A 72,089-nucleotide genomic window follows, 5' to 3' on the forward strand; every position below is an offset into this window, starting at 1 on the left:
CATGTTACAAGTTGAAAGCATTCGCTGAAACTTAATCATCCTTTGTGTTGCTTCAATGCATTCTACTTAGAATTTATTGCTTATGAGTTAGCTCTTATGCAACTCTTATTGATACTTGTTTGAAAGTACTATTCATGAAAAGTTTTGCTATATGATTCATTTGTTTAGTCATTATCTTTGTTAGCAATCTTTTGTTCAGATCACTCCATTCATCTCATATGCTTTACAATAATGTTGATCAAGATTATGTTGGTAGCATGTCACTTCAGAAATTATTTGTGTTATCGTTTACCTCCTCGAGGACGAGTAGGAACTAAGCTTGGGGATGCTTGATACGTCTCAAACGTATCTATAATTTCTTATGTTCCATGCTACTTTTATGACAATACTTGAATGTTTTATACATACTTTACAACATTATTATTCATTTTCCGGCACTAACCTATTAACAAGATGCCGAAGTGCCAGTTGCTGTTTTCTGCTGTTTTTGGTTTCAGAAATCCTAGTAAGGAAATATTCTCGGAATTGGACGAAATCAACGCCCAGGGTCCTATTTTTGCACGAAGCTTCCAGAAGACCGAGGGGGAAAGGAAGTGGGGCCACGAGGCGACGCCACACTACGGCGGCGCGGCCTGGGCCTGGGCCGCGCCGGCCTGTTGTGTGGGGCCCTCATGTGGCCCCCTGACCTACCCTTCCGCCTACAAATAGCCTTCGTCGCGAAACCCCCTGTACCGAGAGCCACGATACGGAAAACCTTCCAGAGACGCCGCCGTCGCGAATCCCATCTCGGGGGATTCAGGAGATCGCCTCCGGCACCCTGCCGGAGAGGGGAATCATCATCGGAGGGGCTCTACATCATCATGCCCGCCTCCGGATTGATGCGTGAGTAGTTCATCCTTGGACTATGGGTCCATAGCAGTAGCTAGATGGTTGTCTTCTCCGCTTGTGCTATCATTGTTTAGATCTTGTGAGCTGCCTAACATGATCAAGATCATCTATTTGTAATGCTACATGTTGTGTTTGGCGGGATCCGATGAATATAGAATATTATGTTAAGTTGATTATCAATCTATCATATATGTGTTGTTTATGTTCTTGCATGCTCTCCGTTGCTAGTAGAGGCTCTGGCCAAGTTGATACTTGTAACTCCAAGAGGGAGTATTTATGCTCGATAGTGGGTTCATGCCTCCATTGAATCTGGGACAGTGACAGAAAGTTCTAAGGTTATGGATGTGCTGTTGCTACTAGGGATAAAACATTGATGCTTTGTCTAAGGATATTTATGTTGATTACATTACGCACCATACTTAATGTAATTATCTGTTGTTTACAACTTAATATACCAGATGGGGTTCGGATGATAACCTGAAGGTGGATTATTTAGGCATAGATGCATGCTGGATAGCGGTCTATGTACTTTGTCGTAATGGCCTGATTAAATCACATAGTAATCATCATTGATATGTATTGAATCTTTATTTGTCAATTGCCCGCCTGTAATTTGTTCACCCAGCATGTTAGTTATCTTATTGGACAGACACCTCTAGTGAACTGTGGACCCCGGTCCATTCTTTTACATCTGAATACATTCTACTGCAATCTCTGTTTTTACTGTTCTTTGCAAACAAACACCATCTTCCATTCGATACGTTTAATCCTTTGTTTTCAGCAAGCCGGTGAGATTGACAACCTCACTGTTACGTTGGGGCAAAGTACTTTGATTGTGTTGTGCAGGTTCCACGTTGGCGCCGGTTTCACTGGTGTTGCGCCGCACTACACTCCTCCACCAACAACCTTCACGTGCTTCTTGGCTCCTACTGGTTCGATAACCTTGGTTTCTTTCTGAGGGAAAACTTGCCGCTGTGCGCATCATACCTTCCTCTTGGGGTTCCCAACGGACGTGTACATCTACGCGCATCACACACCTCATCTCACAATCCCTTCTGCATTTCGCAGTAGAAGGTGCCCCACGAAGATGAACCGAAGCTCGTCGCTGCGCCCGTGACTCCGGCAGGGAAGAACCACCACATGAGGATGTAGGAGTCGACGCCGACCACGCTTTCACCTTCACCTCGACGAGTTGCACCTTGTCCATGCCTTCCCCGAGCCGTAGGACCACTGGAATGCAGTCATGAAGCACGTCCGAGCCATCGCCGTCGTTCCTCTGTCGCCACCGCCTCGTCATCGCCACCTTAGCGCCACTCCATCATAGGTGGGGTCAACTTATGACCAGCCCTTAGATCTCCATCGTAAATTTGATGCAGATCCAATGTCTTAGGACGCTGATCCGCGTGACAGAGGTACTGACCAATAGGAATGCACCACACTTCTTGGAGGAACCCTAGTTTTCATTTACATTATTTTTCAATAGTCCGCACATTATAAAAATCATAGCTAGAGTTCTACATGTCCAACAAATTACAAACTTTATATTGTTGTATTCGTTGAATCATAAGGAAAACCCTGGAAGAATAAAATTTGAACTTACAGAAGTCGAGATATTATTTAATATTAAATTCCTAGTTTGAATACTTTGGCTATAAAATAAAATCTACATTCTCAAAATAAGTGATTCTTTTCTTGCATTAGTTTTATTAAATAATTTAGCATGTAGCGATGCCTCTGTTATAATATTGCATTGTCTATAAAATATTAATTGCACCTATTGATCAAATGCCTTTCTTTAACCATGTGGAATACTATGCAAACCTTAATTAAATTCTTATTGGCACCAGACATTTACAAAATTGAATCTTGGGCAGAGAAATGTTTTGAGGATATGATAATAACAGAATACAAAACATATTGCATCTATGGCATCATGCATGTAGTAGACAACTAGAGAACAACTAAGTGGTGTGATCATGTTTAAGATACATATTGCATTCATGTCTTATGTTTGTGCATGTCAATGTATGTCACCATGTTTATGGTGCATTGTAATTTGTTTGTAGATTGTGATTGTGCCGACTGCAACGTGCGTGGTTGTGAAGATTTTGCCAACTCTCCACCTCATCAAGGCAAGTGACACACAAATCACAAATGACCCAGCTTTATCTATGCAATTTAGTCTTTTTGCAGTATACATGTATAGGGTATATGCTTGCTAATCACTCCTAGTAGTTTAGCTACCTCCACTTGACTGCTTTGTCGCCATTAAATTTCGTTGTTCCTTAGCCATTATATAAAATTGATTTTGTTAGTAAGTTATAGAAAAACAACTAAGTTTAATGAATTATCCGGGTTGAAATGGGACTTGATTGATTTATGTTGAGTGGTTACACCGGGGTCATGTCTATGAACCGAAGTGTGTATCACACTTGTGGACGGCCACCCAGGAACAAAGAGATTGTAGACAACCCTGTTCAATAGCTTACCGTATAACCACATGCTAATATGGGCTCTGGCTTAACAGAGTATGTTGTGAGAACCTGGGGCCTACGTGACATGATGATGTAGGTGAATGTAGGTCGGAACGGGTCCATAGAGAAAGTTCTGGGTGATCACTTCGGAAAAGTCTCATCCTAGTCGACATATTTCCTTTGAGCAAAATGTGCATAATGAAAGAAGAAAGACTAGGTCATGTGGGTAAATTTTTACAACCTCTGCAGAATGTTCAAACTAAGTACTTAGCTATGTCCCCGGTTACAGACAATTTGAGTAAACTGAGAAGGGTCATGTTCAAAAGTCTCCTCATCCCGATTTCTTAATTATAAAATTTGATACAACTTGTTAGGTGAGCATGAAGGATTTACCGGTAGTTTCCAGGATATCATCGAGGTTTTACTGATGGTTTCCAGATTCATATGTAAGAGAATTCACCGGGGTTTTACGGGTAGTTTCCAGGATTCACCGGGTTTTACCGCTAGTTTCCATGATTTCATCGGGGTTTTACCGATGGTTTTCAAGTTTAGTATTAAAGAAAATAATTTAACAAATGATAGGAGAAAACTGGCTTTATGCAAATTATGCCCGAGCTCTGCCAGTGAAATGATCACGTTTGTGTTAGGTTGCCACTTGTGTCCACCAAACTGTAATCTTGCCAATACAATTCCAAAATATATTGACCTTTGGCCTTCAACACTTATGTTGCAGGATACTATTCTAGCGGAAGAATGATGGATGAGGATCACGAGTCTTTGCCCAACCTTTCTGCATGTGGCTTCATGAAGGAAGGGGGCTCCATGCTTGAAGATTTACTTTGCTGCTATGAACTCTGAATTAATGCTAGCCTGAGAGCTATGCAAATTGGATTAAACTATTTTATTTCCGCTAGATCATAATTAAGTTGTAATGATGACCCTTGCTACTTGGTATTTCATTTTAAACTGTGTGTGCTAGCAGTTTGATCCGAGAGTAGCACTATTGCACATGGACTCTCACTTTTTAAGGTGAGGACACTACATTGACGAGCTTGTAATCCCACCATGGGCTTTTGAGCGCGTACCAAGGTTCCTGCCGCTCCTCTAGCGACATCATCGACCAGTGTCGGTACTCCTCGATGTTGTGGTCGCAGTCGGTGGCGAGGATCGGCGACACGGGCACGCCGCCAAGTCTTAGCACCCAGTTTGGCATGGAGTTTGGCGCCACAATGATCCCGAGGTCGGCGAGCAAGCATGCCTCCCTAGTGCGGAGATGCTAGCGAGCGCCGACTCCTACGCCGTGGCTAGATCCAGCCTTGTGGTTGTTCCTCCAGCGCGGCATGAAGGCATTGGCATGAAGAGCAGAAAAACGGGGAGAGAAGCGATCTAGCGAGGAAAGAAGCGTCGGTGCGGTATAAAATAAATGGAGGGTGCGAGGTACCTACGACGTAGGCATCTTTCTCGTTGGACAATACTAAATGTCACGACTAATCGTCAGAACCAAAACAACGAAAATAATGCAAGCTCGTCAGCATTCTATGTCTAACATGTGACAATCAAGCAAAACAAATATGGTTCTAGGTTCCGAGAAGAACAACCGACGGACTTTTCCTATCACATTGTCAGTAATTTGCCGGCACATTGACACAAATAGACCTGTGACGCCCGAAAATAATGTGACGCCCGAAAATAATGCAGTGCCAACACTTTTTCAGGCCCCCGGAGTGGGTGCAAAGGGAATAACCAACAAAGGATTTTTGTTTTGCGTGTCACCAGTACGCGTAGCGGAGACCAGTTCACGAGCTACCTCTAGCGATATTTTTTCTAACCGTTAGTGGTTCGGCTTACCACCGGCAGACTTCCATTTTCGCGCATGCGAATAGTCCGGCTATAAGCCTTTTCCCAGTAGTGCATGATGCTATGTTCTTAACTTTATATGAATATATTGAGAACCCCCGGAACCAAAAGTGGCGTATAAAATTCCTATTGGTATTACCAAAAGATCTATCAAACTAACTTTTACAAGGGAAAGAAGTCAAACTACTATGGGACATTTACATGCTATTGATTATCTAGTATTCATCATGATGATGTGAAGAGAAAATTACTAATGTGTATCTCTTTCTGGTGATGATCGCATATGGTTTAGATCTCTGAATGATAAATGCTATCTTGATTGGAAATGTCTGCGGGAAGCCTTTTATTTTTAATACTATACTCCTAAAGAAGCTTATGATGATTATTGTCATATATCTAATTTTTGGCCTAATGTTGGAGAAATTATTGCTCAAGCTTGGGGGAGGCTTAATTAACTCATCCCTAAGACTCCTTGTCATAATATTCATGATAGTATTATATTGATCAATTTCTATGTGAGGCTACTCCAGCATCATAGGGACTTTTTAGATAATTCATCTGAGGGGAGTTTTACTAATAGAACTCAACAAGAAGCAAGGGATTTATTGGATACTATTGGTAATAATACTTTTGCATGGGATCCTGATAAAGGTAACAATCTCGTTTTGAATATGAAGATGCATGTGTAGACTCTACTACTATATTTTTTGAAGAACTAAAGAATAGGTTTGGCCTTGATCCTCGTGTATTGGTAGATGTTACTAAATCTTTTGCTAACCATTTGAATGTTCCTAAGAAGGGATTTAAAGTTTATGTTGAACCTCATAATTTTTTTCCATATGTTGCTAAAGTTGAGAAGCAGGTTAAACAAGCATCCTCTGTCATAATAGAAGAACATGTGGAAACTCCTCCATATCCTAGCAGAGTGAAGGAAAATTTACTTACCACTATTGCAAATAAGTGTGCTAGGAGATGTCATGAACCATATGAACAAATTGATATGAAGCATCAAATTTCGGCCATTTGAGGGCATCTTCAGGTCTGTTTTGGGCGATCTTTAAAAAGTATCCTGCAGGGACGGATTTCAGAAAACTCCAGATTTCATCATAATGACTGGTTTCCTTCCATATTTGCCTATTTCCTACAAAACAAAATTTAAAACTACAAAGTAGGTTCGTCCCAATAAATATAATAAAGTTGCAATATAATAAGGATTTTAGTACAATAAACTACAAAGTTCATGCATGCATTTTACATGCATCATTCTCCTGTATCATAAGGTACCTCAGACCTCCCCTGCTCTCACAAAAACTAGTGCTAGTTCCTCCATCATGTTGTGACTATGTATATATGGTGTGTTTTTTGACTGCGAGTGCAAATTAATTATTTTCATGCTCGACTGATTGATCTATTTTTATCTTTACTTACCAGGCTAGTAATACGAATTGCAACAATATGATTTCAAATATATGTCCACTAATTGACATACTGAACAATCTGCAGCAAGAAAAGAGAATTTTAGCATCTCAGCCAACCGATGGAGATCCAGTTCTTGAGCCCTTACTTGACAAGAAGCCCAGAACTCCTCTTCTCTATTCACAAGTAAGTTGCTATTCCCTCTGTCCCGTCCTACCATCTTATACAAAACAAGGATTCTCATAGGAGTTACCAGAGATTCTAAACAACGTAAAACAGCCTGGTGTCAGAATCCTCCTTATGTTGTACTACATTTGCAAGTTGTATTGCCAGGTGCTTACATGCATCTGGGTTAGTCTTGTTTCACGACAACAACACACTTTTACTGTCTCCGTTGTTTGTAGATAATGGTAGTACTAGGAGTATGGGACTTCCTTGTAAGGGGATTCTAGTCTCGCAGATCTCAACAAAAATGTTGTGTTGCATGTTTATTACTGCGGCGAGCAGTAGGCTGTAGTTATCTAACTTGAAAAATAATATGAAGGGTTCTTCAGAATGAAGCGATTGTGCATCAGCGCCATGAACTGGATACGGTATACAGCATGGAACAAGCAGCAAAGCAGTACCAAAATAACCTGGATCAAGATTGTACTTGTTGAGTAGGACGATTGCCCTTGAAAGGTAGAAATTCGAAATCCAGATCACATGATGAGCTGCTAGTCTGATGCTGCGATGTTGAACTGTTAATTTTGCTCACCTGTCATGCTAAACTTTTATTTTGGTGGCGCCATTGTGCACGGCAACCTCTGATCGTACCTCATTTGTGATACCGTGTTAAGAGTACCTGATGTATTGTATGCCTGTAATTAAAACTTTACTATTTATGTGTATAGATTCGATCATCTGGAATTCTCGCGTGGACCAAACGCCGAATAAGTAGCAGGCTGGAACCCATAATTTTAACAGCTGCACAATATTAGCCCAATGGGTTTGGGATAGGTAGTCCGCCACATAAATCCCGGCTCGTCCATTGCTAGGTTCCAACCTATTGTATAAGGTCCAGTATGTATATAGCCCAATATGGTCCATGCTATCTAGCTTGCCCAATGGGCCGGTATGAATGGGCTAAACAGGCCTTTAAAAATGGGTTGTTCAAGCCGGCCAGTAAAAAAGGCGTCATGGACATAGTCCGTACTTGCCACCTGTCGAAAGTGCATCTAGGGCCACATGTTTCTCCTCTGGTCATCTTGTATTGGCGACATGTGCCATCCATGCAAGACTCGACTATAATGGAAGAAGAATGCCACATGTCAGAAGATAATTGGTTAACAATACTCCTACAGGTCGCGACGTGTCTTTCTAGGATGGGTCATTGTGGAAGCAGCACGACACGCCACGACGTGGAGGTCATCATGCTAGACGGAAAAAGGCTTCCGACTCTACAGTAGCGACAGTGCAATCATTAGCCTGACAAAGGTAACAAGCCAGTCGGCCACACGGGGGACGGCTCACATGACGACTTTAGCCCGTCACGATCGACCGGGTCGGGTGGACTTTGGGATTAGCCACGAAAATCATGGATCTGTGAAACCGTCAGCCTGGCCATCTGTGACGCGAGGTTCCCCATGGAATTCTAAACCGTCAGCATCACGTCTCCGTGATGGTTTTTGGACATTCGCTGACGAATTAAAATCGTCAGTGAAAGCCACTGGTTGTAGTGTCGATGGCGAAAAGAGGCATGGTGGCACCCCCACCCCCCGGTGGGCGCGCCAATTGTGCTCTTTTGGGCCTCCAGCTCTTCCAGGTGAGGTACAGGTGCTCCAGCTGCTTCTCGTGATGAAATAGTTACGTCCCCGAAATCCTAGCTCAATTTGACTACATGTAGGTCCCTGAAAGTGAAAAATATGCAAAATAGGGTTATAACCCAAATAAAGGGGATCATTGGTAAATCTCCATAAATAGATATAAAGCATGGAAATAACATCATATATGTTGCAAATGTGTGGGAATATTTATTAATAAAGTGCAAAGTTCATGTATGCATTTACATGCATAAGACTTTTAGTAGATACCATCATCTCATCGTTCTCGGCCAACGTGCAAGATTTAATGATGCGGGGGAAGTTGTTTACGTGAAGGATCAAGGATGTTGGTGAGTTATATGCCTTGGCAGAGAAAGGCGTTTGCATTGAAGAGGGTGTCTACCCGTCGGAGGATCTCTGACAGACGTAGCCAGGATTGAGGATCCAATCAAGAAAAAGGCCGAAAATAAGACCCCGTGAAGTAGGTCCTAGCCAAGTAACCCGAGTCAAAGGGAGCACGGGTAGCAGCCGGTGACGCAGATCAGAGCACTTGGTGCAATATTCACCAACCAGCTAACCATGACCTGAAAGAATGTCACATGATGAATACATTAACAAAAAAGGGGAGGAAGGAATGGGAAGAAAGATGGAAGAACTACATATGTTTGATTTGTGGTGACCCAAAGCACCTATCCATAAATTGCCCCATCAAGAATACCGGGGGGTTTCTGGCGAGGCCGTGGCGGACGGGAAAATCTGCCCAATGGGCAAGATGGTAACAAGGCCGACCAAGGCAACGAAGATGAGACCGAGGATAGTAAGTAAGCGGATGATGCCAAGCCTTTTCAGTATCAATGGAGGGGCAGCAGTGTTGACGTCAGACGGGGAAGCCCCTTCGTAGATTGGTTTCCCCTCCTCCGGCCAGTCTCACTGGCATCGAGAGAAGTGGGAACCCAATCTACTTGTGGAGTTTGTAATAAAAAAGTATGTTTTAAAATAGATTAAATTAGGTTTTTGGTAGCCGTCTTCCTTTTCACCTCTGCATCAATGGAGATGACATTGTCTGCAATAAATTATCTTTAGCTTTGCGTTCGACGAATAGATCTCCTTCCCGGCAGTAATGGTGGTGCTGGAAGATTAATTTCTCTAGGTATGGATCTTCGGATCTTACTTTGCTAGATCGATTTGGATTTTTTTAATGGTTTCCATTAGGCGGATTGTCTACACAATATCTGTATCGGATGCTACGTCCTCGACAATGGTGTGATTCGCACTCCCTGCCCCCAGCGACGTCGACCATGCTGCTCGGTTGCTTGATACTCTTGATGATGTTGGTTGATTATTTTAATAGTTGCATGTGTGCATGTAGCCTTGGAACGGATTAAATTAAATTATGGGAGAACCTTCATTGATATTTACAGGTTTTGGATACGTTAAGGAAAACTCTACATTGATTTTTTTGAAATAATAATAATCTAAATCTACCTTCCTAGGGACTTGAACCTAGATGGCAGGGGTGTACATCCACTTCCCTAATGCTAGGCTCACTTCTTTCTAGGTTTTTGGTTGGTATCTATGTTATTTTTATCTGGTTACCTTTAGAAAAGCACAATACCGTGTCATGAAAAAAGAAAGAGTTCCCAAGATTTCCTTGTTTCTTTTATGCTTTATTTTGTAATCTCTGGAACAGCTTATGTATCTCTACAATATACAATTTGTTATTAAAAAAATGAGCGGAAGCAGGCCCGGGAATGATGCACCAAGGCCCATGTTTCCCTTCGAACAAAACAGAAAATGCAAGACATTGACCCCTTGCACTCTTTCGCCCCATGTGATCCACTCATCCATAATCACAAACAAACAAAACTAGAAGAAAGGAATGCATGGCCAGTCCACATGCACTTCCAGGCAGGCCAGGGAAGATTAAGCCACACAATTAGCACACATGCATGAATACACATGTAGCTAATTAAGAATCTAACCATAATTAAGCTAGCCATCATCACACCAGTACACCACACCACTACTTTAGTGCATGGCATGTGATGATGTCATCATGCCTTTCCCATAAAGAAATGGGAAAAAAAATATTCCTGTCTTGTAGTACATCCATTCATCCAGTGATCAAAGTGGGGCGCTGTGTAAACACCCTTGACAGCTTACCTTCTCTCTCCCTTCCGCTCTTTGTTTGTACTTTGCAGCACTTGGAGAGAGAGGTGTATTGTACATCAGTACATTGGCCTTCTCTACCTATATGAGAGGCACCGTTCCCCTTTGAACATTCTTCTCCTCCACCTGTTGCGCCTCCTCCTCTCCCATGGTGTCGGCCGCGGTGCGGCGTAACGCCACGAGAGAGAAGAAGGCATGAGAGGATGGTGACGTTCCTCCGGCCGTTCCCTCACGCCCATGGGCCGGCCGCCGTCAACGTTCGCCTCAGGAGAAGCCAACACCACCAGCCTTCGTCGCTGCTCCCTTGCCGCGGCAGCAACCTGAAGTCCATGGCACAGGACCCCTCCCACCCCCACCGGCAAAGCAAGGAGCACGACACACCCCCCACGACGTCGCAGCAAGAACTAACGCAGCAGCTGCCGCCAGCGCCATCTCCGCCGCCGCGCGACGTCCAGGAGCCCAGTACGAGCAGTAGCAGCGGCAGCAGCAGTGACACCAGCTCCTGGCTGAAGCTCGGGATCGGCCAGTCCCCGGGCTCGCCTTCGCCGTCTTCGTCGGCACGCCGGAAACGGCCGAGAAACGATTATGAAGCAGGTCCCTCGACGTCCGTACAACCGACCGCTCCACCGCCCGAGCTGGGGCTATCACTGTTCCCAGCAGGTTCTTCGTCGCCGTCGGCCGCTGCGGCAGTGGCGTCGGGTGTGGTGGTCGCGGCGGCGCCTCCGCCCGTGCACGAGGCCGGCACGTGGTTCGTGCTCCATGCGGCGCAGAACCAGTGAGTACGCGCTGCATGTCTACGTCTACGTGCCGAAATTGTGGGCGTTTGGCAATGTGGGTGGTTAGCTCATGTGGTTGCCGTTGATCCAATGCAGGAGGAGGGAGCCACCATTGCCGCCGATACCAAGGAGCTACTTGAGGGTTAGGTCAGCTCCTAACTAAAGTTTGCCTTAATTAATTTCTTTCTCCAAATGAACATGAACTAAAAATACACGTGTTAGCAATCAATTCTTGATTTGTGTAAATTTACCTACATTTTGTTCTTGATAATTATTTTGATGCCCTTGATCATGCGACATTGACTTTTTTTTGCGGGAATGCGACATTGACTTGCTGTGGTGTGTATTGGCAAGCAGAGACGGGAGGATAACAGTTAGCGTAGTGATGAGCTACCTGGTTAACAAGCTGGGTCTTGAGGACGATTCACAGGTATGACATGCATGTCTCATCTTCCTTGTGCTATTCTTGTATTTCTTCTTTGATTTTTGATTCTTTTTGCGCCCTTTCTTGTGTTCTTAATTTTCTTATATTCATGTAATTTACTTGACTTCAGAACAGTGATTTTACTGTTCTCGTAGGAATTGGGTTTGAACCATTAACTGGTGTTAGCTTTGTTAATTGAGATGACCTCAACGTTTTGTCCCGTGGGCTCCAAACATATGAATAGCTGTAACCGTGCAGCCATCACGTGCTCCGAAAGAAACACAGTATATAGCAAACCTTAAACCAACAAATATGTTTTTACATGTACCACATCGAAGTGGTTGAGTTGGGTCATAGAGTGTATCAGGGTAAGCCCTAAAGATTTAAAAAAGTTCCCTCGCGGTTGAACTTTTTTCTGTTTTTTTGCCATTAATATGCAAAACAGAAAAAAGCAAGGCACTAGAGAACAAGTTTGGAGAGTGAGAAAGCTAACTAGGCAACCATGCGAGAGCATCTATGTCACTAGAGATCTAACCACTTGTATTTGCTTGGTATGCCAGTTCAAAGTGGCAGCCCCAATATTGGTAGGTGAAAGGAGCTTTGGAGCTACGGACAGTAGTTTAGACGTCGGGATTCCCATAGGTCTTTGTTGCTGTTGTAGGTGAGGTGTGTCCGTCCATGCGTTACATCATGGTGCCACCCCATGATTAAGGACTCTCTCTCTCTCTCTCTCTCTCTCTCTCTCTCTCTCTCTCATGTTCATGCTTTTGTAGCTGTATGCTTAAAGCTTGCTAATTTCCTTATGTGCATATACTCTGCTTAATTTAGTCGTCTCTACCTTGGATATGGACCTTAACAATAGGAACTCGTCACTAGCTACCATAATTGAGTTAGGTGTTTTACATGTCGCCCGTGGGAGGGCAAAACGCCAAAATGTTGGGGTGGTTGCCAGATGTCGGGCTGGCAAAGATCCTAGGGTTTATATTGTATAGTCCATGAGTGATGGCAGGTTTGTAACTTCTCGTCAATTTTTTCTCAACCAGATTTAACCAAAAGGCCAATTATTTACAATCTCGAGTTAGGTAGATAAATCGAAAGTACTAGTATATATTCTTTCAATGACCCTACTAATCAAATATAATTGAAATTAATATAATTAAATGAAGTTTTGAATGGAACTATAGACGGACATGCAGACATGCATACTACGCGCGAGAGCATGCGTAAGAGGATCTTTAGATATGTAAACTATGTGTGAAATCGGAACTCGGAAGAACTCAGCCAGACTAGTTTCAAAAATCTAGCGTGACTGCTTTATTTCCTAATTTATATTTCACGTTTTCAGTGTCTATTTTTCCGTGATGATTTTCGCACTGCAAATATTGTGTTGTTGTTTACCGCATACGTGTTTTGTGGTTCGCATGTTTGCAGTATTCGCTAGAGATGTTCTAACCTTATTTTAGAATGGACGCAACACATATGTTGCGGCACCTGCAATTTTGTACAATTTAAATTAGCGAAGTGTGTGAGGGGTATTGAGTTTACTTGAAGATATTACTGTCCCAGAAAAGAGGGCATGTCTCACCTAATTCGATGAAAGTCATGCACCATCCTATCGACCACTACAATGTCTGCTTCTGCTTGTGGTATGCCTTCCTGCCATGCCATGACTGGTAACCTAGCTTGCTAGCTAGCAAGAGGTTGCATAGATGTGCATGGGTCTGTGGGGAAGATCTCACCATCAGTATTAGTGCTCTCTAGCTTGCTGCAGGCCCCCAACCGGACGATCTCGGGTCGACCTCGCATGCATCAAGCCGCCCTCCAGCAGGCAAATAAAAACAGTATCTATCTTCCTTTTATAGGAAGGTGACGGCAATCGGCAGCCCTACGATATTTGTGCGCTACACTAATTTGGCTCCCTAATTCAATTAATTTCTGCAGCATATTGGAATGGTGAACTACGAGAAACTATACTGAGATAGTATTTTTTACCATAGTAACCATTTTTTGGTTCACAAAAAAAAAGTTCGACTTTTGAAAGACTAAATACTTTTATATGGGAAAATTACTTTTGATTTTTTTGGCCTTCATAAAAAAAATTGTGTAAATTCCATTGGCTTTCACCTCCATTATAAAGTTCCTAAATTTATGTACATTGAACATAAGAGACATTAGTTGCTAGTTTCTAGTTGATAGTAAATGTCCTAATTCATTGAAAGAAAGATAATTTATATGTTTGCCATTATTTTCTCGTCCACTTAATACCAATTCATAGGAAGGATTAACTAGAAACCCTAAGCCCAAAGAACTGGTCGCTAGAAATTGCATATCGAGATTGTGGGTGCTGAATGAGTGGATATTAATTAGTTGAAGAAGCATTTGCAAACATAACGTCAACGCAACAACGGACCTGTGGAGTCGTGGAGAAACTAATTAACTGAGAAATATTTAACAACACTACTGAAATGGATGTGAACTTACCCAAGAATCTAGTGAAACACAGTTTATGCATACTGGCCGGACACTCACGTTTCAATCGTGTCATGTGTTATTTGCTTTCAATACAATCATTATTGTAGTGCTTGAAGAAACTTTACAGCAAGTGCTTTCTGCGTGATTCCAGACCAAGAGGGTTAATGATTCCTTAGCCCTACATAGTGTACTGGCGTGTACACTTTCTTGTAATACTACCTTTTCTAATGCAAGTAGGACCATATATTTGTTTTCCGGATTCCATCTCTCTCTATATGTTTTTTCTCCGGAAAGAGCAATATCCATATTTTTTCAGAAAATAAGGAAAGACCGCAGCCTCTGCTTTGAAATGAACTCTACCAACCTAACACAAACACCAAGACCGATGCAGAGGCCAGGTACCCCGGCCTATTTCGAAAAAAAAACACAAACACCAAGAGAAGTGACCCAAACAGAACAGAAAATGTACATATCTTTGGAGAAGTCCTAAAAACAGGTTCGTCGTGTGTGCCGATGATGAAGAGTCTAACATATGCCAATATCAGGGTTTTCATCCCAAAATCAAGCTTTGAGCCGTCACCTGCAGCAACGGAATGAGATAGGTTTGCGTTGACATTGCTTAATCATAAATCTTGTGTGTTTCACCGGAGTACGCACATACATCACCTTGTGAGTTGTGACGTGTCCGTCCTATTTATTTGTTTTTTTTTCAATCAAACAAGGCAGACACATATGATGCGGCAACTGACTTTGTAGACAATATGGTCACACATTCGTTAGGGGTGCATCTAATATAGCAAAGGATCTAGCAATGTGGGAAGCTAGCCACACCTATTTGTAAAATAGACACAAATTCACAAAATTTGACAGAATATGAAATCTTACATAGTTCAATAAACCCTAAGGGATACACATGAGTTGTCATAAGATTATTAATTCTATCACAATGCTGCAACTAGAGGGTAAAATGTGGAATAACATTTTCACATGGTCACAATTAGGGGGTAAAAATATAAATTTACAATACATGGGTTTATTTTCTACAATAAGACAATATAATTTAAATTCGTTTGTGTAGGATCTTATATATGATAGTATCTATCTATATATGGCGTTTACCTAGAATAACGCCTTAAGTTACAGCTGAAGGTGTTATTCTAGATGATGTAGCGTTAAATAGGTATAAATTTGTACTTGAGGACGCCAATTACAAGTGGCTTATAAAGAGTCGTGAATGTATTAAACATAATTTTACAAACGGAAGGTCAAAAAAATTTAAGGCCAGCGATGTCCCTTAGCACATTTCAAGATGTGGCGATTCAAACCCAGGTTGGCTGCTATGCGTGCTGCAAGCATGGTGCTATATTGAAGCGGAAATGCCAAGCGGCCATACAACGTCAGCCTACAGAGGCATAACAATCCATTATGCACGCAAGGGTTGCAAACCCTTGCGTTCCTCCAGGATGCGCTAAAGAACCACCAACGCTGACGGCGCCACCCCGACATCCAGCCGAACAACCGACTCTGACGGTGCTAGGCTGCTAGCCACTCTTTGCTTATAAAAAAAATACATATGTTATGATTAGTTTTCTATTGTGGATATGCTTCCATGCATATAAATAGCATAACATCCTTTTTGTTTGTTCTGATTCTTACTTATGGAACTGTATCGTGAATTTTCATCTCCCACAATTTTGTGCAAAATTACATGATATACTCTCACCACTTCGGATACATCTGAATTTTGACAAATCTCAGACAAGCTTCATGGGGCATAGGGAGTATATTGTATTTGGTTTTGTCCAGTCGATATCGTGCATGGTTGCTCCCACCACCACTTTTAATACGCTCCACACTGATCACTCTAGAGTGGTGGTTGAGCCATGCATATATAGGCATTTGTTTTATCTTGGGGCATCTTTTGTTGTAGGTTCATGGTTTAGGCATCTATTTTCAAAACTCAGTGCGTGCCTGGACATCTCAAGCGGCCCGATGCATTTTGGACTCAAAATATGTGCGTTCACGTCGGGCCGTGGACACAAAATAACACAAATCTGAGCGTGTGCCCGTTTGGGTCGGGGCTGCCCTGCAGGCCGACGCAAATATATTTTTGCAAACTTTCTAACAACAGAAATTTAATTTAAATACAGACTAAAAGGGGAAATAACATAAAATTAAAAATTAAAACCCTAACTAATTAATTGGGGTTCGTTCCATGGCCGCCTAATCATCGTCGTCGAGGTTGATGAAGAACGGTGGCTCCCATGGCTAGGGCCAGGACAACGTCAGAGGAGCTCTAGCTGCTAGCACTGGGGCAGGAGCTGGTGGCGGTGGCGCAGGTGCTGGTGTGGGTGGTGGTGGCAGCGCGTCATGCTCAGGGTGACCGGTGTGCCATGCGCTAATGAGGACTCCTGTAGGAGGACAGCAAGTCCTTGCCAATTAGCGAGCTTGTTGAGCTTGCTCTGGCTATGCACAGCTCGAGGGCCTCCTCTTCGTTTAGATTCAGCGGTTGCACGACCTAGTTGACAACAGGCGGATCGGGGTGGCCACCGTCGTTGCCCCCATCGTCACCGTTGTCTAACAGGTGGACACCTAGCTCATGGTTGAAGAAGAGCACGTCGCTGAGGTACCTCACCCACCGCAGGTCGAATTCCCATGTGTTGAACGAGTCCTAGTTGGAACTATCCAACACGTATCTTGGGTCCTCCCGCGGATCGAGTGGGAGGATGAACCGGCGGTGGTGGATCTCATCGCGTCATGCTCGGCCCTCGTGCGGAACAGGCGCTACCGACACCCAACAGGAATTGAGGAGCCAACCACTAGGAAAGTTGGCATCCGAGCAGGACATCGGGTGCCCCTCCTCCCACAACATGCGGGCTTCGTTAACAAGGATGTATCGGTGGTCCCTCTCCTTCTTCCGGCCACCACGCGAGGAGCCAACCTTGTGGTCATTCTTTGACTTCCGGAATGACCATGACTTGCCCATGGCAGTTCCTGGTTTGCGGGCGAGGGGGAATGGAGATGGCAATGGCGTGGACGCTTGGCTTCAAAAAGCCACAGAACTGGTATGGCCATCAATGTCTTCCACAGAAGCCATGTGTTGTGCACCAGCATTGGCACGTGTAAGCCGAAGCAAGGACCATCAACGTGGCGCAAAAGGTCGTACCAGCAGCGCCGGGCACGCTGACACGCAGAAGGCGAAGTAGAGACGGGACGATGGCAGGCAGGCTCGAAGAAATGGATGCGGACACGCGGGCGGTCACAATCGTGTCTGCAATGACGCAATTTCCACCCAAAATTTGGGCCGCGAATGGATGGTCGCGGACAAGTTGGTATATTTGTGTCGGCCCGCTAAGTTGGAATTTTGCCCAAGATTTATCCGCAGACACAAACGAACCGCAACGGTCCGTTTTCTTCGGGCCGCTGAGATGCCCTTAGGACAAAGGAGTTCCATACCTGCGCAAACTGTATTATTTTAGATTATCCCACAATGGTAACAATTCTCCTTGTCTAAAGCTCGGATGTAGGTTATAAGAAGGTAGAGGCTTCATCATTTGTATTTAACACCATAGCGTATGTTTAATATTTGTATGGTTTATTAATGAAGACTTACAAAGGATTTGTTGAGTCCTTAGTTATGCCTCCCAAATCGCATTCATTATACAGCAAAGAAAAATAAGAACTAGCAAAGTGTCCGCGCGTTGCAACAGGCTAAATTTTTCATCAGCGTGATCTCTTACAAGTTATTTCCTCACAAAAATTACACATGTAAATATTTAATACAAATGTCCCTACTTTGCAAAATCCTAATAAATTTAGACATAAATATACGGATAATAGTTTGATCCTTAACTTCCACAAAATAACTGCCATCCTAGCTCAGAAAACTGAACTCGTTGACCTTGCCCTAGGCCCATGCACTGCTACATATTGATTTTTATTTGGCATACTAATTAGACCATGAAGAATTTAATAAATTCAACATTTGTTAAGAAAGACAAATTATTCTTTTAAGCAAAGCTTTCTTATGGATGAATCTCATAAATAAAATATTGCTATCAGCTAAACTGCTAATGTATACACTATTGCACAAACAAAACCAGCAAAAGAAAAGTAAGAATTACCTACAAATTTCCCGGAAAATAAGTAATTTTATGTTATTTAAGATTTAAAATTGAAGTTCATCCTTGAGATAGTATAATCATGATTTTTCTCTGGATGAGTGAAATGTATTAAAGTAAATGTTTTAGAAAGTGTAGAAAAATAATATATCACTATAAGGAAATACTATATGATCATATGCATCGCCCAAATACACTATATAAATTTGTTTTAAACAAAGACATGCATTTTATCATAACAATACACATACCGTCGAATTAATTTCGCTTAGACTATTGCATTGAGTAAGACCTAATATAAGATCGAGTGCATTCATGTGAAAGAAACTAAGAAAATACCTAGTATGCATTACATTTCATTTAGATATATGCACATTTCAATTTTTTTGACCAGATTAAAAAAAGAATAAAATATTGACAATATCCTATCTACATAGTACAAAAATATGCCGTACAATGAATTTCATAAAACTGAATTGGAGTTCTAAATGTTGAAGTATTTTTCTGCAAACTTCATTAAGTTAAAGTAGTTTGAGTTAGGGCAAAACTAGAACTTAAATTATTTTGCAGTGGAGGGTATAGTAAACATATGTGGATTGTGTTTATTTTTTATTTTTTGTGAAACATTGTGTATATTATTAATCCTCTTCTAAAAAGCATAATGTGGAGAAAACATAAAATAATAAGCGGTGTGCATGACTTGGAGCCTCAAATACGTACGTTCTCGTACAGTTGCTCGCTACCCGCTGCTACAGATCACTAGCTTGTAAACCAGAGTAAGCTACAAATAAGCCCCTGCTACAGCAACGTCCCATGAAGTGGACATCCCAGCTTAATTGCTTGACCTATTAGCGAAATCGATATTGCAATTCATTAAATAATTGTCACTTGTCGCGCCTAGCTAGATCACTCGTTGGTACTGCAGCAGATAATGACCAGGGCCTAATATAGTTTGTCAGCAGCGACGGCCGCGCAGCTCGGTGGCCATGTTGGAGCTTTCACCGACGAATGGACGTCAGACCTAACAGCATTTAATCGGGACGTGATGCGTTGCAAGTTTTTTTTTTTTGTATGCATGCTGTGAGATCGACCAATCGATCGATGTGTGTGCACGCGTGTGACCCCGATTGCACCATGCATGCACGTGCAACGTATGTATATGCATGCACGGGGGCATGGTATGCGTGGAAATGATTCGTATTGTTATCATGTCCCAACAAGCTACTCTCTCTTTCTAAATTAGTTGTCGTAGTTTTTTTTCTCAAAATCAGTATACCTGTACACAATAAAGCGTGTATCTAGACTAAGCCTAACTAAAACGAAGGGAATAGTACTTTTTCCGTTTTTGATCATGATGGCCCCGGTCATTTAAATAATTTAAATATTCTTGTAATTGGTGTGATGATGCATGTTATTCATGGAATCATGCATGGGAGATGGGAGGTGCATACAGCTAGCCTACATATTTAACAAAACTGTTAATTTAGCATTCAGTGATTTTTTAGTAAGACCCACCATTCACAACTTATGTAAGCTAATATCACATAGATCGTGCCCAACTTTTCTAAAAAGAAATCATCTTTTTAACTATTTAATAACTTACCTCTACTTAACTACTCCCTCTGATCTATAATAAGTGTTGTGGCTTTAGTTCAATTTAGTCAAAATTTGAACTAAAGTCTCCACACTTATTATGGATCAAAGAGAGTAGTTTTTCTATGCTACGTTTTGGGCCCACTTGTCAAGACCACATGGTTGACACATTGGGTGCCACATCACAGATAATTGAAAATAATTACAAGAAATTTTCTCAAGTCTACAAAGATCATACATCGTCCATTTCTCGTTGCCAGATGAGTGATTCTTTTCTCAAACCATGATTTTTCATTTTTTATATATTAATTCATTAAAGTCTGTAATACATACATGTGATCCTTAAAATCAAAATATTTTTCTCCAGAGTACATAATCTATATTTGGAGATTATGCGGATGAGAGAGTATATGTTTATATATTTTAGGTTCTAGTTCTACAATTGTCTAGATACAATTTTCCATTATTCAATGGAATACGAGGTCGATTTTTGCAGTATATTGTCTCGTTGCACACATGTTGTGTTCCAGAGATCCAAGTGTTTTGATGGGGAAAAAGTAGTCAAATGGGGTAAACATGAAGGTACTGTGTATTAAATTTTGACACTTTGCCCAAAGTAAACCCTACCAAGAGTATTTTTCTCTTGTTCTTGCAAATGATTCTGGGGAATATCCCATGTACATGTGGTGTGTAGATTAAATTAATTCATGAAATAATCAAAAAATACAAAATTTTGGCTTTAAAACCCATTTGGGTAACACAGAAGCGTGCATCTAGAAACTGGAATATGACGAATAGATCAATAGTTTAAAGGGATTTCTATTTTCGTGCCCTCAGGTCTTTAGTTGTACTCAGTTTTCCTCAGCTTCTTAGTTTTTCCTCAGTTTTCCCCAAGCGCTTGTTTGAAACCCGCAGAAGCAGCTCAGACGGCATGATTTCTGTTTAGTTGACCATTTTGTGCTGACGTGTGGGGCCGCGTCGTGTGGGGCCGCGTCGCGTGGGGCTGGTAGAAAGGGACCGCGTGGGACAGGACGAGACCGCGTTTGGTTGCACGTGAGTAGGAGCTGGGTTCTGTCTCTCTCGGCCCCAAATTGGCATTATTAAGAGCACCTTTTTCCCGTCTTTCTCTCTGTCCTTTTCACCAAATTAGTATCAAATCTAGAGAAGCTTGCATTTCTGTCTTTCTTCAATTATTTGTGCCTTTTGGCCCTCGTTGTTTGCCCAATATGGCAGCAAATCTAGTACTCCCTCTGGTCCATATGTATGTAGTTAAATCTAGAAGCAAATCTCCAAGGTAATGTACGATAAATTCATAGTAAATCGAGAAAACAAAGTAGGACCAACAAAATATAGTAGAATAGGGATAGATAATAGGGATCCCTCCCTAGATAATAAGCTGCATACACAACAGCCAACATAGTAACAGGTTCGAGGTTCTTCACAGCACCATCATACTAACAACATAACAACAAGGGATCCCTAGATAACAACAAAATAGGAGGCAGCAGCAGCACACGTCCAGGACTCCGCCTACCCCATCTGGCTCTGCCTCCACTTGTTGCTCATGCTCCCCTTGGGAGCCTTGGGCTTGAGCGGAGGCACGCGCCCGGCGAAGATCTCCACCCGCTGCATGCTGCGGAGGTGCATGCCGAGCGCCTTGTGCTTGGCGCGGAAGGAGTAGACGTTCACCGTCGTGCCGACCTTGGGAAGGTGTTACTGATGTTCTCGGCATGCGTGACGAGGCAGTTGAAGTCCGTGCCGCCGAGTCTCTTAGTGCATAAGGGGCACCTGTAGACACCCTTGGCAAAGTAGGAGATGTACAGGCCGACCTGCAGCCTCCGCAGCACCTGGCGAGTCTTGACGTCCTGGTCCTCTTCGTCGCTACCGACGTCGCTGCCAGACAGCTGATCCATATCAAACAGAAACTATGAGTGAATGAGTTGCAACGATGACTAACGTGCATGATAACGAAGTTAGGAAAAACAGAGTCAGTCTCAGTTAGAGTGGACATGATTATATATCTACATGGAAGGTGTTAGCGAACCAAAGCTCATGCACAACAGATTTGTATACAGCAATGGTTCGCTGAACCCTCCCTGTAAAAATTTGTGTCCAACGATTCATCATAGGCAAAGAAACAGATTCCAGATCTGAACTTGAACACATTCCAGATTATTTGCAAAATTGAACGGTTTATATCTTTTGGTTACTGCATAAAATAACTGATTGAGATCCCATGATTACTTGCATAAATTAACTGATTGAGATCTCATTATTACTTGCATAAATTAACCGAACGGCCGAACCCCAAATCTTAAACGAAATCAAGAAGTGATCAAAACAAAATGGAATAAAATCGGCGCAAATATTAACCCAATACTCATCCATCTACATATCCATCTACACCAGCAAAATAGGGTTCAAAAAGAAATGAGGAACAAAAAAAGAAGCTAATCGTAGTTACCTCGTTCCATGGGTCCTCCGTGGAGGTGTCGTAGGGGTTCGGGGGCGGGACGTACGGCACCGGCTCATAGGGGTCAAATCCCGGCGGGATCCGCCACCGGCGGCAGCAACCTCCGATGCACCGGCGACGACCGTTGAGGGGATGGCGTCGAAGAGGGAGGCGTCGCGCTTGGAGCCGATGGCGTCGTGGACGATGGGATTGGCATTCTCCTTGTCCATCTCTCCGGCAGAGGGAGAGGGAGAGGGAGAGGGTTTTTTTGCTTTGGAGAAGATGATGGGACGTGAGAGAGTTGGCGTTGGGTGAGCGAGTGAGAGTGACAGAGATAGTGCGAGGAGGCGTCTATAAAGGCGAGGGGTGGTTAATGTGACCCGCGTCCTACGCGTCCACAGTTGCACGTCTGCACGTCTTGGACTTCTGCAATGTGACACGCGTCCACGATTGCACGTCTTCGACTTCTACACCGCGACCCGCGTCTACGCGTCAACAATTGCACGTGTCCTCGAGTCTAACCCTGGAAATTTAGATATACTCAGGTATACCTAAGCCCTTCCCGAAACAGCTTTCCCCAAAACATACTTTGTCTAAATGAGGCCACAATTCTCACACTGATGTATATTTATATTGCAAATAGTTTGAGGTAGGCCAAGATGGGTTTCATTGTACAAAACACGCATTTTCCATCTTTAAAATCTCAAATTTGAATCCCTTAGTCTGTTTACTACTCAGGTGCCCTTGGTTTCTTGATACTACTCAGTTTTGCCCTCTCCCTTCACAAATTCTCGCAGACATGCAACATTGCCCTGATTGGTCTAGCCCATGTCACGCGGATCGTGCCCGCCAACCGTTGATTGTATGATCTAACGGGCAAGATAACCCCTCTCTCTCTCTCTCTCTCTCTGTGTCGGCGGTTAGCTTCCACCCTCTAAGTATGCTAAAGGGCGGTTTTCTGTATTATTTTTCACGCGCTAAAAATTATAAACTCTTTTAGGCATTACTTTTCACGCAAAAAATAATAAACCATCACCGATTTGTTGTAGCCATTACTTTTCACGCAAAAAAAATGATAAACCATCACCGATTTGTTGTAGCCATTACTTTTCACGCAAAAAAAATGATAAACCATCACCGATTTGTTGGAGCCATTACTTTTCACACAAAAAATGATAAACCATCACCGATTTGTTGTAGCCATTAATTTTCACGCAAAAAATGATAAACCATCACCAATTTGTTGTAGCCATTACTTTTTACGCAAAAAATGATAAACCATCACCGATTTCTTGTAACCATTACTATTCACGGTAAAAATGATAAACGAAACAATCTATCTATCTCTGTATTTGAAGTTTGGAAGGGTTCACCATCTACTTATGTTAACTTTCGAGGTTTTGACCTAAAAATCAAATGGGTATTATAAAGGGAAATAAAATTTCAAAAAAATGTAAAAACGAAACAATCTACCTGTCTTTGTATAGAAGATCGTCTGTACGATTTTTGAGGTCATTTAGAGAAGGTAGAAAAAACCTAATTTGTTACAAAAGCTGGTTTCAGTGAGACCTAACCAAGTTTGTCATACATGATGCCATACCTATAACAACAAGGAATATCTAAAAGGGAAAGTTTCACAAAATTTGAAATTTAGGGTGAAAAATGATGCCATACATGATGCTGTTTTTCGAGGTTTTGACCTGAAAATCAATTGGGTATTATAAAGAGAAATAAAAAAATTCGAAAAATGTAAAAACGAAACAATCTATCTATCTATGTATAGAAGATCAGCTGTATGAAATTTGAGGTTATTTAGAGAAGGTAGAAAAAATCACCTTGTTAGAAAAGCTGGTTTCAGTGAGACGAAACGGCATGCGCTTAAGCAAAGTGATTTTTTCGAACATCTCCAAATGACCCCAAATTTTCCATACATGATGCCACACGTGTAACAACAAGGAACCCTATCTAAAAAGTGTCAAAAAAGTTTGCCCAACCGTATAGCTCTATCAAAAAGAACCTCACCATGGCGCTAGTATAATTTTTAGTTACAAACTTTCGTTACCTAACCTTCAACATGAAACTTGTTTCAAATTCATTTTGGCCTACAAGAAACAAATCCCACCTTGATTCGAGCACCACAGCCTCCAAGCGATGCCGATGCCGATATCGGCATGGTCAGAATGGCTATGCTCGCCGCCACTGCTAGGTCAACGTCGGGATGCACCCTCAATCCCGTCCCCTCATTCGATCACTGACACACCAGATGACGAGGGTGCTCCTCGACAATGCCCTCCGATTGGGGCTTAGGGTTGATGAAATCCTGTAGGCTGACACGAGACATCGGTTAACAGACAAGCGGGGAGAGCGATTTACCCAGGTTCAGGGCCCTCGATGAGGTAACACCCCTACGTCCTGCCTGTCTGATCTTGATTATGAGAATATCGGGTTACAATGGGGTGCCGAAGGTTTCGGCTGTGATCTCGTCGAGAGGCTAAGTGCTACGGCGACCCAGCTCTAGACTTCTAGTGGCTAAAGTTGCTAAGATTGATTGTGTCCCTCGGCAGCCCCTCTCCTGGCCTTTATATAGGAGGCCAGGTCTCAAGAGATCTTTCCGGGTACGACTAGGTTTACAAAAGACCTAGCCTTAAACTTTCCTTGTTCGGCTCTTCATCTTGTACTTCAAGGAATCTTCTCCAGCACCGTCTTAGTGGCCCATCTTTCCATCAGGTATCTTCATGGGCCTCCAGTTGGGCCGTACAGGATAGGGCAATGTCGGTTACCCGAAGGGTAATGCCCACGTCACCAGAGATACCGCCGAGGCCAATGCCGAACGTACATGCTGATGCCAATGCCAAACATGCATGCACGCCGCTGTGGGCACGGCCACGCCGGCCCGCTATGCTGGACACCACAGACCACCGTGAGGTCTTTCCCTTCGCCACCACACTCTCCTAGCACCCACCTATACACGCCAGAAAGGAGAGACACTAGTTTTCTCTACATTGCTCGCGTTCGTGTCCGACACAGTCAGTCAAAGTTTTGAGGTAGTCGTCGATGTCGTCGACCATTTCTTCTCTTCTTTGCATGGTTAAACGCGTCTAGTTCATACCTATCTAATGCGTCTGGTCTCGCCTCATGCAGTTCTTTGTGGACGTCAATCTCATCTCGGCACCCCGCATGCCACCTCCTCCGTGCCATCGCTGTAGAGCTCCGTTTAAAAATCTAATCCTACCCGTGTATTGCCCCTTGTATCAGCATCATGGCCCCACTTGTCATTTGATATACCGAAGCCCCACTCGTTCGCGTTTTGGTCAGGGATACAGCGATTTTTACGGTCAAACAAAGATGGATGGTCTGACGTGTCTTTGCAGGCTCTGCGTGGCCCCACTAGTCAGAAGATAACGGTCAACCGTCGGGCAACCGGCCGTTACATCACGTGTGATGATTTCAGACAAAGGCTTGGGTAAAACTGAGGAAAAACTAAGGAGCTGGGAAAAACTGAGCACAACTAAGGACCCGAGGGCACGAAAATAGAAATCCCTAGTTTAAAATATAGTATAAAGTTACATTCCAAATTAAAAATCTAGCTACTCCCTCCATTCTGTAATTCTTGTTCGATCAAGTTTCGATATATCTGAACATATTTTATGAATCGACAAGAATTATGGAATCTTAATGCATCGGATGGCTGTCGGTGAGAAGATAGGGGCATCGGTGGGGCCACCTAAAACGGTGATTCATTTGGTTCGGAAAGGTTCGTTCAGGTCGGGGTGGCCCCAACAGCTTGACGCCTGTTGCGCTCTCCCGCTTGATGTCAAGGATTCGCGCTCTATTTCTAACGGCGGTGGAACGTTAATGGCAGCGGGACGTTGCCAAACACGTCGCCAGCTTCGCGCGCGACGTGGATGATTCCTGTGCTTCCGGTTGGTTCATGCCCTCGGTGGCTCCTGTCTCGCTTGCGCGCATGTTTCCCGCCTCGGCCGAAAACACCGCGTGCCCGGCCGACCATTTCCCGCCCAAGCGCGGTCCATAAGAATGACCTCCAGTGCGGCGAGGAACCCCACCCAATCGACACCGAACACTAAACCATCTATGCCTCGCCAGAAGATCGGGAACTAGACCACCGTCAGCCAGATGTGCCTAACGTGCTTCCCCCTTGGAGGCCCGGTGAGGAGGTCGACATGATGGCCATGGAGTTGGCCCGCAAGCACACTGAGGACGAGGTGCCCACCTTCGAGCATGATGGTGAGGTGGCTCATCAGGCGCTAGCGGAGGTGGTCGAGGCGGCGATGCAATAGGCTGAGCAAGGGCTCGCAAAGGCGGAGGAGGCGGTGTCCAAGGAGGCCGTCGTGGCGCTTGAGTCAGTGGCGCGCGAGGCCGCCACCATCGCCGTGCGCGAGCTTCGACGCACCACCGTGGCACGCAGGGAGGCGACGGAGGCGGCTTTAGAGTCGGCGGCGATCGACGCCACTGCCAACGCCGTGCGCGAGCTTCAGGGCATCACGACAGCGCGCAGGGCGGCGGCGATGCGCGATAAGGCGGACCGCGCCGCCGATGATGCAGTGGAGGACCCTGTGGTAGAGGTGCGGCCGTACTTATGGCTTGGGCCCTCTTGGACAAGGTAGGAGGATTAGGAAGAGGATCGGGAGGGGAGGGGGAGGGGAAAGGGATGACCTTTGGAAGGTGCACCGGACACAACGCAGGTCCGCCGCAAGAGACCGCGACCGTCCGGAGCATGACGCCGAAGCGTCTGCGGCAGCGTTGCATGGCGCAACGTGGAGCTGCTCGCGGCAGACGAGGAGGAACGTGTAAAGGAGGAGGGGCAGGGAGCATTGGGCGGCCGAGATCAACACCGCATTGGCTCGCCGTGCAACGCCGGGAGGAACATGCCATCTGGTGCACGGGCGGCCATCGACAGAGACGAACCAGCCGGCAAAGGCGGCCTCGGTGGGGGGAGGAGTAGACATAGGGGGTCAACGTACTCACGATCGTCTTCATTTATTTTTGATTAAATTATATGTGAGCCTTTTTCTAACTGGCTGTCTAACGTGACACAACCCGGGCCAAACGGCCGACGAACGGACACTTGCGCGGTCTGCGCGATGTCCGCGCAGACGAACGGATGGGTCGTGCCGGACAGGCGGTCCGTTTGGATCGCCCTGGTAGAGCATGTGTTGCAGTTCCGTCTGTCCGTGCGGACCGGTTCGGATGCGCAATGACCATTTGGGTCGCCCCGCTGTGTTGTTTGGATCGGTCCACGAACATACTTTAGGTTGCGATCCGTTTAGTTCGGGGGTGTATCTAGCGGCCCAAAGCATGTTGACCGCACACGCCCACTGTAAAGGATTGACGCTCTGCCTCTAATGGTGACGGGACGTCGCCGTCTTCCCGTGCGAGCTTCATGCATGATTGCTGCCCTTGGTGGCTCATGTTTCACACGTGCATGTCGTAGATGATCCTGCCCTCGGTGGCTCCTACTTCCTGCGTAAGCTCCATGGATGTTTCTCACCTCGGCCGAAAAACATCGCGTCCCCGCGCGGCTGTTTCCCGCCCAGGCCAGGGTTTGTAAAGAACGCACATCGGCGCGGCGAGAAGCCCCACCAAAACAACACCGAACACAAAATCATATATGCCGCACCGGAAGATCGCAAACTGGACCACCGTCGGGCAGATGTGCCTAGCCTGTTTTCCGCGGAAGTCCGACGAGAAGGTTGAAATGATGGCCATGGAGATGGCCCACAAGGACGATGTGGCCAGCTTGTAGTGCAAAGGCGAGGTGGCTCAGCAGGCGCTGGAGGAGGTGGTCGAGGCAGAGGCGCAAGAGGCCTCCCAAGTCGCGGTGCGCGAGATTCACGCCATCGCGGTTAAGGAGGCGGTGGCGAAGGAGGCTACCGCCATAGCCCAGCCTGAGATTCTCCACGAGGCGGCCATGGTGACGTTGGAGTCGGTGGCGCGCGAGGCTGCCAGCATCGCCTGCACGAACTTCGGTAGGCCACCACCATTGACGTTTGCGAGCTTCGCCGGGCAACCGTGGCGCCTGAGAAGACCGACTTCACCACCGACAGTGCAGCAGAGGAAGACCACGTGGCGGAGGAGGCAGCCGTGGCTATGGCTTCGGGCCTCCTGGACAAGGAGGAGGAGGAAGAGGAGGTGGTCGGCCTGGCGCACGCTGCCAGACCAAGCACGTTGCCAATGCCTGGACTTGGGGAGGACCTATAGAAGGTGCACAGGACGCATCGCAGGTCCGCGACAAGGGACCGCGGTTGTCAGGAGAACGACGCGGAAGGCGACGAAGCTCGCTATGGCGATGTTGCGTGACACGGAGCTGCTCACGACGGCAGATGCAGAGCGGGTCATGGAGGAGGGAGCACTAGGCGGCCGAGGTAGCTATGGAAAGCCGCCAGCAGCGCGCTATCTGGGCTATGCGGGCAGCGATCGATAGCGCCAAACACGCCGGCAACAAAGGCCTCAGCGAGGGCGAGGAGTAGACGTAGACCGGCCTATAGTACCGGTGGTCTTTATTTTTTCGGTTTAATTAGATGTGTGCTTTTTTGTAACTGGTTGGTTGTCTGAACCTAATGAATAATTAACTAGTACAATGTTCCACTTACAAAGGGACCCTAAGGGTCGACTGGAGAACACTCGCATGGTCCACGTAGATGCATTCGTTCCCCAAATTTGGTGAACGGATAGGTCGCGCCACTCACGCCAGGTCTTCCTGCCTGCGCGGAGCGACTCGGACATGCTAGGATCATTTGTGTCGCCCCTGGAGATGCCCTAGTGGCCCAAAGCAAAACAGACACCAAAAGTGGTCATCTGCGTCCATTTGGGTGGGGTCACAGACACCAAATAGTTGCCCGACCATGATTGTACATTTGCGTCAGGGGTAGCCAAAACGGTCCGATGCATCTTGTCCGCCCATCCCACGTATGTTTGAAGCAAACAAATGTGGGAAAATTGAAGAGACATTTAGTCCATTCAAACCGTGGCAATACGCCTAATTCAGTCCATAACAAAGTTTACTAAGTAGAGTACCAAAAGGGGTAGAAGAGGGCGATGAGTAGCAAAGGTAGAAGGAGGCCATAGTGCTCTTGATGTAGACATGAGTGATCAGGCGTCCTGTTGCCGGATTTTAGCTTGCTTCTTTTTGAACCAAGTCGGTTGATCCACATCCATATGATACTCAAGTCGGCGAGCATGATCCGCATGTTCTCTGCACGAGACTTGGCCTAGATGTCAGGCAATTTGGCCTTGGCTTCAAGCCTTTGGACCTCTATGGCATGTTTGCTGAGGTCGATGGAGATGGCAGCAGACGGATCCTTCTCCCGGCACTTCTGCTCGTCCCTTTTGTTCATGTCGTCCTAAGACTCGGCCAAAATCAACTTCAAGATCCCAACGCAATGGCTAAAGCCTCACGAGCGAGATCGGCGTTGGTGGACTTGTGGCCCCTTGGACGAGATGGAAGCGCATTCTGGCCAGGAGCCTCGTCTTCTCCATCGATGGCCACCGTGATCCCGGATGTGCAATTCTTGACGATGGCCATGTAGGACACACGGCCTAGCCTTCACATGGGACCCTCCTTCAATGCATTCTAAGAGTGGACCATGTGGCAGCCCTTCTTATGTTTTGCCTTGAAATACTCCAAGGCCCAGGACACCTACAAATGCAAAATGTTCGGATTTTTGGGTATGCCAAGGCATGCCCATTGATGGAATGAAGACGCCAATGCCCTTACAACTTGCCTACCCCACTCTCTAGGTGGCTAACGACATGGTCGATCGCCGCGTAAAACTTGTCGGTCTCTTCTTTGATGTAGTTCCACCTCTTTTCAATGGACTCTTTGTTGCGGGTGATGTAAATATGGTAGGGCTTGTGTAGTCGTTTCTCATGAAATTCTTGGGTCACCTTCCGTCAATATGCTTTGCATTCTTTCTAGGTGCCACATATAGAGTCTTGGCTAGTGGCCAGCCAAGATTTGCAGAGCACGAGGTCCCCTTCTCTTGCCAATGTTGGCGCCACCCTCATCAGCTGCGACACGGGCCCCAAGATTTCCTCGCCCTCCTCAAATCCCTCGTTGTCATGATTGCACACTGTTGTGGATTGTTCGGTTGCATGGGTATAGGCATGGAACAATGGCTCTCCATCGATGTCAGTCCCTGGGTACTAGGTCTGCGCCTGTGTCTCGAAGCCGTCGTCAACAAAGACACTGCCATAGACAACGCTTGCATGGACTCTTCGCCGTGATTGGCCCAGTAGGCCTATGGCTCATTGGGCATCAGATAAATACGGTACTTGACAAAGGACACGCGAGCGAGATCGAGGGTGTGTACCGGGTCGCCCATCGTCGAGAGAGGCTGTGCCATTTCAGCATACAAGTTGCAGGGTGCCGACACATTCTCCAGCGGCACCGCTCAAGTCTTGCGTACAGGGCCTGGACCCGAGTCCCCTCCTGGCATGCGGTACAGGTCTAGATCTAAGGTCGTGAAGCATGCCCCTTTGTACAGTCTGGCTGACGACGTGCCGGAGGCAGCGAAGCGGGACGGCACGTGGACCTGCTTACCGAGGGAGGGTGTTTGCAGCGGTAAAATTGATGGTCGGGGTTGCATATGTGGTCGTGCTGGTTGGGAACTTACAGAGCTCACCGACGAGGCCTGGGGAGCATGGCCGGCGATCCTCTCTTACTTGATGAGGAGCATCGCATCCGCCACGACAGGCGCTAGCCTCACACAGGCGTTGGCTTTGGCATGCATATCCAAGGCCATCAAGGCAGCCACCCTCGTGGTGGCACCGACGGCTTGCCAGGCTTCCCTCAGACGCGCATTGGCGCGCAGGTCCCGTCGCTTCTTGGCCTTGACGAGCTTCTCATGTTTAGTCAACATGTTCTTCGGCACCTTGAGCTTCTTATCACGTCGGTGGAGGCGGCGTGCTTTCACCCCGCCATAGGTGCGGCCTCTTGGCTGGGTGGGGCGGTATTTGCAGTGGCTTCTTCAGCTTCCATGGCGGCGAGAGCGTTCATCGCTGCCATGTTTTCTTTTTTGCCGCGCGGATACGATATTTGGGGTGGCGGCATCTCGCCCTGAAATTTGAGCCGCATTTTCTCGTTCAATTTTTGTCAGGCTACTCACTCAAGCCGCTGAAGATGCCTTAGCAAGTGAACCGTTTTTTGTTCGGCGAAGCCAAACAAACCTTTATATTACGGGAAGCTAAGAGCATCTCCAGTCGCGTCCCCCAAAGGGATTTGGGGCGCGCCGGACCAAAAATGCGTTCCAGCCACGTCCCCCAAAGCCCTTTTTTGTCCGGCGCGCCCCTATACGGTGTCCGGCGCCCCGAGCCCGTCCCCGTCCCACAGGGGACGCACCGGGGACGCCGGACACAACGAAAAGCGAAGCGGGGAGTGGCGGGGCCGACCCGTCAGCGGCACAATTAATTTAAACCTAACCGTCGCCTACCTCGCGACGGAAGTTATTGGCGCGCAGCGATGGTGCAGTTCCCGCAGCGACGGTGCAGTTCCCGCAGAGGGCGCAGCGACGCGTCCCGTCGCGCCTAGCTCTGCGTGCCGGCGTTAATGAGCGCCACCGCTCATCCGCCCCCCTCCGGCCTATAAAAAGGGGCGCCTCTCATCGTCCCTCTCACACACAAACCCTAGCGCCTCTCTCCCAAACCCTAGCCGCCACCATCTCTCAACAAGACTCGACGTTATGTCTGGTAGAGGCGGAGGCCGACCTCGCGGCCGCGGCCGTGGTCGTGGTCGTGGCCGCGGCATAGCTGAACGCTCGCCGTCGCCTCCCACGCCGTCGTCTTCATCGTCGGAGATGGACGTGGAGCCAGACGTCCTGTTCGAGTTCGTCCACGTCCTCAAGGGCGACCCGCGCGGCATCCAGAGGCTGCCGGACTCCTTCGCGGAGTACGTCGGCGGCGTACGCCCGCGCAAGATGCATCTGCGGGAGCATTCGTGCGGCTACTGCCGGTGGATCGTCGACGCGATCTACGACGCGCGCGGCAAGATGTACCTCAACATCGGCTGGGAGAAGTTCGCGCGCCACCACAGCCTCGAAGCCGGCTTCATCCTCGTGTTCTCCTACTTCGGCAACAGGGACATGAGCGTCAAGGTCTTCGACGAGAGGCGCTGCCGCCGGGACTACCACGGCGACAGGGACTCCCACGACGACAGCACCGACGAGGATGACGACTGAGTGTTGTTTCTTCGCAGCGAATACGTGCACGGAGGTTTCTGCCTGTTCGCCTCATCGGTAGAACCAACAAGGGCACCATCCTCCCGCTGGATTTTCCAGTTTAGGTGACTGGGTGTGCCCTCGAGTGTTGTTTCTTAGCAGCGAACACAGGAAACCTTCGATGCACGGCCTAGTTAGGTTTAGTTTTTTTGCAATATTTTATATTTATATATGTCCACCATGGTTCAAACTATGTATTAGTTTGTGGAAAACCATGTTTCAAACTATGTCTTCGTGTAAACCACGTTCCCAATTATGTATTAGTTTGTGGAAATTGAAATAAAAATGCCAAGAAAATTTATTTTAAATGTTTGGGGGTGGCGTTTGGGGGACGCGGCTGGGGAGCGACGTCCCCCAAATGCGGCACGAACAAAACACGTCCCCCAAACGCTCAATCCGGCGCGGTTTGGGGGACGCTTTGGGGGACGCGGCTGGAGATGCTCTAAGCACTGGACTTTTAACATGATAGATCGCGTGCACGTCACTTATCTCAAATTCTCAGTTGATCACCATATATACTTCACTAGAGGGAATTTCACCTATCGTAGGAGCTTCACTGGGTCCTTTTTTTTTTACTTCACTAGAAGGAGTTCGTGAAAAATATTATGGACTTGTTGAAATGAGAAAATATTAGGAGATTTTTCACCTCTCGTAATGGGGATTGTTAATTGTTGCATAACTTAGAATCCACATGTTTGGAATGGATCAATTTAACTGTTTTATAATTATTAATGCATTAATCAGAAACATGTGGGCAAATGCTTTTTACCCATCTCATCCTATTACTACTACAGAAATAACACGTGAACACCGTTAATAAAGCTATTCCATTATTTCACTGATGTAAGACATTTTACTTCCTCTTATTCAAATTAATTGACTTAATTTTTTCTAGATACTATAAATCTGGACTCGTTTTAGTGGTTAGATACATGCGTATCTAAACAAAGTTTAGGCAGTTAATTTGAATAAGAGGGAGTAATTTTTTTTAATGCATGTATGTAGGCAGGTTTTACTGTGTATGTTCACTAATTTTAGTCCGCATACAGTCGAAATATCTAAAAGGTAAACAAAGGAACTACCAAAGATATGATCACATATTGCTAAAGTTGGGTCGATGTGTTACTCTTAACAAAAAAATCTCAACTTATACTTTGTATATTTGCACCTCGCTTTTTCAAATAGTATACTTTTCTTTCTTCCTTTCGAGCTCAAAGGAAAAAAAGTTCGTCAAAAATTAGCGACAAACTGGGAACAAATCACAATTTGGAGGGAATCAATCATACATAACCAAGCCCAAGGAATTATCCTATCAGTTCTGATAAGCCAAGCCCTAGGCAATAAAGGAAATGAATCTAAACGTAAGGCCTTTCTTTGAATAATAGTATAAAATAATATAAGTGATTGGAGGTTCGATCCCTCACCTTTTCTCACACACTACCTATGGGAGGAATGAGCTTTAAGGAAATAGAAACACAGGTGCTTTCCGAGAGCCTGCGCTAATGGTTCAACGGACAACAAGAAAACTTCCTTTTCTTTATCTTTAATACTGTACTCCGTTGGCACTGATGTTCTTTACTAGACGACTCCTTCTCCACTATTTGCAGGTGTTTCTAGCTAGTCTCTTCACGCGCGGTATATAATCCCAGTTGTGCACTTCCACTGTTAGGAATAGAAAGTACTACAGCGTCCAGCAAGTCAGAAACTGAAAACCTCGACCTCTGGTACACACTACAAATAGTACAGTTTTGAATATCAGCTGCCTCCGGTGTGGACCTTAATTTTTCTGATTTTGTGTTAGAAAATTGAACAATAGTGAAAATTTCTTAAAGAAAAATCTACATTATAATTTTCAAGGGACATATCCAATATAGTCAAGTTTCATTGTACTCTCTTCAAATCTTCTTCAATGGCTGGAAACCAATTTATCAAAGGTGAAATTTTGGCTGCATGAATGGTAAGACATTGTTACAAAAAGAATGAATACACACAAGCATATGACTTTCATAGGGCTATTCGAGAGTTCAGTTTTTGTTCATTTGTTTGCATCCAAAGCAGTGCGAGTTTCATCCACAAAAATGGAGAGCACATCCTCCATCGAGTTGTAACTTTTGCTCTTCGGTTATACCAATAGTCCTCTTCAAAAAAAAGATAATTAAAACACAGGGTTTTCTCAGCAATAAAATGATGTCCCAGCATGTGCCACATTGTGGATTAATTTAAGAATCCTTTTAGCAGCTGGGGTTCAGATATTCCGTTTATATGTAACTGACTATTCAGACCATTCAATGAAATGGATAATACAGACGTTGCAAAGAAAGGAATTATAAAGAAGGCAACAAATACATGGGATCACCAGATAGTATCCCATTATCTACACAACTACACTCAAGACTCGCAATGCTTGAATCGCCAATATATAAAATGTCATATGGCGTCAGTCCTAATAGATTGAGTATGCATAAATCTTCTAGCACATAAAGGATACTTTACCTTGTCTGTTTCAACAAGTATAGCATAGTGGCATCCCAGTGAATCAGCACTGACATGAGCTATCTGTTTATGAACTGCAGTTAGAGATCACTTGTCGAGGTCAGCGCCTTCTCCCGGCGATGACACTGCATCACGTCCGCGACACCATTTGGCGCCCCCCGCCGGCAGAGGCTGCAGCGGTTTTGCCAGCCCCTGGCTCGCCAAGCACAAACCAGGTTATGACATTGAATTACGGCAGGAGCTAGCACCTGGAAAGGGAACACCGACAGATACAGCTACTTTTTTCACACTGTAATTAGTTCTTCACTTCCCACAGTCACTGATACCCCCTTTTTTCCCATCTCCTAACATCTAATCCTCACCACATAATTCACAAAGATAGTAGTACACCAAAGATACTAGACTATAGGTAACACTCAAATGTAAGTGTACTTGGAAACTATGAGAAACAATTCTTTCATATTTATTTTAGTATAAATATATTACTTTTTGTTCACAAGCTCCGTTTTCATACATAAACTGAAATGAAAAAAAAATTGGCCGTACGTAACAGCAGATGATCTTCAAGCTGTAAGAAAATGTCAACATAAACAAAATTAAAAAAGGGAAAGATAAGGAAGGCACGATATCCAGCATGATTACAATGTTGACACCTTGTATATACATCTATAAGAACAGCTCCAAGTGAGAGAGAAAAAATTAAAATTACACATATTGACCTAATAATGCCTTCAACTGCAATATAGCAGAGTTGGAACACCATGACGTAGCATCCCCTAGTGTTCAGGTGGCAAGTCAGAATCAATGAGAGAGAGTGGAAACGGGAATTAGGAAGTCAGCATCAAGTACAAAGAAGTGCAAACTATTACTCACAAGTAAAGAATCAATTGAGAGGAATACAGACAAAGCATTTAGTAGAGTATCCAAAACAGTTGCATGGCCTGAAAAAAGGAAAAAGAGTAACAAGAATGTAGAAATCCCTGAAGATAGAATTACATCTGAAGCTAGAAAGGACTTGCAGACATGTAGCATCAACTGGAGCATGAACAGTACAACAACTACAATTAGTCAAAACTAAAAAACCAGAAGTCTCACCGACAGAGGATATACTTAAATATGATGCTAACTGATGATAGTTGGTAGAGAACATAGTTAAGAATTTCTAGTGTAGCATGCCAGAAATGAGTAAGACAAAGCAGAGGCAGAGTGAGGTAGGAGACCCCTTTATCACTAGACAAAGCAAGACCGCCAGTGAGTAGCAACCACTAGAGCGCGCACCGACAGTTGATAACCAGAAAAATCACATAACTGATCAAAAGGCAAGCTTTAAATCAACGGACTTAGTAAAAGATACTTCGAAGTACTAGCATAATAGTTCCATCCAAGTAGCTGTCACCAGAAGTATAAAAACTACATAAATGCAACAAGAATATTATAAGAAACAACAAAGGGCAGATTGACTTGACAGTGCATCTGCTTGGCTTGTGCCAGCAACTTTGCAAGTGACACAAAACAAAACATTGAAAATATTTACCATGCGAATATATTCTAGACAATGTATGTATCACCAGAATAGCGTCAAATAGCTTCTCTGACAATTTTTTTGGATATTATATGAACATTTGGATTTATGATCACTTCCCAGGCAAAGTGAGATGGCATAAAATGAACAAAGCTTGGCACTAAGCGGAGTGTGCACTCCCGGATCACTTACAGAACATGTGTTTGTTCACCCTTTGTTTGGAGAAAAAGGATATAGTTATACATAAGGTAGTGAGGATATGAATCTGTTAACTGTAATCACCCTAGTGCACCCATTTATGACCCATCACCTGACAACTGACAACAGTATAACACAGTACAGAAAGTGATAAAGCACTTCAATACAAATATGGTGTGGCAATCATACACTTTTTGGCTTCCCCAGGCATTGATATAGTCCGTGACTTTCAGGCTTTGTTATGTTCCACATGCTAAAGGTGGTCCACATGGTTAAAGTATTGTTCCAAACCAAACACATACGGTTCAAGACTAACAAAAGTATAATAAATTTTCTGCATCATGTTAATGCCAGATGGCAACATATCAGAAGAAATTATACTTTAAACATAGAAGTTAAATGGCACTCCAGACATCAGAAAAAACATCAGCTGCAGGACTCACTGGATCATATAAGAAGCATGACCAGCCCAAATGTATAGAAAGTCATATCTCTAAAAGAATGCTCTTTCGTTAATTTAAAATTTATATCCAACCCGTTCTTATTCAATTCTGCCTACAACTGCATATATAGATATGGTGCAACAATTCTTGGATGGTAGCAGCTCCTGCCTCAGCTGGCATGGAACGACAGATGGGCAGATGGCATGCCTGTAGGCTAGACTGGAAATATTTCCTGCTTCGCGACCAAACCTGGCTGTGCATAGTCTGGCCCAGAAGTGAGAAAGGCATGTCGCAAATATAACTAGCCCAGCCCACTCTGCCACACTCCCAGATCAGCACAAGAGTACATGCCACTCTCCTATACAGCCCATTGTCTTCTTCAAGCTGGCTTAGCCATAGCCCAATAAAGGCAACAAATCTAGAAATCTATATACCACTAAAAAAGAATTAAAAGACCAAGAAACTGAACACCGATACCATGCACATCGACAAAGCGTCTAACTTTGTCATCTCTGCAGGTAATTTTTTGCTCGTCTCTACAATAAACCTCCTCCTTTCCTGGACTCCAGCCCTCTAAAGGCTATGACCTAATTCAGCGAACTCAATCGCTTGGACCTGTGGAGCTCCATACCTCCGGTCGTCTCCCACACCCCTGGAGAGGTCGGGTATGTTTGGATGGTGGCCAAAACTCACCTACCAATATTTGGTCTTTGTTTGGATGGATGTTAATATTTTGGAATGCCAATGTACCCTTGCCCAATCTTATTCATTTCAGTGGCGGATCCACGTTGAACTGTGGATCACTGACCCCACAGCTTTCTAGCAAAGCTTTCATATACCTGTGTATTTTTCTTACAAAAATATCCAAGAAACTACTAAAATATGTAATAATTATTGCTCTGACCCACAAGATTTAAGTCCTGGCTATGCCACTTGTTCATTTTGCTTGCAAATGTTGGCCAACTCATGGGCAACCAAAAGGCCAACCAATATTTGGCTAGTCAAATAGTTGGCAAGGTAATACTTCGGTTAGAACTGAACATACCCACCATGCTTGGCTTTCTGTGTCTTCTGCAATGATGATACAATTGCAAATACTCACTCAGCCTTCGAAGACGTCAGGGCGCTAACACCAATATGCTATTGTTTCATACCAGAGTAAGTTAGGGAAATCATCTCTCACCACATCGCTTTAGTAACGTCTTTTCACTAAAGTTTGTTGAAAGAAACAAACCATGATTGTATGAACACTTTGTGACTGCTAGAATGTTAACTTTACACTAGTTTTACTTTCGTCCCGAACAGGTACTAGTTAGGAGAGAGGCGATCATGGAGATGGAGGCGTACCTAAAGCTCATCTAGGGTTTTGTCCCCCTCGCCGGCGACGCCGCCGGTCCGTCCCACGTCTGGTGGCCTTGCGGCTTTGGAGGTGTGGCGGACCATGGCCCCTCGCCGGCGGGAGGGTTTCCATTCTTTGTTTAGGTTGTTTTTCGTTGTCTTCTTCGGGATGGTGAGGCAACAGCTACATCAAGTCAGAATAAGGTCCTCCCCGCCCTATCCTCGCTCCGGTGGTTCATCTAGCGCCAGCGCAGGGCGCGTGGAGTCGTGTGTCCGGCGGATCTCTTGGGATCTGGTCGGTTTTCGTGTTCGTTTGTGTGGTTTCAGGTCATTCTCTTCCGATCAACGGTTGTCATCATTGGCGATGGTTGCAGCTCTGGTGCACTGGTCCTTTGGGGCCTTAGCACGACAACTTCCCATTTGTCTACTACACAAGCTCTGCCTCTGCTACGACATGCTTTGCCCGGCTGCGATGATGGAGAGACAAGGACAGCGGCACGCCTTCGGCTTGCACTAGTGTTTGTAGTCATCGCCAGGTGGTCCAAAGACCTATTTGTAATTTCTATTACTTTTGGCGCCTTTTATACTGCTGTTGATGATTATTAATGGATCGGTGGAATTTTCGCAAAAAAAACTTTATGCTAGTTTTGCAACATTATGTTTCATATTTTGGTTGCACCCAGTAATAATTTTACTTGGACCAGTTACAAGATATAATTTGCAGTTCAAACTAGATCAGGGAATAAAACAAAGAAGCGCAATGATATCAAATTAATGACAAACAATACCAAAACAGGTGCCAAAGAGCATCACACAGGTAGTCGAAACAACTTGAAAGTGCACATGTACCCTTAGAATGCATTCTTTCCTGTTTAAAGAAGAAACAAACCTAAATAATTATGCACATTTAGAAGTTTAGAACAAAACAATGTTTATACACTCGTGGAGACATTCAAAACTACAAAGTAAAAGCAATATGCAGCAATAGAACAATAGGGTCACGATCGAACTATTAAAATGAAACATCAAAAAGAGACCAGCAGGAGAGCAATAGCTCAGACTTGAAATGTTTTAGGATTTGTGGCACTGAAAACACAAATTTAAAGGAGCCCCGTGCTGTCATGAACACAGATAAATATTACCATCGTGATAGGTGATCTGCAAATTAAAATAATAAAACTGACCATGAAAACATAAATACTAACTTGTGACACAAAAAAGGAGATACTGTTTGCTCTACACATTTAATCTACATAGAAAATAAAATATTATCAATCACAATTAAGAAAAATTGACAGAATTCATAACGCTGAACTAAATGGGCATGATCCAAGGATTTGCACATCAATATATCATTTCATAGTACTGATTTATTTCTGAATTGACACCTATTCTGATCTTGGCAAACAAATATTTTAGAAGTTTGACTTATGTTGTTTAAAGTTTCAGAAAGCTGCCTGGCATAAAACTAAGGTTCTTAGTGGGATATCATCACACAATCCCCATCCACCTCGGCTCCACCGCCGTACTGCACACTCATCCTGCCCTCGCCCCTCTTGAATCATGATTCACAACGAGATGGTAAGAAAATAGCCAGAGGGTGTGTCTGTGAGGGATTGGATGAGAGAACAGTGTGTCTCCCCTCAAACATAGATACACAGCATTTTTATATAGCGGATGCTTTGACATCCTTATATGGTGCATATTTTTACGCCCTTATATGGTGGATGCTTAGGTCTTTGACCTTTCTTACTCAATACAAACCCCTAACTCAGGGTACATGTGGGACGTATTTTGGTCTGCCCGTGGTTGGCCACTCTTACCAGCATGGTGTACATGAGTAATGCAGTCGCCCATCAAAACCTGTATGCAGGATATGCGGGTTATGCGGCTGCTATCCCAACCTAAGCACATTTATTAGCCCTGATAGTTAGACATGAGCAAACAACATTGTATGAATTCTAAGAAGCATCAGCCAAAAGCCAAACATGAGAGTTAGCATTTCCAACATGTTTCTTTTACACACTAGTGACACTACCATTATACTACCATTTCACAACGATGAAAGGATCAAACCTTCTCATTTTACATTTTTTACACATCCAGAGAGGCCTGTCCCACGCACATCCTAGGTGGAACTAGCGAGCACTTCAGAGACAGGGAGGACAGAACGTTTTCACCTCCTTGGGTTGGGAGGCGGCGGAGGATACCGCAGCCTCTGGATGGCGCAGAAGAGCTTGCGCCGTGCTCCGACGGCGCCGATTCCCATGTCGCGGAGGTCGTCCATGGTGAGGCAGGGCAGCACTTCGCCATCCACCTCGTGCGCCTGGAACGCGGCGGCGTAGCGCCCCATCCCCAGGCCCCACAACCACTCCGCCACGTCGAGCACCTCCACCTCCTCCTGCTGCTGCTCCAGAACCCTAGGCTTACGGGGGAAGGCGGCCGCGAGGACGAGGTCATCGAGAGCGGTGGTTGGGCTTGAGGATTTTGGGGGGCTTGGGGTTTTTGCCGAGGGGTTGTGGTGGCGGGGCCTAGAGACGGGGATAACTGGGACGCGGCGTGGGTGGGGGAGGTGCGACGGTAAGGCTACGGAGCCGGCAAGCCGGACGTTGGGGCGGCGCTGCCGCTTGTCGGGGTGCGGCGGCGGCGGGGGCGGGGGCCCGGGCTCCGGAGTGTCTCCCTCGCCCATGGGAATGTCGGGGTTCAAGGGGAATTGGGGCAAGTTGGGGAGGTCTCGTCGTCTTTCACCTGCTGCGTCCTGTCGATTTTACTTCTCCGTATGCCATGTATCCGAATTTAGACGATCGATTTCAACTCACTTAGAGCATCTCCACTCGCGTCCCCCAAAGGGATTTGGGGCGCGTCGGACAAAAAAAGCGTTTCAGCCGTGTCCCCCAAAGCCCATTTTTGTCCGGCGCGGTCCGATACGGTGTCCGGCGCCCCGAGCCGTCCCCGTCCCACAGGGGACGCTCGGGGACGCCGGACACAACGAAAAGCGAGGCGGGCTCCCACATGTCGGCGACTATTTGCATAAACCGTTGGTTCGCGCCTCTTTTCTCGTCGACTTCCTTCCTTCCCGCGCCTCCCACCCCATCGCCGCCGCTGGATTTCCCGGCCGTTTGGGCGTCTGATCTGTGCTGCGAGTCGGCACCGTTGTCGCGGCTGGGGCTCCCGCCGGTCGTGCCGCCGCCACCGCGTCGCCAGCGCGTCCCAGAACGCGCCGTCAAATCCGCCCCACCTCCGCGCACAGAAGGTGCTCGATGACTTGCAAGGTAGGCGCGATTGGCCGTTGTTTGTTTCGTCGTCTGCCTCGGCGCAATTTTAACCATTGATTTTGCTTTAGCCATGGACAGCGACGATGAGATGGTTGCCCCGTGGCCGGAGGACGAGCACGCGTTCTACGACGAACTGCGGGAGCATTTGCTGATCATCGCGTCCCTCCAGGACATGCTTGACGCTGAGGCGGAGAAGAGGAAGAGGCCGCGCCGCGGAGGATCAAGGCCGGGAAGAAGGAAGTCGAAGCCCCGACAGAGGATGGAGGGGCATGCCATGCTGCACAACGACTACTTCGCGGACGGGGCAACACATGCCGACAATTTTCGGCGCCGGTACAGGATGAGCAAGGGCCTGTTCATGAATATCCTCCACGGCGTTCGAGAGTTCGACCCCTACTTCAAGCTCAAGGTCGACGCTGTAGGCGTTCTCGGGTTCTCATCCATTCAGAAGTGCACCGCCACCATGAGGATGCTTGCATACGGAGCACCTGCCGATACACAGGACGACTACCTTCGCATGAGTGAGTCTACTGCCATTGAGTGCATGTACAAGTTTTGCCGAGCTGTGGTGGAAAAGTTTGGCAAATACTACTTGAGAGGGCCAACTGAGGAAGAGACTGCAAGGATCATGGCACAAAATGCTGCCAGAGGATTTCCTGGAATGCTTGGAAGCATCGATTGCATGCACTGGGCATGGAAGAACTGCCCGTTTGCTTGGCAAGGTATATACAAAGGGCGTCATGGATATTGCAGTGTGGTGCTTGAAGCTGTGGCAGATTATGACCTGTGGATTTGGCATTCTTTCTTTGGCATGGCGGGATCACACAATGACATCAACGTGTTGCAGCGGTCTCCGGTGTTCAGCAGACTAGTGGAAGGGCATGCTCCACCATGCAACTATGAGATCAATGGCCACCAATATACCAAAGGCTATTATCTAGCCGATGGTATATATCCAAAATGGGCCACTTTTGTCAAAACAATCTCGGATCCATCAGGTCTGAAGAATTCTCACTTTGCTACACGACAGGAGGCTTGCAGGAAGGATGTCGAGCGGGCATTTGGTGTGCTTCAAGCACAATTTTCCATTGTCCGGTACCCTGCTCTAAGCTGGTCTCACGACCAAATGTGGGAGGTGATGCAGGCTTGTGTGATCATGCACAACATGATCATCGAGGATGACCGCAAGAATCATGTTAGGTCACTTGTTGGTCCCTATGAGTGTCAAGGCCCTCTCGCGGAGGTTGATCATGAGTTGCCTGCAGATTTTGCTGATTTTCTCGCCATGCACGCAGAGATCCGTGACAGCAATGTGCATGAGCAACTTCAAGCTGATCTCGTTGAGCATTTGTGGAGGATCAAAGGAAATACCGTGGCACCTTGATGTATCATCTAGCCCTTTTTATTATATTTGATTACTTGTTTTATTTTCTGTTGTAATTTAATTTGAAAACAATCCTCGAAAACATTTTTTTCATATGCTACATTTGATATAAATGGTTTATGTGTTAAAAAAAATATTTTTAATGTTTGGGAGCGGCGTTTGGGGGACGCGGCTGGGGAGCGACGTCCCCCAAACGCGGCACGAACAAAACACGTCCCCCAAACGCTCAATCCGGCGCGGTTTGGGGGACGCTTTGGGGGACGCGGCTGGAGATGCTCTTAGGGCTCCTTTGATTTAAAGGATAGAAAAAACATAGGAATAGAAAAGGTATAGGATTGGAATGTCATGTATACTTGAAACATATAGGAAGATGAAGTTTGTTTGATTGTAGCAAAGGAATTTTTCCATGAGGTATGAGCTCATGCTTTTTTTCTATAGGAATTACACTACAAGATTCCTATAGGAATTTTTCCTATAGGATATGTTCCTATGAATCAAACAACATGTATAGGAATTTTTCCCATAGAAACCAAATCCTACACAATTCCTATGCAAATCCTTTGAATCAAAGGAGCCCTTATATTTCTTGGAAGGAGGAAGTACTGTATTAGTTTTTGGCAACAACACCAAAGAGCACCGAGCGATATTTGAAGCGTAATTAATTGCTCGCATCAAAATTCTAAATTTATGTTTTTTGGTCCGTTGGATGGTCCGTTGAAGTTTGGGTTAGTTTGTGCATTACGTTTGGTTGCTAACAATGTTTTATACTCCACATGGTTTGGTTGCCCACGATTGGTAAGGGAAGCATCGGCTATTTGGTTATATGCAAAGCAGCGATGTGGTTACTTGCTCTTCATGTTGATGATCATACCACCTAACTAGCTATTACGAAGAACACCAGAACACCATCACCACACATCATAACTGACATCGTAGCACAGCAGAACAAATCATTAGCATATCTAGGGTTCACACGAACACCCTAATCAAAAGTATAGAAGCCATCTAAACACCATTAATCAAAAGCAAGTACCAAAGTCTTACCATCATCAGTTCACCATACTTACTAGCACTACAACTATATATAGACATCACTTACATAGACATATAACTTGGTCGGCCACCGCCTAGCCGTGGTTAGGGCAGGTGTAAAGCCTGGCGGTGGAGATGTTGTTCATGTAGACCTTCGTCTTGATAACGAATGTCTAGATCTTGAACTCCACGATGTCGTTGTACTCGAGTTAGTACCTGAAGACTAGCTCTGCCAAGTTGCTCCCAAGACTACGTGGCCACCATGGAGGTGACTTGCACCCACTCGGAGCAGAAGCGATAGGCGGACAATCTCACACTGTATGGCAGTGGGATCTTAATCCAGTCCCACAACCCTTGCTGGAATGCCGGTGGCACGACGAGCATGTGTAGGTCATCCACGGAGAGCTGGACGTAGAAACGTCGCGGAATCAACGCTCTGGGATGTGCCCCAACCTTGGCTGGCAGCCATGGGTGTGTGGTGGCACCGCCGCAGCCTCCACCCTTGCCGGCACCACCGGCTTCAGAGCATGCGTCCATCAATTGAGGGTGATATGGTTCTGGTAGCCTAGATCAATAAGAAGGTAAACTAGATGGGGATGATGATGGTGATTGAGATGCAGCGGTTGATGATGATGGTGATGATGCCTTGGCCTCCGACGATCCTTGTAGCAGCAAGGATGATGCTCTGTGCAAGTTCCTTTTGGGTATACATTTGCATTTACATAGCCAGGAAAAATTTATATGGGGAACAATATTCCTGAAATAAAATTTATAGTATTGGCTCACAGTATATTTATTAGTTCCCCGTGCATAGCTCCAAGTGTCATGGTGTTGCAAGAAAGTCACATGGGCAGTTTTTTGCTTGAAGTTCTCTGAGGAAAGGAAACATTGAACTAAAATGTCCTCATCGGTCACATAGGAAAAAGCTCTGGGAAAGGACTCATTTGTGATGGTTGACAACCATGAATCTTTCCAAAACATAGTTGTAGCACCATCATTCATATTACTGGAGGCAATCCATCTGAATATTGGCATGAGCTTGCATATAGATCTCCACCAAAATGATCCAAATTTTCCATCAGCATGTGGGATTTCGCCATAATAGTAAGAGTTCCAGACAAGGGTCACCCAAGGAGTATCTTATCTCTTATAGAATTAATGAAAATATTTAAATAGCAAGCCAGCGGACCATGTCCCATGAAGCAATTGTCTTCACCATTTTTTCCCTTCTCCAACCATAAACAGTGCCTTCTGATTTTTTCCATGAGTTCTAGTATTTTAGGATTCAGCTGGAGAGAGCACATCAAAAAGGTGGCAATGGAGGTAAGTAAAGAGTTGATCAATGTCACTCTTCCAGTGTATGACATAAGCATAAAAGAAGCATAACTTTCCTTTCAATTCTGTCAACCAATGGCATAAGGTCATGAACAGTTGGCTTTGTTGTTCCCAGGGGTAATCCAAGATAAGTGTAAGGCATTGAAGCATGTGAACAACTAATAGGGGTAGCAATGCTATTGGTTGTAATAGGATCAAGATTAATAGGGATCATGGATGACTTGTGGAAACTTATTTTTAATCCTGTGGACTGTGCATATTTCTCAAGAATGTCTTTCATAGTTAGAACTTGCTCAGGGCTAGCTGGTATGATTATCAAAGTGTCATCTGCATACTGCACAATTGGGTAATCCATATCATAATCAGGGGAGAAAGGAGCAGTAAGCAGCCTATTCATATATGCTTTATTTATTGCAAACTGAAGGAGATCAGCAGCTAACACAAATAAAAGAGGTGAGAGGGGATCTCCTTGTCTAACTCCCCTTTTATAATGAAACTGCCAACCAAGCACTCCATTAAGCAATACTGCAGACTTTCCATAATAAAAAAATTCTCTCAATCCATTTCATCCATTTGCTATCAAAGCCCATGTGTGACATAATTTTCAGCATAGCCGAGTGATCAATTGTATCAAAAGCTTTAGCAAACTCAAGCTTTAATAAAATGATTTCCTTTTTGGAGGACTAACATTGACAGAGAAACTCAAATTCCCATGCAATGCAGTCCATATATTCCTTACTTTAAGAAATCCATATTGGTTCTTGTGTACAATTCTTAGGACAATGTTTTGCAGTCTATTAGCTAGCAGTTTTGTCAAGATCTTAAGGACACAATTGAGCAAAGTGATAGGTGATACGTCGCAAACGTATCTATAATTTCTTATGTTCCATGCTACTTTTATTACAATACTTGAATGTTTTACACATACTTTACAGCGTTATTTTACATTTTCCGGCACTAACCTATTAACAAGATGCCGAAGTGCCAGTTGCTGTTTTTCTGCTGTTTTTGGTTTCAGAAATCCTAGTAAGGAAATATTCTCGGAATTGGACGAAATCAACGCCCAGGGTCCTATTTTTGCACGAAGCTTCCAGAAGTCCGAAGAGGAAACGAAGTGGGGACACGAGGCGACTACACGCTAGGGCGGCGCGGCCTGGGCCTGGGCCGCGCCGGCCTGTTGTGTCGCCACCACGTGTGGCCCCCTGACCTACCCTTCCACCTACTTAAAGCCTCCGTCGTGAAACCCCCTGTACTGAGAGCCACGATACGGAAAACATTACTGAGAGGCCGCCGCCGCGAATCCCATCTCGGGGGATTCAGGAGATCGCCTCCGGCACCCTGCCGGAGAGGGGAATCATCACCGGAGGGGCTCTACATCATCATGCCCGCCTCCGGATTGATGCGTGAGTAGTTCATCCTTGGACTATGGGTCCATAGCAGTAGCTAGATGGTTGTCTTCTCCGCTTGTGCTTTCATTGTATTAGATCTTGTGAGCTGCCTAACATGATCAAGATCATCTATTTGTAATGCTACATGTTGTGTTTGGTGAGATCCGATGAATAGAGAATACTATGTTAAGTTGATTATCAATCTATCATATATGTGTTGTTTATGTTCTTGCATGCTCTCCGTTGCTAGTAGAGGCTCTGGCCAAGTTGATACTTGTAACTCCAAGAGGGAGTAATTATGCTCGATAGTGGGTTCATGCCTCCATTAAATCTAGGATCGTGACAGTAGGTTCTAAGGTTGTGGATGTGCTGTTGCTACTAGGGATAAAACATTGATGCTTTGTCTAAGGATATTTGTGTTGATTACATTACGCACCATACTTAACGCAATTATCTGTTGTTCGCAACTTAATACTGGAAGGGGTTCAGATGATAACCTGAAGGTGGATTATTTAGGCATAGATGCATGCTGGATAGCGGTCTATGTACTTTGTCGTAATGCCCTGATTAAATCACATAGTAATCATCGTTGATATGTATTGAATCTTTATTTGTCAATTGCTCGCATGTAATTTGTTCACCCAGCATGCTAGTTATCTTATTGGAGAGACACCACTAGTGAACTGTGGACCCCGGTCCATTCGTTTACATCTGAATACATTCTACTGTTTTTACTGTTCTTTGCAAACAAACACCATCTTCCACTCGATACACTTAATCCTTTGTTTTCAGCAAGCCGGTGAGATTGACAACCTCACTGTTACGTTGGGGCAAAGTACTTTGATTGTGTTGTGCAGGTTCCACGTTGGCGCCGGTTTCACTGGTGTTGCGCCGCACTACACTCCTCCACCAACAACCTTCACGTGCTTCTTGGCTCCTACTGGTTCGATAACCTTGGTTTCATACTGAGGGAAACTTGCTTCTATACGCATCATACCTTCCACTTGGGGTTCCCAACGGACGTGTGCTTCGCGCGTATCAAGCTAAATTTCTGGCGCCGTTGCCGGGGAGATCAAGACACGCTGGAAGGGGAGTCTCCACTTCCAATCTCTTTACTTTGTTTTTGTCTTGCTTTATTTTATTTACTACTTTGTTTGCTGCACTTAAACAAAACACAAAAAAATTAGTTACTTGTCTTTACTTTATTTTCCTAGTTTACTTTTTGCTTATTTCATCATGTTTCCTCCGAAGCACACTCTAAAAGACATACCGGTAGGCCGAGGGTCTATAATTGGAAGAGATAATATAGAAGATTTTTTCACTCATGTTAGTACCGCTGAGGATTTTGAAGATAGACACTTGGCAGAGCTTGCTCCTACTTATGAAATTGCTGTTGCTTCTTTAATACACATGCTGGAAACTAAATTTGTTAATCTTAATCCTATTATCCAACACATGTTTCTCACACTTGGTGATATGGAGGAAGGAGAAAAGAAAGATTTTGTTTTAGGAACCCTTCTTAAAGAATTTGGTGGTGTAGCAAGAGAGGCTAGAAAATTCTTTGCTAAATATAAAATGCTTGGTTCTTACACCAACTTTGTTAGTACCCTTAAAAAGATGGACATTGATAGAATAAAGTACACTAATAATGTTAATGATGGTGGGGAGATTAAGACAACAATACCTTGTAAACTCCTAGGAATGCATGAAGCTCTAGAAAATAACTATGGTTGGCTTGTTCCTGAAAATTTGTTTGATGAGAATAGCAAGCCTAAGAATAATGAAAAAGGAGCCTCTGAAACTTACATAGATAAGATAACATGCATTGTGGAAAATACTTCCCACGCCCTTGGAGATAATGTTGATGCTTCATCTCTTGATGTTACTTGATATGCACTTTCTGCGCCTAGCTGAAAGGCCTTAAAGAAAAGCACTTCTTGGGAGATAACCCATGTGTTTATTTTACTACAGCAATTTTTGTCTTGTTGAGTATTGGAAGTTGTTTACTACTGTAGCAACCTCTCCTTATCATGTTTTTGTGCCAAGTAAAGTTTCTATGCTAAAGTTGATGTTATATTTGGGATCGCTGCGCAGAAACAGCATTGCTGTCTGTCACGAATTCTGGCATAAGTCTCTGTAAAAAATTCGAAAAAATCTGCAAAATTACGAGCGTGATCCTCAGATATGTACGCAACTTTCATTAGTTTTGAGTTTTTGCCATTTGAGCAAGTTAAGTGCCCAGTCCAGAAGCATCTTTACGGACTGTTCTGTTTTTGACAGATTCTGTCTTTTATTTCGCATTGCCGCTTTTGCAATGTTGAATGAGTTTCTTTGTTCCATTAACTTTAAGAAGCTTTGTGCAATGTCCAGAAGTGTTAAGAATGATTGTGTCACCTCTGAATGTATGAATTTGTGGTTAAGCACTAACCCTCTCATGAGTTTGCTTGAAGTTTGTGTGAAGGAAGTTTTCAAGGGTCAAGAGAAGAGGATGATATACTATGATCAAGAAGAGCGAAAGGTCTAAGCTTGGGGATGCCCCGGTGGTTCATCCCTGCATATTTTAAGAAGACTCAAGCATCTAAGCTTGGGGATTCCCAAGGCATCCCCTTCTTCATCGACAACATTATCAGGTCACTTCTAGTGAAACTATATTTTTATTCCGTCACATTCTTATGTTCTTTACTTGGAGCGTCGGTTTGTTTTTATTTTTGTTTTGTTTTGAATAAAGTTGGATCTCGCCATCCTTATATTGGAGATATTACGCTCCGCTTTTTCATATGGAACACTTGTGTTCTTAATTGTGCTTTAATGTTCATGGCGAAAGCTTATTGCTTCGTTAAATTGCTATTTGGTTGGAATTGGAAAATGATGCATATGGTTTGACAATTTGGCAATTGTTTGAGATCTCTTAGATCATGTTTAAGCTCTTGCATCATGTAGTTTAATCTATTAATGAAGAACTACTGTAGAGCTTGTTTAATTTGGTTTGCATGATTGATCTCTCTAAGTCTAGATATTTTCGGGTAAAGTGTTTGAACAACAAGGAAGACAGTGTAGAGCCTTATAATGCTTGCAATATGTTCTTGTGTGAGTTTTGCTGTACCTGTTCATACTTGTGTTTGCTTCAAACAACCTTGCTAGCCCAAACCTTGTACTGAGAGGAAATGCTTCTTGTGCATCCAAACACCTTGAGCCAAACTCCATGCCATTTGTGTCCACCATATCTACCTATTATGTGGTATTTTTCTGCCATTCCAAAGTAAATTACTTGAGTGCTACCTTTAAATTTCATTCCTCTACCTTTACAATATATAGCTCATGGGACAAATAGCTTAAAAACTATTGTGGTGATGAATATGTAGTTATGTGTCTTAATTTTATAAGTTGCTTGTTGAGCGGTAACCATGTTTTCTGGGGACGCCATCAACTTTATCTTTGTTGGATATCATGTGAGATGCTATGCATGTTCGTCTTGTCTGAAGTAGTGGATTTCATGATCAAATGGTTTGAGTATGCATATGTTAGAGAAGAACATTGGGCCGTGATACGTCTCCAACGTATCGATAATTTCTTATGTTCCATGCTACTTTATTGATGATACCTACATGTTTTATGCACATTATATGTCATATTTATGCATTTTCTGGAACTAACCTATTAACAAGATGCCGAAGAGCCGATTCTTTGTTTTCTGCTGTTTTTGGTTTCAGAAATCCTAGTAAAGAAATATTCTCGGAATTGGACGAAACTTTCGCCCAGGGTCCTATTTTTGCACGAAGCTTCCGAGAAGACCGAAGACCTAACGAAGTGGGGCCACGAGGAGGCCGGGGGTGGCCGGCGCGGCCCGTGCCCTGGCCGCGCCGACCTATCCCCTGGGCCCTCGTGTGGCCCCCGCGTTGACCCTCCGCCTACTTAAAGCTTCCGTCGCGAAACCCCCAGTACCGAGAGCCACGATACGGAAAACCTTACAGAGACGCCGCCGCCGCGAATCCCATCTCGGGGGATTCTGGAGATCGCCTCCGGCACCCTGCCGGAGAGGGGATTCATCTCCCGGAGGACTCTACACCGCCATGGTCGCCTCCGGAGTGATGAGTGAGTAGTTCACCCCTGGACCATGGGTCCATAGCAGTAGCTAGATGGTCGTCTTCTCCTTGTTGTGCTTCATTGTTGGATCTTGTGAGCTGCCTAACATGATCAAGATCATCTATATGTAATTCTATATGTTGTGTTTGTCGGGATCCGATGGATAGAGAGTACTATGATTATGGTGATTATCAATCTATTGTTCATGTGTTGTTTATGATCTTGCATGCTCTCCGTTATTAGTAGAGGCTCTGGCCAAGTTTTTACTCTTAACTCCAAGAGGGAGTATTTATGCTCGATAGTGGGTTCATGCCTCCATTGAATGCAGGACAGTGTGAGAAAGTTCTAAGGTTGTGGATGTCTTTGTTGCCACTAGGGATAAAACATTGATGCTATGTCTAAGGATGTAGTTGTTGATTACATTACGCACCATACTTAATGCAATTGTCTGTTGCTTTGCAACTTAATACTGGAGGGGGTTCGGATGATAACCTGAAGGTGGACTTTTTAGGCATAGATGCAGTTGGATGGCGGTCTATGTACTTTGTCGTAATGCCCAATTAAATCTCACTATATTTATCATGTCATGTATATGCATTGTTATGCCTTTCTCTATTTGTCAATTGCCCGACTGTAATTTGTTCACCCAACATGCTTTTATCTTATGGGAGAGACACCTCTAGTGAACTGTGGACCCCGGTCCTATTCTTTACATAGCATACAATCTACTGCAATTGTGTTTACTGTTTTCTTTGCAAACATCTTCCACTCGATACGTTTAATCCTTTGTTACAGCAAGCCGGTGAGATTGACAACCTCACTGTTTCGTTGGGGCAAAGTACTTTGGTTGTGTTGTGCAGGTTCCGCGTTGGCGCCGGAATCCCTGGTGTTGCGCCGCATCACATTTCGCGACCATCAACCTTCAACGTGCTTCTTGGCTCCTCCTGGTTCGATTAAACCTTGGTTTCTTTCTGAGGGAAAACTTGCTACTGTGCGCATCATACCTTCCTCTTGGGGTTCCCAACGAACGTGTGAGTTACACGCCATCAGGCCGCTAACTAAAGCCATGTATCATGGTGGAAGTTTCAGTTTGGACATACAACCTCAATCTCTTATGAGAATATTAACTATTGTTGAATGCTTAAGCATTAAAAAGAGGAGTCCATTATCTGTTGTCTATGTTGTCCCGGTATGGATGTCTAAGTTGAGAATAATCAAAAGCGAGAAATCCAATGCGTGCTTTCTCCTTAGACACTTGTACAGGCGGCATAGAGGTACCCCTTTGTGACACTTGGTTGAAACATATGTTATGCGATGAGAATCCGTGTTTTCCGAGATAGTAGGACAAGGTGCGAGCACTATTAGTACTCTATGCATGAGGCATGCAACTTGTAGGAAGTATTATGCATAGCACATATGAATTATTAGTACCGTTGACAAAATTGTTTCTATGTTTTCAAAACAAAAGCTCTAGCACAAAAATAGTAATCAAAGCTTCCCTCTGCGAAGGGCCAATCTTTTACTTTATTGTTGAGTCAGTTTACCCATTCCCTTCTATCTTAGAAGCAAACACTTGTGTTAACTGTGTGCATTGATTCTTACATGTTTACTTATTGCACTTGTTATATTACTCTATGTTGACAAATATCCATGAGATATACATGTTACAAGTTGAAAGCAATTGCTGAAACTTAATCATCCTTTGTGTTGCTTCAATGCATTCTACTATGAATTTATTGCTTATGAGTTAACTCTTATGCAAGTCTTATTGATACTTGTTTGAAAGTATTATTCATGAAAAGTTTTGCTATATGATTCATTTGCTTAGTCATTATCTTTGTTAGCAATCTTTTGTTCAGATCACTCCATTCATCTCATATGCTTTACAATAATGTTGATCAAGATTATGTTGGTAGCATGTCACTTCAGAAATTATTTGTGTTATCGTTTACCTACTCGAGGACGAGTAGGAACTAAGCTTGGGGATGCTTGATACGTCGCAAACGTATCTATAATTTCTTATGTTCCATGCTACTTTTATTACAATACTTGAATGTTTTACACATACTTTACAGCGTTATTTTACATTTTCCGGCACTAACCTATTAACAAGATGCCGAAGTGCCAGTTGCTGTTTTTCTGCTGTTTTTGGTTTCAGAAATCCTAGTAAGGAAATATTCTCGGAAATGGACGAAATCAACACCCAGGGTCCTATTTTTGCACGAAGCTTCCAGAACTCCGAAGAGGAAACGAAGTGGGGCCACGAGGCGACGACACGCTAGGGCGGCGCGGCCTGGGCCTGGGCCGCGCCGGCCTGTTGTGTCGCCACCTCGTGTGGCCCCCTGACCTACCATTCCGCCTACTTAAAGCCTCCGTCGCGAAACCCCCTGTACCGAGAGCCACGATACGGAAAACATTACTGAGAGGCCGCTGATACGTCTCCGACGTATCGATAATTTCTTATGTTCCATGCTACATTATTGATGATATCTACATGTTTTATGCACATTATATGTCGTATTTACGCATTTTCTGGAACTAACCTATTAACAAGATGCCGAAGAGCCGATTCTTTGTTCTGCTGTTTTTGGTTTCAGAAATCCTAGTAAGGAAATATTCTCGGAATTGGACGAAATCAACGCCCAGGGTCCTATTTTTGCACGAAGCTTCCAGAAGACCGAAAGGATAACGAAGTGGGGCGACGAGGCGCCGCCACGCCAGGGCCGCGCGGCCAGGGCTGGGCCCGCGCCGCCCTGGTGTGTGGGGCCCTCGTGCCGCCTCTTTACCTGCCCTTCCGCCTACTTAAAGCCTCCGTCGCGAAAACCCCAATACCGAGAGCCACGATACGGAAAACCTTCCAGAGACGCCGCCGCCGCGAATCCCATCTCGGGGGATTCAGTAGATCGCCTCCGGCACCCTGCCGGAGAGGGGAATCATCCCCCGGAGGACTCTTCATCGCCATGATCGCCTCCGGAGTGATGAGTGAGTAGTTCACCCCTGGACTATGGGTCCATAGCAGTAGCTAGATGGTCGTCTTCTCCTAATTGTGCTTCATTGTTAGATCTTGTGAGTTGCCTAACATGATCAAGATCATCTATCTGTAATACTATATGTTGTGTTTGTCGGGATCCGATGGATAGAGAATACTATGTTATGGTGATTATCAATCTATTACTTATGTGTTGTTTATGATCTTGCATGCTCTCCGTTATTAGTAGAGGCTCTGGCCAAGTTTTTGCTCTTAACTCCAAGAGGGAGTATTTATGCTCGATAGTGGGTTCATGCCTCCATTGATATCTGGGATCGTGACAGAAGGTTCTAAGGTTGTGGATGTGCTGTTGCCACTAGGGATAAAACATTGATGCTATGTCTAAGGATGTAGTTGTTGATTACATTACGCACCATACTTAATGCAATTGTCTGTTGCCTGCAACTTAATACTGAAAGGGGTTCGGATGATAACCTGAACGTGGAGTTTTTAGGCATAGATGCAGTTGGATGGCGGTCTATGTACTTTGTCGTAATGCCCTGATTAAATCTCACTATATTTATCATATCATGTATATGCATTGTTATGCCCTTTTCTATTTGTCAATTGCCCGACTGTAACTTGTTCACCCAACATGCTTTTATCTTATGGGAGAGACACCTCTAGTGAACTGTGGACCCCGGTCCTATTCTTTACATCGCATACAATCTACTGCAATACTTGTTTTACTGTTTTCTTTGCAAACAATCATCTTCCACACAATACGGTTAATCCTTTGTTACAGCAAGCCGGTGAGATTGACAACCTCACTGTTTCGTTGGGGCAAAGTACTTTGGTTGTGTTGTGCAGGTTCCACGTTGGCGCCGGAATCCCTGGTGTTGCGCCGCATCACATTTCGCCACCATCAACCTTCAACGTGCTTCTTGGCTCCTCCTGGTTCGATAAACCTTGGTTTCTTTCTGAGGGAAAACTTGCTGCTGTGCGCATCATACCTTCCTCTTGGGGTTCCCAACGAACGTGTGAGTTACACGCCATCAAGCTCTTTTTCTGGCGCCGTTGCCGGGGAGATCAAGACACGCTGCAAGGGGAGTCTCCACTTCCCAATCTCTTTACTTTGTTTTTGTCTTGCTTTATTTTAGTTACTACTTTGTTTGCTGCACCTAAACAAAACACAAAAAAATTAGTTGCTAGTTTTACTTTATTTACTGTCTTGCTCTCTATATCAAAAACACACAAAAATTAGTTACTTGCATTTACTTTATCTAGTTTGCTTTATTTACTGTTGCTAAAATGAATACCCCTGAAAATACTAAGTTGTGTGACTTCACAAACACAAATAATAATGATTTTCTATGCACACCTATTGCTCCACCTGCTACTACAGCAGAATTCTTTGAAATTAAACCTGCTTTACTAAACCTTGTTATGAGAGATCAATTTTCTGGTGTTAGTTCTGATGATGCTGCTGCCCATCTTAATAATTTTGTTGAACTTTGTGAAATGCAAAAATATAAGGATGTAGATGGTGATATTATTAAATTGAAATTGTTTCCTTTCTCATTAAGAGGAAGAGCTAAAGATTGGTTGCTATCTTTGCCTAAGAATAGTATTGATTCATGGACTAAATGTAAGGATGCTTTTATTGGTAGATATTATCCTCCCGCTAAAATTATATCTTTGAGAAGTAGCATAATGAATTTTAAGCAATTAGATACTGAACATGTTGCTCAAGCATGGGAGAGAATGAAAACTTTGGTAAAGAATTGCCCAACCCATGGACTGACTACTTGGATGATCATCCAAACCTTCTATGCAGGACTAAATTTTTCTTCGCGGAATTTATTGGATTCAGCTGCTGGAGGTACCTTTATGTCCATCACTTTGGGGGCGGCTACAAAGCTTCTTGATGATATGATGATAAATTACTCTGAATGGCACACGGAAAGAGCTCCACAAGGTAAGAAGGTAAATTCTGTTGAAGAAATCTCTTCCTTGAGTGATAAGATTGATGTGATTATGTCTATGCTTGTGAATGGTAGATCTAATGTAGATCCAAATAATGTTCCTTTAGCTTCATTGGTTGCTCAAGAAGAAAATGTTGATGTGAATTTCATTAAAAATAATAATTTCAACAACAATGCTTATAGGAACAACTCTGGTAATAACTATAGGCCATATCCTTCTGCTAATGGTAATGGTTATGGTAATTCTTATGGGAATTCTTACAACAATAATAGGAGTGTACCCTCTGGTCTTGAAGCTATGCTTAAAGAATTTATTAGTACACAAACTGCTTTTAACAAATCTGTTGAGGAAAAGCTTGATAAAATTGATATTATTGCTTCTAGAGTTGATAGACTTGCCTCTGACGTTAATCTATTAAAATTGAAAGTTATGCCTAATAATGATATTGATAATAAGATTACTACTACAGCAAATGCCATCCAAGTTAGAATTAATGAGAATATAAGATTAATGGCTGAATTGCGTGCTAGGTGGGATAGAGAAGAAAATGAAAAACTAGCTAAAGAGAATAATGTAGCTAAAGTTTGGACTATTACCACCATTAGTAATGATAATGATTCACATGTTGCTGCACCTCCTACTATCAATGGTAAAATAATTGGTGTTGGCAATGTTTCTACTCCTAGTGCAAAGCGTACAAAACTGCCTGAAATTGCTAAAACTGCTGAAACTGCTTGTGATAAAACTGCTGAAATTTTTTCTAACCTTGGGGACAATGATCCCATTGCTGTAGCTCATAATGATTTAGATTTTGATGATTGCCACATCTCTGAAGTTATAAAGTTCTTACAAAAACTTGCTAAAAGTCCTAATGCTAGTGCTATAAATTTAGCCTTTACAAAACATATTACAAATGCTCTCATAAAAGTTAGAGAAGAGAAACTAAAACTTGAAACTTCTATTCCTAGAAAGTTAGAAGATGGTTGGGAGCCCATCATTAAAATGAAATTCAATGACTTTGAATGTAATGCTTTATGTGATCTTGGTGCAAGTATTTCTGTTATGCCTAAAAAGATTTATGATATGCTTGACTTGCCACCATTGAAGAATTGTTATTTGGATGTTAATCTTGCCGATAATGTTAAAAAGAAACCTTTGGGGAGGATTGATAATGTGCGAATTACGGTTAACAATAACCTTGTCCCCGTTGATTTTGTTGTCTTGGATATCGAATGCAATGCATCTTGTCCTATTGTGTTGGGAAGACCTTTTCTTCGAACCGTTGGTGCTACCATTGATATGAAGGAAGGTAATATTAGATATCAATTTCCTCTCAAGAAAGGTATGGAACACTTCCCTAGAAAGAGAATGAAGTTACCTTTTGATTCTATTATTAGAACAAGTTATGATGTTGATGCTTCTACTCTTGATGTTACTTGATTTGCACTTTCTGCGCCTAGCTGAAAGGCGTTAAAGAAAAGCGCTTATGGGAGACAACCCATGTTTTTACTACAGCAATTTTTGTTTTATTTGAGTCTTGGAAGTTGTTTACTACTGTAGCAACCTCTCCTTATCATGTTTTTGTGCCAAGTAAAGTTTCTATGTTAAAGTTGATGTTATATTTGGGATCGCTGCGCAGAAACAGCATTGCTGTCTGTCACGAATTCTGGCATAAGTCTCTGTAGAAAATTAGAAAAAATCTGCAAAATTACGAGCGCGATCCTCAGATGTGTACGCAACTTTCATTAGTTTTGAGTTTTTCCATTTGAGCAAGTCTAGTGCACCTTTCAGGTTCGTCTTTACGGACTGTTCTGTTTTTGACAGATTCTGCCTTTTATTTCGCATTGCCGTATTTGCTATGTTGGATGAATTTCTTTGATCCATTAATGTCCAGTAGCTTTGTGCAATGTCCAGAAGTGTTAAGAATGATTGTGTCACCTCTAAATATGTGAATTATTAATTGTGCACTAACCCTCTAATGAGTTTGCTTGAAGTTTGGTGTGAAGGAAGTTTTCAAGGGTCAAGAGAGGAGTATGATATACTATGATCAAGAGGAGTGAAAGCTCTAAGCTTGGGGATGCCCCCGTGGTTCATCCCTGCATATTTTAAGAAGACTCAAGCGTCTAAGCTTGGGGATGCCCAAGGCATCCCCTTCTTCATCGACAACATCATCAGGTTCCTCCCCTGAAACTATATTTTTATTCAGTCACATCTTTTGTTCTTTACTTGGAGCGTCGGTTTGTTTTTGTTTTTGTTTTTGTTTGAATAAAATGGATCCTAGCATTCACTTTGTGGGAGAGAGACACGCTCCGCTGTTGCATATGGACAAATATGTCCTTAGGCTTTACTCATAATATTCAAGGCGAAGGTTGAAACTTCTTCGTTAAATTGTTATATGGTTGGAATTGGGAAATGCTACATGTAGTAATTGGTAAAATGTCTTGGATAATGTGATACTTTACAATTGTTGTGCTCATGTTTAAGCTCTTGCATCATATACTTTGCACCCATTAATGAAGAAATACATAGAGCTTGCTAAAATTTGAGTTGCATATTTGGTCTCTCTAAGGTCTAGATAATTCTAGTATTGAGTTTTGAACAACAAGGAAGACGGTGTAGAGTCTTATAATGTTTACAATATGTCTTTTATGTGAGTTTTGCTGTACCGGTTCATCCTTGAGTTTGCTTCAAATAACCTTGCTAGCCTAAACCTTGTATCGAGAGGGAATACTTCTCATGCATCCAAAATCCTTGAGCCAACCACTATGCAATTTGTGTCCACCATACCTACCTACTACATGGTATTTCTCCGCCATTCCAAAGTAAATTGCTTGAGTGCTACCTTTAAAATTCCATCATTCACCTTTGCAATATATAGCTCATGGGACAAAATAGCCTTAAAAACTATCGTAGTATTGCTTGTTGTGCGATAACCATGCTTCTGGGGACGCCATCAACTACTCTTTGATTGAATATCATGTGAGTTGCTATGCATGTCCGTCTTGTCTGAAGTAAGAGAGATCTACCACCCTAATGGTTGGAGCATGCATATTGTTAGAGAAGAACATTGGGCCGCTAACTAAAGCCATGAATCATGGTGGAAGTTTTAGTTTTGGACATATATCCTCAATCTCATATGAGAACATTAATTGTTGCCACATGCTTATGCATTAAAGAGGAGTCCATTATCTGTTGTCCATGTTGTCCCGGTATGGATGTCTAAGTTGAGAATAATCAAAAGCGAGAAATCCAAAATGCGAGCTTTCTCCTTAGACCTTTGTACAGGCGGCATGGAGGTACCCCTTTGTGACGCTTGGTTGAAACATGGCATGCAAAGATCCGGTAGTCCAAGCTAAGTAGGACGAGGTGCGGACACTATTAGTATACTATGCATGAGGCTTGCAACCTGTAAGATATAATTTACATAACTCATATGCTTTATTACTACCGTTGACAAAATTGTTTCATGTTTTCAAAATAAAAGCTCTAGCACAAATACAGCAATCGATGCTTTCCTCTTTGAAGGACCTTTCTTTTACTTTTATGTTGAGTCAGTTTACCTATCTCTCTCCACCTCAAGAAGCAAACACTTGTGTGAACTGTGCATTGATTCCTACATACTTGCATATTGCACTTGTTATATTACTTTATATTGACACTATCCATGAGATATACATGTTATAAGTTGAAAGCAACCGCTGAAACTTAATCTTCCTTTGTGTTGCTTCAATACCTTTACTTTGATTTATTGCTTTATGAGTTAACTCTTATGCAAGACTTATTGATGCTTGTCTTGAAGAACTATTCATGAAAAGTCTTTGCTTTATGATTCATTTGTTTACTCATGTCATTACCATTGTTTTGATCGCTGCATTCATTACATATGTTTACAATAGTATGATCAAGATTATGATGGCATGTCACTCCAGAAATTATCCTTGTTATCGTTTGCTTGCTCGGGACGAGCAGAACTAAGCTTGGGGATGCTGATACGTCTCCGACGTATCGATAATTTCTTATGTTCCATGCTACATTATTGATGATATCTACATGTTTTATGCACATTATATGTCGTATTTACGCATTTTCTGGAACTAACCTATTAACAAGATGCCGAAGAGCCGATTCTTTGTTCTGCTGTTTTTGGTTTCAGAAATCCTAGTAAGGAAATATTCTCGGAATTGGACGAAATCAACGCCCAGGGTCCTATTTTTGCACGAAGCTTCCAGAAGACCGAAAGGATAACGAAGTGGGGCGACGAGGCGCCGCCACGCCAGGGCCGCGCGGCCAGGGCTGGGCCCGCGCCGCCCTGGTGTGTGGGGCCCTCGTGCCGCCTCTTTACCTGCCCTTCCGCCTACTTAAAGCCTCCGTCGCGAAACCCCCAGTACCGAGAGCCACGATACGGAAAACCTTCCAGAGACGCCGCCGCCGCGAATCCCATCTCGGGGGATTCAGGAGATCGCCTCCGGCACCCTGCCGGAGAGGGGAATCATCCCCCGGAGGACTCTTCATCGCCATGATCGCCTCCGGAGTGATGAGTGAGTAGTTCACCCCTGGACTATGGGTCCATAGCAGTAGCTAGACGGTCGTCTTCTCCTAATTGTGCTTCATTGTTGGATCTTGTGAGATGCCTAACATGATCAAGATCATCTATCTGTAATACTATATGTTGTGTTTGTCGGGATCCGATGGATAGAGAATACTATGTTATGGTGATTATCAATCTATTACTTATGTGTTGTTTATGATCTTGCATGCTCTCCGTTATTAGTAGAGGCTCTGGCCAAGTTTTTGCTCTTAACTCCAAGAGGGAGTATTTATGCTCGATAGTGGGTTCATGCCTCCATTGATATCTGGGATCGTGACAGAAGGTTCTAAGGTTGTGGATGTGCTGTTGCCACTAGGGATAAAACATTGATGCTATGTCTAAGGATGTAGTTGTTGATTACATTACGCACCATACTTAATGCAATTGTCTGTTGCCTGCAACTTAATACTGAAAGGGGTTCGGATGATAACCTGAAGGTGGAGTTTTTAGGCATAGATGCAGTTGGATGGCGGTCTATGTACTTTGTCGTAATGCCCTGATTAAATCTCACTATATTTATCATATCATGTATATGCATTGTTATGCCCTTTTCTATTTGTCAATTGCCCGACTGTAACTTGTTCACCCAACATGCTTTTATCTTATGGGAGAGACACCTCTAGTGAACTGTGGACCCCGGTCCTATTCTTTACATCGCATACAATCTACTGCAATACTTGTTTTACTGTTTTCTTTGCAAACAATCATCTTCCACACAATACGGTTAATCCTTTGTTACAGCAAGCCGGTGAGATTGACAACCTCACTGTTTCGTTGGGGCAAAGTACTTTGGTTGTGTTGTGCAGGTTCCACGTTGGCGCCGGAATCCCTGGTGTTGCGCCGCATCACATTTCGCCACCATCAACCTTCAACGTGCTTCTTGGCTCCTCCTGGTTCGATAAACCTTGGTTTCTTTCTGAGGGAAAACTTGCTGCTGTGCGCATCATACCTTCCTCTTGGGGTTCCCAACGAACGTGTGAGTTACACGCCATCAGCCGCCGCCGCGAATCCCATCTCGGGGGATTCAGGAGATCGCCTCCGGCACCCTGCCGGAGAGGGGAATCATCACCGGAGGGGCTCTACATCATCATGCCCGCCTCCGGATTGATGCGTGAGTAGTTCATCCTTGGACTATGGGTCCATAGCAGTAGCTAGATGGTTGTCTTCTCCGCTTGTGCTTTCATTGTATTAGATCTTGTGAGCTGCCTAACATGATCAAGATCATCTATTTGTAATGCTACATGTTGTGTTTGGTGAGATCCGATGAATAGAGAATACTATGTTAAGTTGATTATCAATCTATCATATATGTGTTGTTTATGTTCTTGCATGCTCTCCGTTGCTAGTAGAGGCTCTGGCCAAGTTGATACTTGTAACTCCAAGAGGGAGTAATTATGCTCGATAGTGGGTTCATGCCTCCATTAAATCTGGGATCGTGACAGTAGGTTCTGAGGTTGTGGATGTGCTGTTGCTACTAGGGATAAAACATTGATGCTTTGTCTAAGGATATTTGTGTTGATTACATTACGCACCATACTTAATGCAATTATCTATTGTTCGCAACTTAATACTGGAAGGGGTTCGGATGATAACCTGAAGGTGGATTATTTAGGCATAGATGCATGCTGGATAGCGGTCTATGTACTTTGTCATAATGCCCTGATTAAATCACATAGTAATCATCGTTGATATGTATTGAATCTTTATTTGTCAAGTGCTCGCCTGTAATTTGTTCACCCAGCATGCTAGTTATCTTATTGGAGAGACACCACTAGTGAACTGTGGACCCCGGTCCATTCTTTTACATCTGAATACATTCTACTGCTTTTACTGTTCTTTGCAAACAAACACCATCTTCCACTCGATACACTTAATCCTTTGTTTTCAGCAAGCCGGTGAGATTGACAACCTCACTGTTACGTTGGGGCAAAGTACTTTGATTGTGTTGTGCAGGTTCCACGTTGGCGCCGGTTTCACTGGTGTTGCGCCGCACTACACTCCTCCACCAACAACCTTCACGTGCTTCTTGGCTCCTACTGGTTCGATAACCTTGGTTTCATACTGAGGGAAACTTGCTTCTATACGCATCATACCTTCCACTTGGGGTTCCCAACGGATGTGTGCTTCGCTCGTATCAATAGGCCTAAAGTCATTTATTCTAGTAGGAGATTGCACTTTAGGAACCAGAGTTATATGAGCCATGTTCGTACTCTCAAGGTTGAGGTTTACATCATAGAAGTCAAAAAAAAAGTTTGTATATGTCCTCTTTAATAATATGCAAACAAATTTTCAGAAACTATCCATTAAACCCATCAGGTCCTAGTGCTTTTTCAACTGCCATAGTTCTAATAACTTCATTAATTTCATGTGTTGTGAACGGGACAGATAATTCTTCCACACTAGCTGCTGGCTGAATGAGAGAAGTAAGATGAAACAGCATAGGAAGTTGAAAAGTAGTGCCCAATCTATCCTTGTAAGGTTGATATATAATTGTCTTTTTGTCACAATGTTCGATAATAACAGACCCATCATCGGTAGTTAGGGATGAGATATTATTTCTTCTATGTCTCTCAATGGCCATGTTATGAAAGAATTTGGAATTTTCATCTCCAAACTTTGTCCACCTTGTGGTGCATCTTTTCTTTCAATATTGTTTTTGATATTCCAGAAGTCTGACCAAGTGTTTTTTAAGATTTTTTCTGAAGTTTGCTTTAGGGACGGTCAACCACCTTGAATCTTATATTGAATTTAACTCAAATATAGTTGTGTTGGTGTTCTCTATACATATCTTCAATTTTGAGATTGATTTGCTCCAGAATTTGAGATCATACCTTAATATCTTGAACTTTGTACAGATGTTGGCAGCACTATTGGATTCATGAGTGATCTTATTCCAACTATCAGCAAAATTTTGCATAAAACCTGGGTGGGTTGTCCAGAAATTCTCAAATCGAATTTTTTTGCTACCACAGATATTTTTTGTAATTGTAATGACGCATGGAATATGACCAGAAGTCGGTTTCCCTTGTGGTAAGACTTCAGTTGCTGGATAAGCAGTTGTCTAGTGAAGGGAGGTAAAAAACATTCTAGTTGCTCTAGCAAAGGATTTTCTTGCATGTTTCTCTAGGTGTACTTTCTCCCCTTAAGTGGTAATTCAGTTAGATTTTTCTCTTTGATAAAATCATTGAAAATCATCATATCATTAATATTGCCCCTAGGTTTATTTCTATTATCAAGAGATCTAATAAAATTAAAATCTCCCACTAGCAACAAGTCTTCATATGGTAGAATATTTAGATCAAAAAGAAATTTTACAAAGTCATCTCTCAGTTCACCAATACAAGGTCCGTAAATATTGATTAGTGTCCAGGATTGTGTCGAGCTAGCTAGTTGATGTAAAGTGAACAGACAGGGCAAAAGTTTCACAATGCATAATTATTACAATAAATATTGAACTCTTCCAAATTACAGCCAAACCACCAGAGGCACCATTTGATGGAATGTACAAGAAATCATCAAAACAAGGTGGGCAACAAGATTTAATGAAAGCCGTATCAAAAGACTCCTTCTTAGTTTCTTGTAAGCAAATTACACAGCATCCACTTGCATCAATGACATTTCTTTAGGAAAGTTTCTTAGTCTTTGAATTTAAACCATGAATATTCCAACATAATACAAGCCACTTCTTCAAAAAATTCATAGATAAAAAGGACAGAAAGGGAGAAAGAAGAGATTAATCTTCATCCTTCTCCTGCAGTGAAGCCAGAAGCTTCTTGGGGGACAATTCTTCAGGGGGGACTCCACAGATATTTAACCCAATGGCTTGAATAACAGGTACATCAGTAGCAGGAATTTCCATGTTCTCACCCATAGCAGCCGACTGATCAACATCATTCTCATCTTCCATGATCACAACTGCACGAATTTCTCTGGGCTTCACTTTGGATCCTACAGATCTAGTCTCGGAGAGATTCTTTGGCTTGAAACCTTGATATCTATTACTTTTAGCACTTCTAATAACCTGATTGGTACATAAAGGAACTTTAGAAGTATAGGCAATATAAGATAATCCTTTCCTCTTCTGTCTAGCCACAGTTGTGCCATGAAATTTAGAGAGCCATCAAGTGAAGGTAACTGGAAAGATAGAGATTCATCAGATGAAATCAACTGCAATCTATTGTGGTTAGGACTGTCAACATTCAGGGTTCTTCTGGTTGTCCGTCTATTCTGATGTAGAGAATAAAATTCTCCCACAAGTTCATGTAGCATGGAGGCAGGCACGTGGATGTTGAAGGAGATGAATCTGCAATTTTCCACATGGATATTTGGATATGTAACATAATTCATGGCAGATCTTGCTAAAGTTGTCCTAGCCCACAGTTCAGCATGCACATCTGCAAAAGATCCCTCATTGGCTAGAATATTATTTATTTCAATATTGCTTTGAACTTCTAATAACATGTTGTCACCCAATGAAGAAATGGAATAGGAAGAGCCAGTAATACTATCATTCCAAGCTTGTATAGGGCTATCAGTGACATTTGTATCAGGTGGGGGGAAGCCATCAGTAAAATGTGCTCCTTGTTCAGCTAACATTGCTAGAAAATTGAAAATAGGAGGTTGGTGGTCCTGACCATCTTGACCTTGTGAAACTTGTTGAAGAGTTGTATCCATTTGCACAGGGTGTATATTGACATGTTGAGCATGCTGATGGCCTTGCTGCTGTTGCCCACCACCTCGAGATTGCTGGTTTTGCTGCCATCAAATAGAAAGTTGTTGTTGATAAATTTGTTCTGCAGTAAAGTCAAGGCCATACAGAGGGTGAGGATCTCCATTGCCTGGCTCGGGATCTTTTGGTGGAGGGGGTACATATGCTTCATGTGCATTTCAATTCGAGCTGCGTAACATAATAAGAGGTACAATCCAACTGTGTCTTCCATCTCCTAGCTGATGCATGACCAGACTTTTTTAGCACAAACTTTCGATCAACAATCCAAGCCTCGACTAGAACAAATTTCTTGTTCCCCCTCGGATTGTGCCAAATTGACAACAACCCAAAATCTTTGACAACATTATGAATATATTGGGTAGTCTGGTAATCAAGAGGGAAGCCTAAATAAAGAATCTAGGTCTCCCTGCCAAACATTGTTAATATCATTTTTTTTGCCTCATTGTGCTTAACAAAGTTGATAGTAGTGATTTCATCTAGCTCATAAGTAAGCCCAGCAACCACATGACCAAAGGGGAGATCGTCATAGTAAGGAATGATGTGGCCTTCTTCAACAAGTAAATCCATCAAATCTTCCTTCATTTTCTCTCTGTGCTGAATAGGGATGAACCTATTTGTTTCCGCTTGCAAATGGGACACTACAGGAACTACCAAGTTTGTGAGTACCTTACGATCTATCGGCCCTTGATCAATTGTCATCCCTTCTGGTAAGAATGCAAGTGGATTGACATGGAAGTTTGCCATGGCGCACGGCGACGTTTTCAACAAGTACAGTAGATGGGGAGGAAGGAGGCGAAGAGGTAGTAGAGGGTGCTTGCTGTTGTGTGAAAAGGATAAGCTCCTTTTTTCCCTTAAGAACCCATTTTTTGACCACTTAATTTGATCTGTTCTCGAATTGTGGGAGGGGTTTTAATTCTCCATATTTGTTTCCTTTGACATTCCTTACCAAAATGGCCCAGTTGCCCACAGCAATAACATGCAAAGGAGGTGTCGTTTGATCTTCTACTGGGCTGGGCCTTCATGGATGTAAAATTCATACATGAACTTTGTACTTTATTGACAAATATTTGCAACATATATGATGTTATATCCATGTTTTATATTGATTTATGGGAATTTACCAATGATCCTCTTTATCTGGGTTATAACTCTGTAGAACAGAAAAACTCTGTTTTTGTGTATTTTCCACTTTCAGGGACCTGTACGGAATAAAATTGAGCTAGGATTTCGAGGACATCAATATTTCACCACGAGAAGCATCTGGAGCACTTGGACCTCACGAGGGAGGGCCTGAGGCCAAAAAGAGAGGTGGTGGCTAATGCATGTAAAATGCATACATGAACTTTGTCCTTTATCATATTGAATTCCCACATATTTGCAACATATATGATGATAATACCATGATTTTACATTTATTTATGGGGATTTACCAATGATCCCCTTTATTTGGTTTATAACGCAGTAGAACAGGAAAATCTTGTTTCGCGTATTTTTCACTTTCAAAGACCTATACTGACATGGGCATACCCTTCGGGTACCCATTATTAGTATACCTGGCTCGGCCCAATATGGAGAAGACCCAATATGGAGAAGGCCTAACAAGGCAACCCGAAGAAGTAGTCGACTAGGACTCTTGTAAAACCCTAGGCTGGTTGCATATATAAAGCTAGCCAGGGCACCCGAAATAGCGAGGGGAAGAGATAGGCCAACAGATAGATAGCAGATACACAACATAGCTCCGCCTACGGCGGCACCCTGTAAACACATCTATGATCATATACTGGATTGCTAGCAGCACGTAGGGATCCTCCACCGAGGGGACCCGAAGCTGGGTACGTCGTGTGCCTAATCTCGCCCCCGGAATCTCCATCGTCGCTCTCTCCCGAAACCCTAGTCTACAATACGTAGGCATTGCCGAGGTGTTCCCTCGTCAATTGCCGCCGTCTGTGGGAAATAGCGACGACCTGATTTTGTCATCCGGGCGGGATTCTTCGGATGCATCAGGAACATCGTCGACAAAGCTTGAAGACGAGAAAAGGAAGTTCGGATTCTTTGCCAAATCGCATCTGGATCATGCACAACGCACAGTCAACGAATCCTTCACATGTTTCGAGATCTGGTCGGTTGATTAGTTCCGTCAAAGAGAAAAGCTAAGTGCCTACTACTCCTACTTTTCCTATATGCATACGATAGCTACTACTACTATAATTGTCTTCGATTCATTCACATAAGTGGGGCTACTCACGTTACGGCCAGTGTGTTGCCTCCTGACACGAGCTAATATTATTTGTATGCATCAAGTCCCAAGAAAAAGCATGCATCTACGTACATCAATTGATTCTTGAAGTTACCACGATTTAGTTTGTGCTCGGGCATATTTGTGATTCAACGCCAGCAGCGTTGACGCCAGCATAAACGGCGCGTTGAATTTATTTTAGTCAAATATTTTTTGTGGCTTGTGTTGTTATTTGGGCACAGAACTTTTGCGTCTTAATATCACTACAGATTGGGAATAAGCTTCGACTACTCTGCTCGGTCGACCGCATCCGCCATCGCGAACTCGTCGTACTTGGGGGTTCGCCTGTCGCGGACCCGACATATTCGGGCGCTCAACCGTCGCCGATCCGCCACATCAACTACGTCTTCTTCATCGACTACTTCTGGCCAGGCGCCATGCGACTACACCGACTGTGTCCGCCGCACGACCTATTTTCACATCGGCTCCGCCGCAGTTGATAAAAAAGCTAAGTATCCCTCTTCCAAGAGTCAATTGTTATTTACTTTCATTACACCCGAATACTCGGAGGCTGCACCATTACATTATTATAGCAAGTTCACCCAACACTCAGGGCGCGACATTACATCGATACCGCAAATATACTCGGTTACTCGGTGAATTATCTTCTTCGGCTTAGTGGATTTATCTTCTTCGGCTCTGGATTTATCTTCCCCAGCTCAGTGAATTTATTTTCTTCGGCTTAGTGGAATTATCTTCTCTGAAATATATCTTCTCCGGCTCAGTGGAATTATCTTCTCCGGCGTAATGGAATTATTTTCTTCGGTTCAGTGGAATTATTTTCTTCGACTTAGTGGAATTATTTTCTTAGACTTAGTGGATTTATCTTCCTCGGCTCAGCGGATTATTTTCTTCGGCTTACTGGATTGGTTTTCTTCGGGTTATTATTGCTTCATTCTTATACAATATTACCCGATGCGTTTCCGGGTCAATGGATTCATCTTCTATGGTTATTACTGGAACTATTTTCTTCGGGTCAATGGATTCATCCTCTATGATATCAACGGATTCATCTTTTATGGTTATTACTGGATTCTTCGGATGAATGGATTCATCCTCTATGATATCGACGGATTCATCTTCAATATATGTTTCATATTTGATGGTGTACTCTTTAATATGGATTCATCTCAAGTACTTCATCTCGGACTCCATCTTCAGTATTTCATCCTTAATGGCCTTCTTTCGGCGACACGGATAATACTCAGGGGCTCGACAACGACTTTGCCCCGAGTAACAACTGTGACACGGCGTCTAAGCAACAATTATGACATCACCTCAGCATCGTTCGGGGGCTCGGTTATTTCCTCATCAACAATATGGCGGTATTTATTTTCGCTATTTGGTGGTTTCTACTTTGGCTAGATTTCTTATCTACACTTGAAGACTTCATCATGCATCGACTTCGTCGTGTCCAAAAAGCTAAGTGTTCTTTTATTTTGCACAAAGTTGATTATCGTTTACTTTCGTCGCACCCGACACTTGGGGGCTGCGCGGCATATATTCACTTTACATATCATCGAATCTGAGCATCTGACACCGCATGCGAAAAAGAGAGTCAAGGAAAAGATAGAAAAAGTTTGTTTCTTTATGCAGGAGAAAGCCGAGGAAATTGTCTACAAAAGAGAACCTGATGAAATTTTCCAAAGGGAGAACTCGACGAAATTGTCTTCAAGAAAGAACAGGACCCGAAAAATTATCTTCAAGAAGGTCCCTAAAAATTATCTTCAAGAAGGTCCCGAAAAATTATCTTCAAGAAGGTCCCGAAGAATTATTTTCAAGAAGGACCCGAAGAATTGTCCTCAAGGAGGACCCGAGGAAATTTTCTTCAAGAAAGAACTCGACGAAATTTTCATCAAGAAAAAAAAAGAGAGATGGACAAATCTTCGGGTCCATTGACTCGTCATATTCTTCCGAGCAAGAGCATCGGTGATGAACCCGACAATATAGAAGAATCCAATATATTCGGCTGTCTCATCACGCCCAAGAAAAATATAGAAGAGCCCGTAAAATGGGTCATTGCATCAGCCGAACAAGGCACTCGACAATATATTCTCAGAGCGCTAAAAGTCGCGAATAATCTCTGAATGCCGCAAAACTTTGCGAAGGTAAGACCCCGGATCCGTTCTGAGCGGCGTGGCACCGTCTCTGACGGCGGTTTGCTACTTTTTTCCGTATCAACAGATACGAAGAAAAATCCTAACGGACGCGTTAGTTACCCGATAAAATATGACTGGGACTCGACAGAATGGTAAGACCTTAAGCGGCACCTGTCGAAGTTAACACCAGTATCCCGAGGTCATGTCCAGGGACGTGATCTTGAAGTAGGTTTTTGCGGATTGCCACTAGAGCAGTTAACTAGTACCTGATCCGTCAGATGAACTAGCCCCAACTACCATTATCCCTGTACAATATAAATATGGATAGCAACGGCTTGGACTCGATAAAAAGAGGGGCTGCACCCAGAAATTTAGTAAAGTTCTTTATCGAGTAGTACAACTTGAGTCTATGCCCAGTGCAAGCACTTGCCCATAGGCTCGGGGGCTACTCTTATCGAGAGCATTATTCACCCTCCCGATAAGATATAAGAAAGAGAAAAAATTGTGGAGTCAATTACAAGCAAGTTGAGCCTACACCCAAGTGCAAACACTTGGCTGTAGCCTCGGGGGCTACTCCCATCGGGAGCGCTGGTCGCGCACCCGATAGAAAGATAACTTCGACAGCATCTACGGCAATTCAGGTTTGTAGACTCAACTATTCTACGACTTGAGTGGAGCCTACTCCCATCGGGAGCACATGGATTTCATCAAGTCTTCCAGAAATATAGTTAAGTTCTTCATCGAGTAGTACAACTTGAGTCTATGCCTAAGTGCAAGCACTTGCCCATAGACTCGGGGGCTACTCCCATCGGGAGCGCTGCCGTGCACCCGATAATTTCAAGAATCGTCGACATCATCTACGCTACACATGATCTACGATATGGACCTCGCCTTGTATTTCTTCGACTTCGGAGATGGTTATGCTTGGAGTTTCTACGCAAGTCTTCGACTTCCCTATAAACTCGGGGGCTACTGACATGGGCATACCCTTCGGGTACCCATTATTAGTATACCTGGCTCGGCCCAATATGGAGAAGACCCAATATGGAGAAGGCCCAACAAGGCAACCCGAAGAAGTAGTCGACTAGGACTCTTGTAAAACCCTAGGCTGGTTGCATATATAGCCAGGGCACCCGAAATAGCGAGGGGAAGAGATAGGCCAACAGATAGATAGCAGATACACAACATAGCTCCGCCTACGGCGGCACCCTGTAAACACATCTATGATCATATACTGGATTGCTAGCAGCACGTAGGGATCCTCCACCGAGGGGACCCGAAGCTGGGTACGTCGTGTGCCTAATCTCGCCCCCGGAATCTCCATCGTTGCTCTCTCCCGAAACCCTAGTCTACAATACGTAGGCATTGCCGAGGTGTTCCCTCGTCATATACGGAGTCAAATTGACGTGAGATTTTTGGAGCGTCATTTTTTCATCGGGAGGAACAGCATGGGTCCTGGAAGCTCACCTGGAGAGGCCCGAGTGCCAAAAGAGGCGAGGTGGCACGGCCAAGAAGCTAGCCTGGCCGCGCCACCCAACCTCTTTCAGCCGTCGATCGCCCGTTTGCGCTGATTCTTTCGCGAACCGTCGTATTTTTTCCTAAAAATGACTATATATATGGTCGCGAAGAGTTCTCGGGAGGAGAGCCCCGTAGAAAGACAGAAACAGCAAAACGGAGGATGCTGCAGAGAAGATTGGAGGGGGAACTCCGCCGGATCATCGCCGGAGGAATCTCCACCTTCTCCAACGTCTTCATCATCATCACCATGAACAAGAGGGATTAGTCCACCTCTGGACTACGGGTTTGTTGTAGTAGCTTGATCTATTTCTCTCATGTTCTTCATGTTACTTAGTGCTATATGAGCTGCCTATCATGATTATGGTCATATTTGTAATACCTATGTGGTGGATCCTTATTCTATGATATTGTTTTATGAGATATGATCTTATTATATTGTGATATGTATTGATAGATGCATATTATGTACCCCGTTATTAAGTTTATATTCTGATCGAACATCTATGCAAGAGCGTGTGTGGGGTCATGTGTGTGTTAGACGGAGTAGCATGGTTTTAAAGATTGGATAGTGACAATATGTACAAGATCTATTATGGCTTTGCCTTTTTTTGCTACATCACTAGGATAAAGTAAATGCATGTGCTATGTTCATCATGTGACAGCAATGATGATCTTGTTTGTTCAAGGTAGCATATTTGATATTCAAACTTCATGTCAAAGTACTTATTGCTATGCCCT

General features: G+C 43.9%; 2 protein-coding genes across 3 annotated transcripts; one reads left to right on the top strand and one right to left on the bottom strand.

The window, feature by feature from the left end:
• Positions 1–10,674: 10,674 nt before the first annotated feature.
• Positions 10,675–39,009, top strand: LOC127300706 (uncharacterized). Of its 2 annotated transcripts, none has more exons than XM_051330863.2 (4): positions 10,675–11,381; positions 11,479–11,529; positions 11,740–11,812; positions 38,638–39,009. In XM_051330863.2, the coding sequence occupies exons 1-4, from the start codon at positions 10,810–10,812 to the stop codon at positions 38,692–38,694; spliced, it is 753 nt and encodes a 250-aa protein (XP_051186823.1). In that variant the 5' UTR covers positions 10,675–10,809; the 3' UTR covers positions 38,695–39,009. The 2 variants fall into 2 exon arrangements, with proteins under 2 accessions (XP_051186823.1, XP_051186821.1); XM_051330861.2 differs by lacking the exon at positions 38,638–39,009 and adding an exon at positions 35,250–35,733 and having other exon boundaries at positions 10,679–11,381.
• A 1,670-nt stretch (positions 39,010–40,679) lies between these two features.
• Positions 40,680–41,410, bottom strand: LOC127298016 (uncharacterized). Its single transcript, XM_051328021.2, has one exon. It carries the CDS (start codon positions 41,357–41,359, stop codon positions 40,847–40,849), a length of 513 nt encoding a protein of 170 aa, XP_051183981.1. The 5' UTR covers positions 41,360–41,410; the 3' UTR covers positions 40,680–40,846.
• Positions 41,411–72,089: the final 30,679 nt, after the last annotated feature.

The sequence above is a fragment of the Lolium perenne genome, chromosome 5 (genome assembly GCF_019359855.2).
Source record: "Lolium perenne isolate Kyuss_39 chromosome 5, Kyuss_2.0, whole genome shotgun sequence".
Taxonomy (NCBI): Eukaryota; Viridiplantae; Streptophyta; class Magnoliopsida; order Poales; family Poaceae; genus Lolium; species Lolium perenne.

What these genes read in the sequence shown, in the direction of transcription:
- LOC127300706 (XM_051330861.2), top strand. Translation starts at nt 10,810, where the DNA reads ATGGTGACGTTCCTCCGGCCGTTCCCTCACGCCCATGGGCCGGCCGCC. An exon ending in CTCCATGCGGCGCAGAACCA is followed by an intron (nt 11,382 to 11,478) that starts GTGAGTACGCGC and finishes GATCCAATGCAG; the next exon opens with GAGGAGGGAGCCACCATTGC. An exon ending in AGGAGCTACTTGAGGGTTAG is followed by an intron (nt 11,530 to 11,739) that starts GTCAGCTCCTAA and finishes ATTGGCAAGCAG; the next exon opens with AGACGGGAGGATAACAGTTA.
- LOC127298016 (XM_051328021.2), bottom strand. Translation starts at nt 41,359, where the DNA reads ATGGGCGAGGGAGACACTCCGGAGCCCGGGCCCCCGCCCCCGCCGCCG.